The sequence below is a fragment of the Trachurus trachurus genome, assembly GCF_905171665.1.
Source record: "Trachurus trachurus genome assembly, chromosome: 23".
NCBI lineage: Eukaryota > Metazoa > Chordata > Actinopteri > Carangiformes > Carangidae > Trachurus > Trachurus trachurus.
Window position 1 is genome coordinate 14,403,425 of NC_139912.1, and position 62,297 is coordinate 14,465,721.

The 62,297-nt window shown below is 42.8% G+C and overlaps 1 protein-coding gene across 2 annotated transcripts; it reads right to left on the minus strand.

Annotated features, from left to right (window-relative positions):
- Positions 1 to 19,280: 19,280 nt before the first annotated feature.
- mdfic (MyoD family inhibitor domain containing) lies at positions 19,281 to 60,715 on the minus strand. 2 transcript variants are annotated; one of them, XM_083999736.1, is made up of 6 exons: positions 60,593 to 60,715; positions 58,252 to 58,471; positions 40,145 to 40,306; positions 38,036 to 38,146; positions 24,930 to 25,322; positions 19,281 to 20,508 (listed from the first exon to the last, which is right to left on the minus strand). In XM_083999736.1, the coding sequence occupies exons 3-6, from the start codon at positions 40,236 to 40,238 to the stop codon at positions 20,258 to 20,260; spliced, it is 849 nt and encodes a 282-aa protein (XP_083855862.1). In that variant the 5' UTR covers positions 40,239 to 40,306; positions 58,252 to 58,471; positions 60,593 to 60,715; the 3' UTR covers positions 19,281 to 20,257. The 2 variants fall into 2 exon arrangements, with proteins under 2 accessions (XP_083855862.1, XP_083855861.1); XM_083999735.1 differs by lacking the exons at positions 58,252 to 58,471; positions 60,593 to 60,715 and adding an exon at positions 40,620 to 40,918.
- Between the last annotated feature and the right edge of the window lie 1,582 nt (positions 60,716 to 62,297).

The window sequence follows — 62,297 nt, forward strand, 5'->3', positions numbered from 1 at the left end:
CTCTAGACCCAATAACAAGTCATTAATAACTGACCTCTCAAGGTTAGAAAGAACCACAATACTACATCCAAGGGTCTGCATGTGAAACTGTGTGACAAAAACCATAGAACCACAGTAAAACTCACAGAGAAACACATTAAATACCACAGTAGTGAATTCATATAGTTTTTTCCAGGAAGAATCACATGGAAAAACCCACATTGTTATATAATACCAGAGGCCGCGTATAAGGGGCATTGGCTGGTGAAGCGTCACTATACTGTAGGGTATGTCGTTTTCTTTCTACTTTCCAGGACACATGGACAGACGCCCGCAGACACGCACATGATAATAGCTGGGAACACAGTCCATTCACAATGTATTGTTCCATGACCACAGCATTCACAGTGACTGTGAAGTTACTGTTCCCACAGGGAGGACAAAAACCACCAGATGATACAGGGGCCCAGTCTGAATACTCTGGAGGATCTTTCTCTGACAAACGCTACAGATTCATAAGGGTGTTGAAACTGGGCCTCTGCATCATCCTCTCTTATGTGCCAATGATCTAAAATTCACACATTAAAATAAAGTTTCGTATGAACATTAATAAAACTAACAAAATGAACTGTTGCTGTTTTCCTCTTTGAATCCATTAAAATGGTTACCAACAATAGAGGTTGTCTCTGGAAACTAATGTTTTTTTTAATTTTTTACATATCAAAGAGAAACTTTACAATCTTTTGTGCAACGTTTGATCTTTGTGACATGATGAACACAGGCGCCCGACAATATACAAGGCTCTTATTCCACTTACATAACATAGCGGGATTATAACTTTTTTTTTCTCTATGCCTCAAAATGCTCCTCACACGTCTGACAGTGGGCTGAGCTGCATTTCAACTAGCGGTGTACTGTGGCGTATCTTTGAACAACCAAACAACTCAAGTGAAGTGCCTGCAGTCCTTTAAGCACTTTATCCTCAGAGCTTCATTGGGCAACAGACAGGCAAAAAAAGAAAAGGGGAAAAAAAAAAAAAAAACAAGACAAAAAATGCAAAGTCTTCAACACTTCTGCATGCCATTCAAAACCCACCACAAAAAAGGCAGAGTACATTTAAAATGTTTTAGAATGCCAGACTCATAACTGCACTTTACAACAATATGGAGAGAAAGAGATGGGGGGGGGGGTTGATAGAGGGGGAGAGAGAGAGAGAGAGAGACATGTTCTTTTCTGAGGCTTCTTAGCATCGCGTTGGGGATTCCATGTGTCTCATCGTCTTGTTTAGAGTGCATTAGCAGCCAATGACACAGCCTCCCTCCCTCCTCATCGCTCTAGTTTTCTTGTTGTCGGGGAAAGTGTCCTGAGGCAATAACAGCAACCATCAGCACTCCTCCTCCTCCTACACCTCCTCTTCATGCAGAGATACGCCAGGGCCTAATTTTCCATCAGCAAAGCATGAAATCAAGAGAGAATGCCACACAACAAGCACTCTTATGAGGGGACACTTTGCCAGTTCGCCCACCCGTACAAGCACACATACACACACACACACACACACACACACACACAAACCTGCACGCAAACACCGACGCACGTGCAGAGACACGTCCTAACTTCTGAATAAATTATGAAATCAAGTGGATGCTAAACTAAAGTGACAATCAGAAGCTTGTTGATGAGAGCACAAATGTGACTTTGGGAGATGGTTTTACAAATTTCATGAAATTAGTTGCTCCTTGTTATTTTCAGACTCAGTTTGTCTTAAACACAAGGATGATACTAAGTGTTTTGATCATATTATCTGGTTACTGTATCTGTACTGTTATGTACTGTATCCTGTAACCTATAACATGAGCTAGTATTTGTTAGAAAGGACTGTTTCTTTAGTCTGTGACAATTTGACAACCAAGTCGTTTACGTGCTGAAAACCCCAACCATACCGTGACCGTCCCACAACCCAGAGTGTTTATTGTTACCATGACGACAATGTACCAGATACGCCAGCCACTGGTACACCCCTATGACTTATATCCAAGAGTAGGGACAGACAATTTATATGATTTCTGTTTAGTTTGGCGGGATGACTGAATCTAATGAACAAGTCTGACTGCACTGGCATGTCTGCACCCAGATCAGTTATCAGATGTAGACTATTACCTCTATATTCATGAGAGTGAAGCAATATGATATCTACATAAAGATATCTTAGATTTCCTTTGATAATCTCCGTAGATCCGGTCTCCTGGGACAATGACTTTAGAATCATTACAGCGGATGTAAATTGCAGTTTCTATATGATATACTTTCTACAAATTGCACAACCTACTTATTTGTCTATGTTGCCAAGAAGACAGATATGTAAATTACGGCTATAAAAACAATCACGACTCGAGGCAATGATAGCACGTTCATAGTCCAAAATGTCAAATTACTGCTCATATAGAGTGTCTTATTGTGCAGAATGTTTATCATGTTGAGAGTAATGAAGGAGTGAAGGCCTAAGTGATGTCAAACACAGCTTGAGCTTCTCAGATTGGTGTGTCCTCCCTGTCTCTGTCTCTTTACAGGTCTTCTATGTGCCTGTCATTCAGGATGCGCATGAGAATATTCCTGTGTTCAGAGACTGAGCTCACTGATCAATCACCAAATGTCATAGGGTAGTTGACTGAAGCTTGTTCAGTTGTGTTTATTGTCACAAAGTACTTGGAATTTATTTCACAGTATTATTTAACCTTAACTAGTGAGAGCCCCCCACCCCCAGTCAACTGCTGTCACAAATAAATAGTAATTGTGTGGAAACGGTGGACAGTGCAACCAGTTGATACAAGCCTTAATGATTGGATGCTTTAGGTCACAGTTGTAACCATGGGCAGACAGACTAATTATCTGTCCAAACTGGACAAGAAAAATAAGACAATGACAGAAGAGCAGCAAAATGAGCTCCTTTGAGAAGGTTGCTGTGACTCAAGGGGGTCAACATTGTGTTTTGAGATCACGCAGCCAAGCACAGACACTGAGCAGATGTTATCTGGGACCAACTGGCTCTGATAAACCGCACAGCAGCACTGTATCTCAGATTTCTATCAACTTAAAAATAAGGCAGTTAGTTATTAGGACAGCAACACTGACAAACACTACAGAGAGTGGAAAACTCTTCCTCTACAACACACACAAACACAGAGAGAAGAAAAAGATCTCACTGCGCTGACTGACAAAGATGCCCTGCAATATAGATGATGAGAACAAAGCTCCACATAACAAACTCCACTCATATTGAGGCGATTTCCTTTTCAATAATGAATCGCCATCAGCATCAGGCGTCAATACTATGTCTCTGTGTTGTGTGTGCTTGCATGTGTGTGTGTGTGTGTGCGCGAGTGGAGGGGGAAAGGAAAAAAACATCTATCCTCAACGAGAACAAAACTTCTATATTTAATCTGTGCTGAGAACAAGCAGGCATGCAAAGTCAAAAACAAAACGGGGATGCGAGCTGAGGCTTTCTGTGGCATGCAAATCACATCCGGACCAACCAGCTGCTGTGAGCTTATCCCCCACATCTTTGTGATTGACAGGATTTTTAAAATGTGTAGATTATAAATATTTATAATTGACTTAATATTGACTGTATTCTCTCTGTTTGGTTGAACTTGTATGAGGAAAGAGAAAAATAAGGGGCAAAAAAAAGCTTTAATTTCACAAAAAGCACAATACCACAATCCAGTTCACCCACAGCTCTGTCTTCAGATAAATAACCCTCCCTGTGCACCCCATAATGTGCGTCTGTGTGTGAATGTTCAGAAGCCTGTTTTCCTCACTGAGGATAATGAGCATTTCTTTGAATTTTGTGTAGTTGTGAGGTCTTTCAGAGTTTGACTGTTCTTAGAGAGGTCAGCGCAGTCACAGTAAAGTCATGCCTGCCTTGAAAAAAAAAGTGACAGTTGGAAACATGGGCCGGATGTCCAGAAATTACACTAATAAAAGAACCAAGGGTGAACCTAATCATGACTGGGACTGACGCCCAGTCTGGAGAAAGGGCAAATATTTAGAGCGGTGCAGCAGGGGCAGAGAGCTTGCCTGTTGCCATACCTCAGCTTATGTAAGAGACACACAAGAATGCTTATGCAGTATACAAACACAAACAGCCACACAAATACACACACATGTACCCATTGACTTCAAACCACCCCACAGAGCATCAATGTGCAGTTGTTGCCAGTATAAGTGGCCTCCAGTCCCCTGTGTCGCCCTATGATTGTGTTTGACAGCCCCTTATTTTCCAGAAAGCACTGCACTTGCAATCTGAACCTGTAGTCAATCACAGCAGAGTCTTTATTTTAAGAAGAGAGGAGAGGAGAGGAGAGGAGAGGAGAGGAGAGGAGAGGAGAGGAGAGGACCGCAGACCTCTGACTAACTTAACTTATTATCAAAGTTCATGTTCCATTGAGGACGACAAAGACACAACTGCAAGTTGAGGGTGCCAAGGTGTCAGCCCAGGTCCAGAAGAAAAGCTATGGTTGGATGCAGGGCAAGTGGAGGAAACACTGCGCCAGTGTAGAACCAGGATGGGCCCAAACCTCTAAGAAATTGAAATAGCTTTTGGCCTTTGATTGAATTGCACTATGTGATCTCACTATACTATATAAGACCTCTCTGTGTCTCTGTCTGTCTAACTCTCTTTCAGCTCCACATCAAAAAGGCCATCTGCAGTAAAAAGGCCAGCCAACACACCATGTGCTCCCATCTCATCCACAAGTTTCCTCTGCCCAGCATCCAGACACGGCACTGCCCACCGTCTCATCAATTTTCCTCTTTGATTTCATCACAGACTGAAACTAAAGTGGCATTACAAAGTTTTATTTTGCAACAGAGTAAGTTTCACCAGTGAAAGTGTATGAAATTCAGAAACCCCCAAGTTCTGATCTCACATGAAATAAGTCTCTTATTAAAAATGCGGTGCCAAACAAATACACAAGGATTTATTTTACAGTCTCAAAAATGCCAACTGCTTTCAATCCCACAGAGCATTAGGATTTAAAGTGAGCATGAAACACAAACCCTTCAAGCAGATTAAATTTCAAATCAAGCAGGCCATGTAAATGATGTGGTGACAGGGGGCCCAGTGCAATTAGCATGCCAGGCTAGTGTTAAAGCAATTAGGCAAAACAGACGGCTAGAGCACCAGGGCTAAGCATGGGAAGGGAGGAAGGACGAATATTTCCATATTGCTCTTCAGGACATGAGTGTATGTGTGTGCACGGTGTGTGTGTGTGTGTGCTCGTACGTTTTGTTTGAGGTCGTTCGACACTCAACTTGTTTGTGAAATTCTCGGAGGGAATCGGAGGTTAATGGGAACTAGACTTTGTTTACTGACAGTGTACCCAACCATTTTGGAGAGCAAAGGCGGGAGGAAAAAAAACAACTAAATAACAAATGCTGCGTTCCTTGTAACAACTAGAAAAAAATAAATAAAAATGGTAGAGAAAACACAGACTCTTGTGTTGCTTTGGGGAATCACAAAAACATTTACTGGTAAACAAGCCCTGAGCGGAAACTCTGGGAACCACTTTGGGGGGAAAAAAGCAGACACATTTGGGGAAATCTCTCAGGTGGAGCCATCAAAAGCAGTGTCGGCTCGTACACAGCGACGTGGCAGGAAGGACCACCTGGAGACAGGGAGTGACATTCGTTTGAGCGTAAATTACTCAAACAAGCATGCCGGGGAATGGCATTTAATGTTGATGTTTCCCAATGGGAACGGTGGTGGATGCCTCGCATTCAAACAAGCAGTTATGATATACAAACACTACTAAAAACAAACAGACACAACGTTGCACAGGAAGTTGTGTATGATGAGACACGGGGTCTTCTGGGATGCAAAGTGGGACACAGCCTCATCTCTGTCTCAGTCAGTAACGTGGGAAGAGAAGCAGAAACAATGAGGAGGAGTGTAAAAAATTGGGATTTTATAGTAGCACCTTAAGTTAAATATTTTAATATCTTTTTATCTACTGTCTTTTTCTATTGTGTTATATGCACAGTTCAATATGATCACATACAGATTTCATTTACATTTCCTTGCACAAACAAAGTCATACCCGGCAGGTGCCTCAATAAAAAGGGAAGTAGGTTTCACACTACTGTTTGATTTTATTAGATACAACTGTACAATTTAATGCAATCTAATACAACAGCCCTGCACGAAATCTAATATTTGTGAACCTAATTTAAAGGTGTTTCAGAGTATTATCACTTTTGAGACTAAAGTTAGCAACTGTGTGCTGTTGCATTTAACTGCATGATATCGAGAGGTGTTTCTAATACACTGGGTCCTTCGAGTATGCAAATATTGGAACTGTTTTTTTTTTTTAGATTTTTTTTTTTAAAGACTGGAATTTAAGTGTTAAACAAGGGCCATTGAGTAACACAGTCAAGGTTTCCACTATACATAATGAAAAAGAGGAAGGGCAAGTGACAAGGTTAAAAAGGAAGTGATGCGTGCTGGTTTATGCTGACTCTGAATTTTGGTCTGTGTGTGGTGACAGTCGCAGTGTTTTTTGAAGAGGTTCAGACAAAATGCCAGACTCTGTGTGTGTCTCTGTGTGTGTGTGTGTGTGTGTGTGTGTGTGTGTGTGTGTGTGTGTGTGTGTGTGTGTGTGTGTGTGTGTGTGTGTGTGTGTGTGTGTGTGTGTGTGTGTGTGTGCGTCTGTGTGTTTTCCGGTCACATTTTCCTGCTATTAAAGCATGAGACCTAAGAGACCAGCCAAACGAGAATATAAAGCCGGGACATGTATATATGTGTTTTTATGTCAGGGGTTGCTTAGATACCACTTCTCTACCATGTGTTGAAGTGAAACCTAATTACAGGACTGAATGTGTATTAAGGCAAGGTAAATAACACACTTCGACTCAGGGGAACTTAGCGGCTGGTTGGGGTGGTTGGCGTCCAAGCACACCGCAGACATAATAACTCATCCAATAAAAAGACAAAAGGCAGAGTCCCTGTCAACTGTAATGGCTAAGATTTCCCTTTTCCTGCAACTTATACAATTTTTATCAATATTTTAGTTCTTCACATGATTAAAAAGTATCACCATGTATCCAGAAAATGAGAGTAATCACATCAGCAGGAAAATGTAGTATCCTGCTTTTGCCACCACATATTTTTACACTGCTACTAACGATTAATGTGCTGCACAGAAACCCGTCTCATTAAATAATACTAACAGAGACATTTCCTTTAAAATAGCCCTAAAGTACACAACTCCATTAACTGAAATTTAGATTGAATGGAAATTCCAGGGAATGTACTAATTAGTTCAAGTCACCGTCATGAATAAATGCTATGTAGTACAACCTAACAGACTATGTAGTGCCATATGGTCTACATGGCCTATGGGCTTTGTGAGAATTACTTACTATGGAGAGAGTCCAAACCAAGCAGGTGAGGCAGTGTTTTGGTTTCAGTGTAGCAGCAGGTTTAATAGACAGAGGCCCAAAAAGAAGAAGTCTTTCATGAGAAGAGAGAGGGAGCGAGTGAGAGAGAGAGAGATGGATATGACAAACGGATCCAACAAATAAGATCAAATCAAAACGGACAGAGAGAGAGGAAGACGCTATCACAAAAACAGACACCCAAAACTGAGCAACACAGTGAAATCTGGCTTGTAGCCAAGTGAAACAAGTGACACGATGCAGCTGACTGCTGTATCCTAGTAACACAAAGCCCAAAGAAAAAAAAAACAAAGAGAAAAAAAACAATGGATGAGTACAAATCATTCCCAGAGTTATGTTTCCCACCATAACAGGAAAGATGACAGCTGGGAAGGATATTTCTTATCGGATGCTAACTTACTTGTTAGCATCTACCACAACTTTTGGGAGCCCTCAAGTTGGACTAAGTGAAATTATCGAAATGAAACATCACTCTTCAAAGCTGCATATAAAATCTGCTACATCAACAAACGGATGTGTTGTGGTAAATGTGAAAGAGAAAGCAGAAGTGACTTACTCACTGAAGAGTCTTCCCTTTTTTTCAGCCGATGGATGTCAGCACATATCCATAGGTTTTTACAGAGTGAGTAACTTTCTTTATCAGCTTTAAAGGAGCTAGCTATGTGTCTTCTCCTTCCTCCTCTTCATATCAAGATATTTGACTTGTCCAAGCAATAACTACAGGTGGAACTGGACACTAACCCACGTTAAGCCCAGTGAGCCAGCACACACTCTAACAACATGGAGCTGCAACACCTGACTGAAATCAGCCCTAATTAAAGTAATTAATTGCACCTGTGTTTTCTCTGCTTTGATAGCGTGGGTGTGTATGTGTACTGTATGTGTATGTGTGTGGGTGTAACCAATAAACAGAAACTTCCAACTAAAAGGTTCACAACAGAATGTATAATTTTTTAAATGATTACTTTAAATGAGTGTCCAGGCTGTACTTTTACTGATAATGGGGATGCTGTACTACTAGAATCTGACCGCAATCTTCCAGTAGGCTAAGTAAGTTGGTGTTGCTTAGTTTCCTTTCTCATTTGTTGTTCTTGTCGCTCGAATTTGTGGATTTAACTGGTGAGGTAGTGACACTGATGTAAAAGCTACAGTGGAGTTGTTTATGACGCATGAAAAAAAAGCAGATTTAAATCCTACTCGGCTCTCTGTCCGTAACAACTAAATTACAGGGTACTGTACACACAAACGTTCGAGGATCTAACAGCTCACTGTGATTACACATCTTGAAATTTATGTCTATTTGCACATGTAACCCTCCCGCTGCGTCCAAAAACCAAGTCATTACTGCGGATAACATTGTGCAATTTGTCAGCTTGACTGGGTGTAAGATTAAAACTCTATTTGTGGGGAACAATATTGTGTTAGTAAGTACACCGAATGCCTCTACTGAGACATTCTGCTGGACTTTGGATCTTAGAGTTTCATATGGGTACATAAGCATTATACCTTGGGGATGGAAAAGTGCATAGTTGAGTGTAAACCAATGATCAACTAAAAGCTTGGCAGGATTACGTTGTGGCTTCCATGACTGTTTTATGACATGAGCTACCCATTTTAAAGAGGAGGTTCTGTAGTTTATGGCACGGTATGGTCCCACAGTGGAAGAAGAGCAGTGGGCTGCTTGATTTCATTTAAACCTTCAAAGTGCACTTCAAAACGAAAATTATATAATTGCAACGGGAAAAGTTTAATGTTACACACTACAAACAAGCAAAAATACAGAAGAATATATACACTCCAAGCAGAGACTGGTGAGGTCTGCTTCTCTGGAACAAAGTTTGGTGAAATTTTACAAGAATCAATCTCATCTCAGGTACAGTACATTCAGAGAAGGAAAGAGAGTGGATGTTTGCTTTCACCTGTCACATGCAGCCATTTCCTAATTTCCACACTATCATGAACAAGGCTGAGGCTTAGAAACAAAGGGCCCGCTAACAAAGCTTCCCATGGAGAATTGACTGCAGCCTTGGTTGCTATTTACATACAGATGCACTGGCAGGAATTTGCATAATGTTTTTTGTAGCTGGGTGCTCAGGGGAGCAGCATTGTAACATATTGGTGCCTAATGAACTCTGAAAAAAATTGATTTTCCACAGAGTAAATTAAGAAATGCATTATAGCTGTTAAAGCAATCTTGGGGGAAATCGGAGCCTTCCTCTGCTAAACTACGCTTGATAAGTAATAAATTACATGTTACACTTATTTGCTTTAATTCATGCTAATTTTGCCCAATTAATGTATCACTGTAGTTCTGAGGGCAGCCACTGGAGATTTAATTATTTATTGGGTATTTGTGTGTGACTGTGTATGTGTGTTGTATTGTTGGCATATGATGCGTGTGTGAATACGGTATCAGAGTGTTTGTAGATGCCGCTGAGCTACATGCAATTGTATTTGGATCTGTGGGCTTCAAGGATAATACTAAGTGTTTGTATGTGTGTGTGCAAGTGTGTGTGAATGTCTATCAGCAAGAGAGTTAAATCCCATGTCTGCCGGGACTTCCTGACAGAGGTCTGATTGTCTGTGGCTGCAGACTCTCAAGGCTCTCTCTCTCTCTGCCACTCACACACTTGGACATACACACACACACACACACACTTGGACTAGTTTTGGCTGCCTTCCTTCCTCCCCTTCCTTCCTTCCCCTCCCCTTCCTTGCTCGGGAGAAGGGTGAGTCATTGTTTACAGGCCTTTCACTCTGCTGTCCTATCACCCTGCTCTGACTCTACTTTTCCATTTAATCACAGCCCCTGCATGTGGTGACATGACACCAAGCCTGGCCTCGCGTTTCCTCCTTGAGCCGTCTCCTGGGTCGCCCATGCCTTTGTCCACATGATAATCTACCTGCAGCTTTTCGCTGCTTACCTCCACTTTTACAAATCATCCAGGTGATGTTTGTATCTTCTAATGCGCATGCACGGAAGCAGGTAGGGGGGTTTGGGGTTTGATGTGTTGCTCAGGAACATTATTATGTTGGAGGGGATTAAGCGCGTAAACCATCCAATAAAGGCTTTTACTATCCTGATGGAATGTAATTACAAAACACAAAAGAAATCACATGTACAAGTATGAGAATGAGCAGAAACATGACTATTTAGGGACGTAAAAGGGAAAAAATTGTGACACTTTGCCCTTATTCGAATATCGACTGCCAATGTTTTAAGTCAAAACACACATATGTACACACACACACACACACACCTTATTGGAAGAGTGAATGGAATCTCAAGCTGCTGCTGAATGTTCCTTTGCGAGCGTTTGGCGAAGCCGCTGGAAAAAGTTACTGTTGAATTAGCCTTTTGTTTCGGCAGGCTGTAGCAGAGAATAGGCCTCTGCCTCCCTGCTCATAACCTGCTGCTCACAAGACATTTCTCCCATAATAGTAATGCATGGACTTGCTAGCATAAAGTAAGTTCAACCAGAGAACTTACAGTCACATACTATATGCAAATCTAAGTTTTACTCAGGAGCTCTGCAGGCACACCTATAAAAACACACACACAAAAAAAACAAAATGCTTCAACAAGAATGACATGACGGCCTAGTTAGCCATCAGCCTGCTGTCAAACCTAATAGGAATTAGAAGGAGTTAACGCTACTTTGTTTCTCTCCCCTTCAAGTACTCCCTCTACCCCTGCACTCACTTCTGAGGCATCCACTAAGTATCCACCCTCATCACGCCAATATTAAAAAGCTTAGCTGGTGATGGTTTTTCAAGTAAATTAGAGAAAACAAAATCTCTCAGATTAGTCAATTAAGTGGCACATTAGCCCGAGACTTAATTAAAAGATAGCGGGGCATACAGTCTTTAAGGATATAGAGAGGCGACGGGAGTGTTTAAACAGCAGATTGAACAAATGGCACTTATTAAAAACTTGACTGTGAGTCACTTGACACCTCACATATCCCCTGCACCTTGAGCTACATAAACAGAGTGTCAGCTCCCTGGGTTCCTGCTATGCAAATCTCAGGGATGAGGCAAAGAGAGGAAGTGCACTCGTCATACAACATCCCTGCCTGGAACGTCAAGATGCCCTCCTACAATCAGCGGCTTAGCAACTACAGCAACCAGAGCGGAAACATAACATTTACTATCTCCTACTTTTCTCCATGCACACCGACTTTCTGAATAGTGGTTATCAATGTTTTTGAAAGGCGGACGGGGAATCAAACTTACCAAAAAAAAAAAAAAAACGAAGTCAAGGTTTTGATGCTTTAACACAAAAAAGTGTGTCAGTAGGTTTGGCTCAAAAGAAATGCATGTCTCACAGAACACAAACCCCTTCTGAGATAATGTGTGTGTGTTAGTGTGCATGCTTAGTGTCAACTGCTCTTTGAAAGGCATCCTTAATTAAACCCTTTGTTCTTCCAAAATGGCAAAAAAGAAAAGCAGAGCCAGGCGAGCAAAAGGCAGTTATTGTGTCAGAGTGCCGAGACTGAAGAGCAAGGTACACTAAAACATCACAGTTCACTGCTCATGTTGCCATCTCAGCGTCACTTTCTATCCGGAACAATGCGACAGCTGACAGCTCGCACCCAAGAATTATCACGCTAAACTGAATTATTTCTGCCACGTGTTAATTTATTAACAACCTGTGCATGCTCTAATGTAGCCTGCATTTGCATATACATTTTTAACCTGCGAGCTCAATCGTCTTGAATATTCTTTCGGGGGTGCTGAGAATATTTCAGACTGCCTTTTGTTGCACCACGTTTGAATTTTGAAGAATGGGGTGGAAAAAAAGGGAAGAAAGACACATAAATCTCACACATGTCCGCAGGGCACATATTCTTTAAGGGCAGATATCTGCACTTCATCACCTTGCAACATATGAGATGCGGCATCTCCGATCTGTAGCCTCCTCCTCCTCACTTGTTCTGTGCCTCGCTTGCTCTCTCTCTCTCTCTCTCTCTCTATCTCACAGAGGCACCTATGACTGCTTTCAGATGGCTTCAAATACTGGGAGCCTGCTTGTTTAGATGGTTCCCCAGGACTTTTCTCTTAAAGAAGAGCAAACATACAGTATTAATAAGCAGCAATGAAGTATTCATATTTGGCTTCACTACGCTAGATGGAATATTTATCTGTGAACACTCTAAGATAAGTGTTATGAACAATGCTATTTGTAAACCTAGGCTGGGAAATGTTTGTTAAAATGAATTAGAATAATTTGTGCATAGTACAAAAAATCAGCCACAGAGAAGGATGACAGATGAGACATTCACAACAACAGCTAATCCTAACCATGTCAATTATCACCTGGCACACAACCAAGATTAAGGAAGGTATCTTGCACAAAAAAAAAAAAATGACACCACGTTTGTTCGCACCAGATGAATCACCGAACGTGACAAGGAAATGACATTTCCCACCCAGCTAACCCACACTCCCACCCACCTATACATCATGTTTACGTTTTCACAAAGGCTGATTTAATTATTTTTTTGGTCCAATTTGTTTCATTCTATTTCCATTTTACATTTCTATTTGTAAAGCAAAGCAGAGTTGAGTACAGCCAAACAGTATCAGTTTTACAATGCAAACGAATGGAATTTCGTTCCTTTCTTTCGTTCCATTAAAAATATGCAACAGCAACATTTGTTTCCATGATGGATGAATGTTCAATTTTGCCTGGATAAAGCACAAACCACAATGTAAACAGGTTTTAACTGGAAATACTTTCTATAAAATTTCAGCGAGAGGGAGTTGTTCCAACTCATTTTTAATGTAACTTTTCAGTTCAGTGAACAAACAAAAGTTACATCACTACTGGATACAGAAGTCACAGAGTGGCCTCAGACATTGGAACCTCACTGCATGTATATTATAATTTTTTTCAAATTTAGATTGGATACCTTTAAAGCTATGTTGAAAAACAAAGAATAAATCTATGACATTACGTAGCATGTATGAAACAGTGCTGCAGTTACCCTGGCAATGAACCCTTTCCACACATGTTAATTAAACTTTATGAAGTTCTCCCCTGGATGAGGATGTGAGCAGGTGTTGCCGTTGCACACCTGTAAACTTTCCTAACATATCCAATTCCCTGCGGCATGTGTACAAAACACCCTGCCGATGCCTAGATACCTCGCTTTGAATCCGCGCTGCACACTCTACACACCATCACAAACAAACTGTCACCGAGGCAGTTTGTTGCTGAACGGTGTGCAAACAAAGATGCAACAGGAGATGTGTTTATTTGTAGCAGATGACACAATTAAGCACGTCTGACAGGCAAATAAACACAACAAGGCAAAGCATCTGTTAGTGCGGGGGGTTACATCAGCGAGTCACTGTTCAGAGATGTGGCAGGAAAAGAATAGAAGAAATCTGACAGAAAAAATTTATCCTGTTTATTTGTTTGTGTAAGAAAAGGAGGAGTAGCTTTGAGTTACAATGCGTTGAATATGGAAAAAAAACACTCATGTGAACATGTTTGTTTGATCTTGTGTTTGTGTCAGTTGCTACAAGCCAGCTTATTTGTGTGTGTGTGTGTTTGTGTAATCGTGTGTATGTGTGAAGCTTTGCCTGTCAGTCATGTTAACTCAATGTGAAGAGGCTGCTCCAAGCGGAAAGTTGAGTCCTATATATTTGCCACAATGGCTGGTGTTATTAAGACCTTGATCCGTGTTTTCTTTCTGCATGGAGGGAGGTAAGCTAGTAGATGCTCTTTCTCTCTCTTTGCTGCATGCCTGGGCGGGGTGGACTCGAGTCGAGTCGGGTGAAGAAGAGACATACACACACAAACACACATCTCGGCTTTGTAAACATCCCTTATTCAAACCACCGTCGAGGGGAAATTTTCTGTTGCCGCTCATGTTTATGCTCAATTTAAAGCTTTTTTTGGTCGGGAGCTGTGAAAAATAAATACGGATTGATGCACGAAAAGGTCGCAGTTGATCTCAGAGGAACATATAAACAGTCTAATTCATGAAAAGGAGAGTTGTGCGACAGAGGAACCAACCTTCTCTGTCATTTTGTGTTTGTATCATGAATTTTTTTCTCAGCAGAACTAGAAAGTCCAAGAAAATTGCAAAAGCAAACAACTGATTCCGCATCGCATCTTTATATCAAAGGCAAATATTTCAGTGTGTGTCTAACACATTCGAGTGTTTTGTAAATCTGCAAAAGGCTAATTGGGTAAACACTTTTCTCATGAGCACATCCTGCTCTGGATGCTCAGATACTTTAACAGAACAAGCGTGCCTGCCAAACAACCTGCCAATCGTCCACGAGATCCAGATGACTGGAGGCCAGAGGAGCCCTCATTCATTTAAGTGATGTTAAGAACAAACAATCAAAAGTGCTGCTTGGGAGACCGCAACACGTCTACATCACCAAATGACATGAAACAATGGTGACATCTCATTTATAGCTCAAGGAGCGTGTACAAGCAAATAAACAGGCATCCCTAGTCCGCACGTCCTTCTCAATTTGCCTCTCCCACGGTCCACTGCCTTTAAGACGAAGGGGCGGGAGGAAAATAGAAAAGTTGAAAGTGTTTAACTTTAAGCTGATGTCTTATTTACAGGTCCGAGGCCGCTGCCTCTGTTATTCTGTCTGAAGACCTGCGCAGGCATCCATGAAACACAGACTTCCCTAAAGACAAGTACACAAACACGTCACAGAAAACCAAGGCCTCTGCAAAAAAAGATTCCACTCGCACATACGGTTTGAGACGCCACGAGGTGATGGGGGGGGGGGGGGGGGGGGGTCGGGTGTTTTCTACAGTGTCAAGGAAGAAAGGAAATGATTTGAAAACATCTGTGTCTCTTCTCTCCTTTCATTCCCGTTTGATTCTTTCGTTCTCTCAGGCAGATGTTGTCGGCGCCGTCTTCGCGGGGCACGAAACTTTGAACCTCACCGTGCCCCCATCCGAGGGGTTTTCAAGCTCCAGTCTCGTGATCTCGCTAACTGCAACATGTTATCTTTGCATCGCCGTGGCGACGCCTCCAGGTAACAAGGAGATTAGAAGCAGTGAGAGGCCCATGTACCACAGCAAAGCTTTAGCAAAAGGGGGTCTTTAAATATTTAAGGTACGAGTACGATCACACATTGTTACCCTAAGAAGAGAGGGGAACAAAGGATACAAATCTTTCACTCGGAAATCATTTACATTTCATTGCTGAGACTCTGCTCTGAGACTGATCTCATTTCTGAATGTAGAATTTGAGTGTTTTGTTTAAAAAGTATACAAATTTTAACAGACGTGGCACACTTCCCATTTGCTGGAAATAAACAAACAAAAAAGGAAAGAAAATCATATCTTATCAGCGCTCTGTCACTGCTAATGCAATTTTTATGCACTTTTCATGTCGCCAAGCACATGAATAATTTGTGGGAGAGAAATAACAAACAAATAACACGTGGTGCGAGGAGGCAGGCTTCTTCGGCCCCTTGTCAAAGTCAATTAGAGTCCTCAGGTAATGACCCTATTTGCATTGTAAACCAGGCCCTTGTGTGAGAGGGCTAATGGGGCCACTACCTGAGGAGATTAATTGAAAGTGACATTACTTGAACTCTCCTAGTTTTTTTTTCTTCTTCCTCACTCTTTTTTTTTTTTTTTTTTGCACAGCCCACTGAAAGATCGTCTCATCTTATTTTAATGTGATGCCACTAATCTAAACAGCAAGGTCAAGTCTTCTCAAACTTTGACACAAACGCAAAGGAGGATAAAAACTCTTTTTTTAAAAGACACACTGTGGAGCATTCGAGTGGGCAAAGGCAAAATGCAAAACAATGTATCACAAAAGATTGAGAAATGTATACCTATGTTCTTTATGTGCTTCAGTATTCACCCATTTAGCAACAAACTTCTATAATATCATGTTTACAGTGACACATGCCATATTGCAACAATGCATGTAATTCTCTGGTCTGCTCAGCATGCAAAAATTACCCACAGATGCTGACAGCTATTGTGTCTGTATGATTATCTTTAATGATTCACAACACAATATCATAAATATATCAAAATGAATCACCTCAATGCTAACAGCCAGTTAATGATGGCTATTATGGATCTTATGGATTGACAGCGGACTCGAGGAGTGGTGGTGGTGGTGGTGGTGGTGAAGGGGGGTGGGAGGGTGGTGCACACACAGTCACATTTTCTGCCATTTGACAAACAGAAGTACTGATGTTCCATCTGGAAAAAACAGATGGTGAATAAAGAGAAGTGTCACACATTACTGCCACCCCCTCTTGTCCTGTCTAATTAGTCATATTATATGTAATTATAATATGGTTATAATCTTATCAGTATACAACTCTGAGGTCTACCTCCGATACGAAAAGGAAGGAAACAAAACACCATTAATGTGCCCATCTGCTTTTTTTTTCTCAGCAAAAGCAGTAATTTGTTCTCATGGCCGAGGGCAGGAGACTTTCATTTTCTGAGCGAAAAAGTGTTGTATCCCACCCAATTGAGCGGGAAGAAGGGATGGAAGGACGGATGGGTGGATATACAGTACACACAGCCAGTCGAAGCAGGTGGCCACCGTCGCGCTCTAATTTATTTAATATTGTAAAAGAAGTGACCTTGAGATCAGAGAAGTGCTGAATTTATCCCCAGACGGCAAACAGAAACAATGGAGCCGTCCTAATTGTGACATTACAATCCAGCACACAGTGAGCGATCAGAGGGGGATTGATTAGAGGAGTGGAAAGGTGGACGACTTTGTGAAAAGGTCATTGCACACTCTACCTGGAGTTTCTAATATTTTCCGCCTCCTCTGTGAATGTGGAATAACGTGAAAGAAAGACAGAAAAGTACAACTCCTGTGTGATTACAGACTTTCTGGACAGTGGTATTTTCCCCAACGCATTAGTGAAATAAGATGGTAATTTCCTGGGGCCAGGGTGTATCCAGGCAGAAAATGATAAAAGGAAATAAAGATAGAATGGAAGGGGGGGGGGGGGGTCTCTTCCTCTCTGCTCTTCCAGCAGGGGGGCTGACGTGGAGGTTAATTGAGAGGTTAACAGGGGGTGGTGTCGGCTGAAGGTCAGACCGCTGTTCCAGCCAGCAGGATGTCCCTGCTCCCTGATGACCTCACCAAGTGTTGTTGGCCGTGTTTCCATGTTGGCACTAATGCCGCACTCTGAGCACCCTTCTCTAACAGAGACGGGACCAGAGGAGAAGGACGACGCAACAAGGAGCTATGAAAGAGGTGAGAGGTAACGCACGCGGTCATCGTGAAACTTATACATAAGAAAAAACAAGAACAGCGCCCATACTGAACTTGCTTTTAAAATGTACATTTGACGTCACAGCTGCAACGGAAATGTGTTCAAATAGTTTTTATTGCAAATTCCAAATGCAAAGACACATAAAAAAAACAAGATATCCCTAAATGTGAGAAGCCAGAGGCAACAACTGCTTTGACCTCCCAAAAATGTTTGACAACGATGAAAACTGCTTCTGATAAATGTTCTGCCAATTGTGTGTTACTGTAACTAACTGATAGCTTCGACACACTGCTCGGTCAGTCAGTGGACAGAGAAGGCTTGCAAGAATTACATGTTAACAAAACATTTTCATATGACAGTGTCTTCTGAGTTTAAACGGCGCCTTCCAGAGTTACTGGGTAAAAAGTGTAAATTATGTGTAAATCAATGTCAAAAGGTAACATGTACTGTATATTAGACTCCACGTTCAAATCGAAGAGAGGTGTGTTTGTTTGTTGTGTTTGTTAACAGAATTAACCGCTAAGAGTTTGCTTCTATAACTACTGGAATATGATGAAATGATGAACACAAATAAAAAAAACATTAGTGCAAAACAGCAATCATTCATTTTTGATCAATATTTTTATTTTCTAAAAAGTGTTCTCTTTGAGATGGAAGATAATGTACAAAACTAATAAAATGAGTTGTGAACTCCCAAGTTAAGAAATTATGCACCAAGACGGAAATGAGACGAATCAAGTGTAAGGCACCAAAAAAAAAAAGAATAAGAAAGAGTTGACAGTATAGTAAAGAAGGACAACTATTGTAGCTACATGTATACATGTTTTCTTTTAGATAAATTCTTCACATTATCTATATAGTGTTTTCTTGACACTCTTGAGCCCAGAAGAAACTTGTGGCTTGAGTTAATCATAAACATGAAAATGAGGAATGAGGAATGAGGTTTCCTTTCTGCACATTCTCTGCTGCAGAGGTGCCCGTCCAACCTCCTTATACACAATAACAGTGCGCCATTAAGACGAGCCGTACATGACAGCACATTATCTTTTGTTGGCATTACGAAGGGACATTTTTTTGTTACCATTTATCAAGCAGTGCTAATGAGGGCCAGCGTTAAGTATCATCACTTAAACAACATCAAAGCACATCTCCGAGACAAGAAAATGACTCCACTGGTGATTCACCGCAACCTCATCTCGAAATACACAGAATTAAGCAACTGGAGAAAAAAAAGGAGAAGAAAACTGCCTTTACCCTGCATTAGTTTACCATTTCAGCATGACAGTTCATGATTCCCTTTTTGTATTATGAGTCACTGGGCTTCATACCCGAAAGCCGCTTATATGGCAACCAGGGTCACCATTTTTTAATTCCTTATCACACCCCTCATGAACAGAGTGCAGTTCAACAAGTCATACTTACACAGTATGTATGTAAAAGAGCATCACAGAGAAGACTTGTACCATATGCAGCTGACAAAGCCTAATCACTGATGGCTGACATTAGAGGAGGACTTTCAGAAAAACAAAGACATAAGCTGTAGACATTGTTTATCTAAAACTGTGTAGTGAACTGGTCAGAAGGTTTTGTTTAAAAAAAAAAAAAAAAAAAAGTGTGATGTGAGGATCTGCACTGTATTTCCAGTAAACCCGAGGCTTCAAAACGCTGCCAAATCAGGAGGTGTGAGATGAGATTCTTTGGTACAAAAATGTTTTCATAGCCATTTCAGTACTTTGTATGATTTAGCCATCAGCAATTTTGTGCAGTTCTGGAATGATATGCCATTTCATTTTTTTATTTTTCAATGTTTGAAATAAAAAAAAAACTATTTTGTCCCTACAGTAGCAGATGATATGATGTCCTGATTCACCTTTGATATTTCACCAGTTTCAGCTGTTCTGCAGTGCTACAGTAGATGTGTGAATTAAGGTCTGTGTTGCAAAAATACAGTATGCAACTAAGAATGTATGAAGTGTCACATAAAACCTCTTACAGTGTTGTACAGTACTAAGACTGCAACCTCAGCTTCTGAGCATTAAAAAAAGTAGTGAAATGAAAACAGAGTAAATTATATCATTTTGTTGAACATACACAACATATACGTCACCAAAATAAGGTAAGATAAGATACAATTAGTCAGCATTCCTGATGTAACAATAAAATCTTCAAAGGCAGTCTGTGATAATACTTTTTTCGCAAAGGATAGAAAACTTAACAGAGACGACTTACTATAAACTATAGATTTAACTGACATGTTCATATATCTGGAGTTACTGTAGCCCCTGCTGAGCTGGTTTTGATGGAGAAGCCCAGTGTCAAAATACATCTTTCAAAGCATGCTTTACTCAACCGCACCATCCTCTCTCTCACACACACACACACACACACATCACAAGAAAAGGACATCCACAAACACATATGCTGAACTTCACACACACACACACAAGCGCACCCACACACCCTTGTTCCCTCTGTCTGTTGCTGAATTCAATGTGACAGCAGCAGCAGTGTCCTTCTACATTTTCCGTGTGGGGTCCAGTTATCCCCCATCTGAGACCCTGCGCAGGCCTCCCTATGTGGGGAAGCAGATGCCGCAGCACTCCATACAGATCTCCAGGCAGTCTGAGGACTCGCAGCAGGCATCCATGATGCCACAGTCCATGTCACAGGGGCAGTTGCAGTCGTCTCCCAGGTCGTCGGTGCAGCAGCAGCAGCAGCACGCCTCCGATGTGCACGCGCCGCACGAGGCCTGCGCCACCACCATGTTGCAAAGCGTCAGGAACTCACAGAACAGGCAAGCCAAGATGCAGTGGACGCAGCAGTCTGGGTCCGTGTCAAACCAGCCAGGGTGACAAGTTGTAGAGTGAAATAAAGTGAAACAAAAGCGTGAATAAAATAAAAAAAATAACAGAAACACAAACACAAAATACACAAATCTGAATGTGTTTGTGAATTAATTTCATTACGTATGAATATAGGTTTAATATTCACAAGAATTGGTGCCTGTTAAAAACAGTGCAGAGTGAATGAGTGAAGCCACATGCTTGGCAGGCTGACAGGTACAACAGAGGAGGTATGTGGCAGAAAGGGTGAGGGCTAACTAGGCAGGGGGGATAAAGGAAATAAGAGAAATTCAAAGAAATGAATTCCTCTCCTGCAGTTTTGATTAACGGACTGTTAAATAATTGTGGCATTATCATGCAAACTGCTGGGTTGATCACACAAAGATGATTAGCAAAGTCCAAGAGTCTCTCCCTGGCAAATAGGTGGATTAATGCTGGCAATGCTCACACCTCTGATTAACATTTAACCTCTTCACTTTATGTGGCTGGTGGCAAGTTTCAGCCTGTTGTTTCACAGCAATACAGAGTTCCCCTTTAAATTGCCAATGTGCCCATTAACCATCACAAATCTGTTTCTGAATGACTGAATTAGTTACATATTTCATTAAAATGCTACTAAGCGGGTTTGAATGCGTAATGAATTGCTACAAATACAAAGTTTTACCTCAGAATCTGTCCACTGATGCAGTATGTTAGTAATAGTACAGAAGAGTTGTATTGCCAAATATTTTAACTCTCGCCAGAAAACGTCATCAAAACAGTATAATTTAATATAGGTAATGTACTTGGTAATTAAATCAAATTAAATACTAAATTTACCCAATCTCCTTTAAAAAAAAAAAAACATCTTAAATTGAACCTGTCAGTCAAAATTGCTGATGTTACTTTTTCCAAACAGTAAAAAAAAATAAAATAATAATAATAATAATAATAATAATTTGGAATAAAACTCTTCATTGTGAGTGGTTAGTGCAAAATGTGAGATTAAATTGTTTATTTATATGCACACAATTTATGATTTCATTAATCCAGCTGCTCCACACTAAGAACTTCTGTAGTTGAATCCAAGTCACTAAATCATACTAAGTATCATTCGCTGAGTGCGCCTGGCATATACTCCTTGCAGCTGTCTCCTTTTTGAACCAAGGCCAGCACAGCGCCACAGCTTTGGAGTGTTAAAAAGACATGATGTGGATGGATGCAGAAAAATAGCATTACAAACAGGCTGCATTTGCATAACTTTCATCAGGCCATCTTGAGCTGTCAGAAGGGGCTGTTACTGATTGGGTTAGAGGGAAAGCGAAAAGGAGGAGAGTGTGGAGGACGGCATGGGAAGGCAAGCTGAGGACCGCTGGATGCTCATGTTTGATTAATCAAAGTAGAGGGGGATTTTTTCTCCTATTTTTGCAGTGCTCAGGGCTGCAGAACTGACCAGAAGCATTAGCAGGCTGCGATACAAACAAGATAGAGAAGGGAACATGAAACGAGCAAGCGTGCGTACGTGCCTGACTTGTGTGTCTGTGAGGTTGCCTGAAGTTTGAATGCATCTTATTATACTTATCTGAGACCATAACACTGGCAGTGATGGGAGATGCATGTGAATAAATCTTTCACTATTGAACATCTGGTGTGGACACGCGGTAAATTGCTGTTGGCCAGATTGTGGATTTGTTTCATGCAAGCAAAAAAACCCAGAAGTCATACCTCACTCCACACTGGCACTGACTGCAGCGTACTGTCATCTGAGTGCAGCAAAATGCCAATGAGAGCAATAAGCGCTGGCCAGTCACAGCAGCATGCACAAAAACCTCAAAGTTCAGCCTAACAAACTTTGAAGGACCCAGAGGGTAAAGCCATGCCAGCATTCAGACTGTAACAGCAGACGGTGAATACGATATAAACACAGTACATAGGCATTAAGCAGCGGCCGGCCATCTCAGCTATTCACTTGGATGTATAATTCAACACCAGCGATTAGTCTGGATCTTAGAGAAGGCAGCAAGGAGGAGGGGAGCGGGAGAGAGAGGGGGGGTCGTATACTGTACACAAGAGAGCTGGACGCAAGGCACAGCTCCATGAAAACAGAGAGAGACAGACAGAAAGACAGACACACAGAGTGAAATCAAGCAACAGACAGACAGAGCAGCGCACACTGACACTGCTCCTGTTTAATGTCAGCGAGCTGCGATGAAGCCCAGAGTTTTGCAGGGCCAAAAACAGCGTCCGGCGCCTCTGAGGAAATAGTTTGAGACATCTGGAAAGCTAACATCAAAAAAAAGGGAGCGGCATGACACAAAACAAGCTGGATGGGCCTCGGAGCGGCAAGCTGTGCAAAACATTCAAACTCACAAAGAGGGAGAGAGAGGGCGAGATAGCTAGACAGAGGAAAGATAAAGAGAGAGAGATTGATCACACAAAGCCTTGGTGGCCAGGGGGAATGCACAGAAGGCACACATGGGTAAAGAGGGCAGAGGATGTGGGCTGGACAGCAGAGGTCCACCACATGCACTTTAAAGCAGGTCTGTTTATAATGTATGACTGAGGGAAAAGTGAAAGCTGGAGGACTAGGGCTTACACAACACACACACACACACACACACACAAACACGTCTAGGTTCAAAGCTTAGGAAAAAGACTGCGCTCGCAGCCTTGGCCCTAAGTCTCTAAATGAGGCTAAAGCAGCTTGGAGACCTTAACTGATTACACACAATTAACAGAGACACACAAACTGGATGACAGGAGTTGAAACAAACCCACCCCGCTAAAACAAAAGCAGTGTGGTAAATGACTCCTCAGAAGCTGCGGTGTTATCACAGATTGGCTTCGGTGCCAACGGCATGTGCCAAGAAACACAGGGAGCAGCAGAATCCCCAGAGCTAGTTCATGCTAGCTTACGCCTTTTATTTCCTGTGTTCAGGGGGCTGTTTAGGAGGCTAATTTCACAGGCAAACAGATTATGTTAATCCGTGTAAACATTCAAACACAACAGCTTGGCTGTTTTCCTGGGGGAAATAAATAGTTGAGAGCGAACATATTGATTCTGAGAGCTCTCGTGTCTGCAAATAAGCAACACAAAAGCCATAATGAGACAGACTTGTTGAGCGGCTGTTGTTTTATTTTTTTTCATGCTCTCCCTTCTGTTCTTTACCAATTAAGATGTTGAAAACATGATGTGTTTGGAATATCTCTGGTGGATGCCTCACACCTTCGCTCTTCAGTTCTATGGATGTACATAGTACATGTGTGCCTGTAACTTGATCTGATATATATTTCAAGTATAGAATCATCAGAGATCTGACGGTTCACTTTTCTCCTTCATTTATACATATAACTCAGCTTGACCACTTTAAGTCATGCAGCAAAGCCCTTGTGTTGAATGAATACATAGGAATAGCTGCTCTTCCATAGAGAAACTGGCCTACAACCTAATACTGCATGGGGTATGAACGGAAAGAGAGCACATGCACGACCACAAACGCATGCACAGCAAGTACAGAAGTTACAAGAGAGATGCGATGAGGCCTTGTTAATGAGGGCCAGGGTGGTGCTGACGGGATGTAGGGAGAGTCAGAAAGGGCCCAGAGAGGTGTGAGGGGCCGTGAGGGGCCTGAAGAAGGCTGGCCACGACTTTTAATAGGCACCCCGTGCTCTCAGGCCTCGTTAGACGGTCACACCTATCTCCCCATTGGAAAGGGACCAGTCGACCGCCTTCATTACCGGACTCACCTCGGCCTTGCACCTGACAAAGTGACGGCTTCCCCGCATGGCAAACGGACTCTCTGACTTGTTGTTAAAGAAAATAAAAACCGCGGGAGCAGGATAAAATGTCATTTGCTTGGCAGGAGTGATAAATATGAGGGGGTCAGGCACTCCCATCATTAAAAGGTGAGAAGAGGTAAGAATTTATTATCAATATCTTATAAGGTTTTATTTCAGGACACCGCCCAGGAATAGATTCTAAAACACAAAAATCACTTTGATTGTGATAATGTGAGGGCGTTCTCATTTCACTGCAGGTTAGAGATCAGTTGGTATTGCCGAACAGGTGAGGGAAGATATTTATATTTTCCTACAAAACGCTGCACATACAGCAATGTTGATTTTCATTGACATCAAATTAATTACTTAAACTATTTATAGTTCTATATACAGTATATATATATTTATGAACACTGGTGTGCAATCAAGTAGAAATGATTTCTTTAAAATGCCCTGACTGACCTCAGCTCCAGTGATATCGCTATGAAATGAATCCATGACCAAGACAAGGTGGGATGCAGAAGAGTGGAGACGAATGCAAGCGAACGATTGTTAGGAAAGTTAGTAGAAGCATCAGTTGTCAGTAGGCGTGTGTGGGCATATAGGCTCGCTGTCTATCATTACCTGTGTATGGATACTCACCCTCTGGTAAAGGAGCTTTCTGCGACCCAGTGGAACTGCCTTTGCTGCGCCTGCTGCTGTCGCTGTTGACCGACAAGCTGGACCTCAGCTTCCTCTGCATCCTCTGCGACACGGGCGTGGAGGGCTGCTTCCTGGGCTGCTCTGTAGTCGGCGCGGTCGCCGCCGCCGCTCTAGTACCGGGGCCTGACCCACCCATGATGCCCGTGTTGCTGATGTTGGCGCCGCAAGTGCATACGCGCGTGGCCCCAGCCCCGCCGATGCCAGGGTGGATTCCGCTGCCATTACTCAGAGCGGGCGTGCCAGTGCTGTTGTGGCGAAAGCCATTTTGGTCCTTGGCAGCTTCTCCTTCAGCAGGCTCCGAGGCCACTGGCTGAGACTCAGGCTGAGGTTGAGCTGGAGAGAAACATGAAGAAAGGATGTCTGTGTTAGTCCTGCTTAGTAAAAAGTTTAACTCAAAGCATTTAACACATTCAATTGGAGTTATTTTATATTGTGGATTCATTCAACTGAAACACCTGCATGTCTTCATTTTAAAACAAATACGACTGACTATTGAACAAATACAGAGTATCACTTGTTAACTACATTTTTTAATGTGAATGCAGACAGAACGCCACAAAACACTAAGATACCACAGCAGTAAAAGGAACTGGTGGTTTACCTTTAAAACTCACTTAGCATTTATGGTGTCTATTTTTCATGGAAGACAAAGAGATGTGGATTCCTTCTAGCCTTGTGGGCTAAACACTGTAACTTTATTTTAACTGAAAGATAACTTTATCTGCACTCTCTGCACCTTACACTACATATGACTTATTCACATACAAAGTCACAGCGGCTTGTGATATTCAGTTCTTACAATCCGAACACAGATGGAGACACCCTTCTCAGTGAAAATCACTCTCAGCAAATCTTGCCAACCGTTTCCCAACATGATAATATCGATCATATGGCAAACATTTCAACCCGGAGTGACAGAGAGAAGCAGAGAGATATAGGCACCTCGTATGTGACAGGTTCACAAAAAGCCACTGCTGTAGGCAGAAAGACATTTGCGGGAGCAGTACCCAGGTGAGTTAAGACAGTGTGAGAGAAAGAGAGATTAATATAGAAAAAAGAGAATGAGAGCCTGTGATATTGTGCATATACAAAATAGCTGCTGTCTGCAACAGTAATGATCTCCTTTCCTCTGAAAGCTCGGAGATGGCCTCGACTAGTCTTTCTAAGTGTATGTGTGACAGCCACAGAAAGTCAGGAGACAGCGACCTGTCTGATAAGAAAGAAGGAGAAGGATGTGAGTGAGCAAAGGAGGTGGCATTTTACTGAGAGGAACACCTGCACATTCAGCTCTACTGGGAGTTACTCCTACATTACCTTCCCTCCACATCAGAGCCAACCTGCATGTGCACACGCCGCCAGTGGATGGTTAAGTTGAGATTTTGTGAATTATTCATCTCTTTTTAAGTTTTGTCTGTGTGAACCATACCCATTCATTTTTTTCCTATACTATAGCCCCTTTACATACATTGAATATATGGTATCCTCACTGCCAAGCTCCCAATTCAGCTTTGTTCACCAGCTGTGTAGTCCAAGCTGGCTTATTTAAGTGTTTTCCAGCTGTCCAAAAATCAACAAATTTTCCAAAGTAGATGCAAACATAGAACTTAATATGATGCTGGTAATTTCTTTCCATCTCTATTTTCTTTTCTGTCAGCACACCAACAAGTGCAATTACGGTTAACAAGAGAGGGCGAGAGTGTGGGAATCGGGCCTTGTGCTTTTTAACAACACATCACTCTGGGAGAGGCCGGGCGTGAATGTGGATGTAAAACAAAGCAATTAAATACACACGCTGGGTTTTTTGCCTTCTCCTTATTCAGGGTTCTGCATGCTGCTCCGATAAACAAATATAGACTTTAGGGATCAGGATTCCATGCAATTTGAATTAGACAACTGGGTAGCACACGATAGAATTCATTATGCAGTGATTTAAGACCAGGTTGATGGATTTTCTTCTCCAAAAGACAAAAGCCTTGCAGCCTGCCCATGACAATGTGAAGGGAGACTAAAGCTTGCTAACAAGGAGACTCGGAGTAGGCTGCATCTGTTGTTCTTCAGTTTTACCCCTGACAGCTGCAACTGTCCACGTTTTTCACTTGTTTTTTTTTTTCCCCAAGTGTTTTCTTTTTTTTTTCCTTCAGCTGCGCCGACCAATATTATAAAGAAACCTCGGAAAACACCCACATAGGGTTTCCCACACATCAACACAGTGGTGTGTACTGGGGGTGACCAAGGACGATTTTGAGACTGAAAAAAAATTATCTGAAAATGAATTTATATTCTTAAAAAATACAATTTACACTGATCTGCAGTCAGTTAATTTGAATCAGTGACTTACTAGCTTCATGTTTTAATCGACAAAAACCACAAACCAGAAGGCTGCTCATCTTTTGGCTGTAATGTGCAACATTCAAGGGAACAAACCAGTAAACATGTTGGATTTATTCAGTCTTTTTCCATGTAATGAGGATGGTTGGATTTCTATTTTTAGATTTACAATCACTGACAATGATTTAAAATAAGAGATTAAATCTAAAATATTCCAACTACAGTTCTTTTTATTTACATTATTTGATTCATCAGATGTAGCCTCATCAATGTGTAAACACCAGAAGCGCTGGCTGACGTTAATGGGGATGACAAGCTAAATCGTTCTCTACAGCTCATGATTAACTTGTCCAAACTCATTTGCAAAGACCCTATACACACGCAAACACTGCACAATTTGCAGCTAACACCGCACAATAATAAGAATAATTCACCTGTTTCTCCAAGTGAGTACAGCCCAGAAAACTCCTCTCAGTTCCTTAACAAATCAATCACCCGCAGTATCTTGTGTAATAATACAGTAATTCCTCCCATTTAGGTTAAGGGAACTAGCCACATGGACTCACACACACAGATACACGTTCATGCACAAATAGGCCAAAGTAGACTGGGAGGCATAATTACCTTTCCTTTTGAGGAAGTCAAGCCTTCAATTTACCAAAGTACAAATAGTTATTAAGAAACCACCACGTAAAACCCAGAATACATAAGCAGCAACTCAGGTTTCGAACTCTCTGCTAAGCCCTAAAAAGTGGTTCAAGTCTGCAGCGCGGCGCACTTCACTGGCAGGTTCTTGGAATCGTCTTTACACATACACACAGTCTTTATTTTTATCCTGATGAGCACAGTGACTGAGATGAATGGACACTGTGGAATAATATTCATAATCATTGATCACGATAATGATGATACTGTCAAAGATGGCAATGACGGACTTGTACAGCCACCGAGAGACAAATGAAGACATAATGAGAAAAAGCAGAAATACAGTGAGTCCTGCTGGAATTACACTCCGTTAATAAGTTGGGGCATCAAAAAACTTTTACTGTAAATGCAATGTGAAAGATATGTGTTTAGTACTTGCTCCAAGTACCTGAGGAGCATCTTTTTTGTTCATTGTGTACAGGCTTGGAGAGTAACGGATTACATGTAACGGCATTACGTAATCAGGATACAAACTGTAATCTGTTACAGTACACACAAAAAAACATGTAATCAGATTACTGGTATATTTGATAAAAACTGGGATTACTTGGCAGGATTACATTTTTAAAATCAACCATAGGCTATAGAGCAGACATACGCACAGCGCGCACACATATTGACACTTTACAACACAACACATCAACAAACCAACACGTGAAACGAGTCGCCACCTGCGTAGCCTCCATCTGTGTGCAGCCCAGTTTCCACACATCGTTCTGTCTCCGCTGTGGTTTAGCTCTGACTGACGGATCAAATCATCATCCACTGCTGTGTATAAAGTGAAAATAAAATATAAACAACAGATCAATTTGCCTTTTTTGAGCTCGATTTGCTGTTCAATTTTGAAATTTGAAATTCACCGGATGCTCTGTGCATTTGAATTCCAGTTTGGAGCGATCTAATCTACATGGATTGATGCGTGACGTTCTTAATTTGCATGTTTGGTATTGAAGTAATCCAAAAGTAACTAGAGTAATCTGTCGATTCAATTTTGTGATACTTAGTTACTGATTACACGTTTTAACAGGTAACTTGTAATTGTACTGGATTACATTTTTAAAGTAACCCTCCCAAGTTGATTATGTACTGTAAAACTGCACACAATATAAATTAAGCCATTCAGCCTGTGAATTTCACTGTATTACAGACATTTCTTGAAGTGCACCAAACATCTGTGAGCTTTTACTGCGGGTTTACACAAGATTGGACTTCAGAATTTCAGGATAATGTGACAGAGTAATAAAGTTTTTGAACATAAAGTTTGTTTCCACATCAAGTGAGGATTCAAGTGATTTATGCAAATATGAGCTGGCCCTGTTAATAAATCCTGGCGGAGCAACAGAGGCGCGCTGCTACTGCATTGTTCCTATAACACAGCAGGAAACACAGCCAGCATCAAAATTTAGTATGAACAACTCCCAGCAAGTAAAAAAAAAAAAAAATCCTAAGAGTTGTGTAGTTGCCACAAGCTTGTAGGTGTCCTGAGATAACCGAATGCACACGGGCTGACAGGTTGCATTAAAACACCATGTTCTGGAGGAACAACTGGACAAGCTTACATATACACACACACACACATACACACATACACACTTCAAATTGGACTTGTAACCGCCCTATTTCTAGCACATCAACAACTGTTGAGAGTGTACATTTGTAGTTGAATAAAACATGGTATTCCCCTACACACGCTGTCACACACATCACAGGGGAAACTAGGGGGTGAGTAGTTCTTGACTGTCTAAGCAGCATCCCAATTTGGTCCCAGCTACTAGTAGCTGACAGCCTCAAATATCTGGGGAGCATTTTTAAAAGGCCAGTGTTTGATGGATTCATGAAGAACACACAAATATAATTGCCATTTGTCACCGAGTCTTCAGTGGCTGCGCCACACAGGGACCGAGCACCGGAGTGCCTGGAGAGCGCTGGAGCTGTGCCAGAGCTGTGTGGGGGATCGCTCTGTATGTAAAACTGAGTATATAAACACCTCCGTTTTTGTCACAGAAAATAGGTCCTACAGGAGGGAGCTGGAAATTGCACCCAAAAGACAGAAGAAAAGAAGAGGAGGAGTGTACATATATGTGTCACAAGCCTACTGGATCTCATACACACACATATACACACACGCGTGCTCAGAGCAGACCTACCAGGAAGGAATATGCATGCATGCATGTCAACTGAAACAGAGCTGTATAAACAAGAATTCTAAAATAGTCGAGAACATGAAAATATAACACAGAGGTCAAACAGGGCAGCGAGGAGATTCTCATTTGCACACTGCTACGCCCAGAGTCGCAGGTAAAGCAGGGAGCGGACTGAGCAACCACACAAGCTCTGTGTTTCTAAAGCTCAGTCCTTTTTAATATTAATGCCCCTGAGACGGAGAGGTAGAGGGAGAAGGAGACGAAAGGTGTTTGCCTAGGCTTATTAGAATGCCCATCATAGAGAGCATACAGTTATTCAAATGTCACATCATGTCAGCCAAATAAACACCACAAACCCAGATCTTGTATTCATCTCTTAATAGCCGTTATTACACAATGCTACAAGTTTGTGAGGGAACACTGAATAGAATATGAGAGCAGAAGAGACACCTTTATTTTTTAGTTATGAGTCCCAAACGGAAATGTGTAGAATACATAGCAGCAGTTAGCTCTGAAATGCTAATTCTTCTAACACAGCCAGTGTTTTGTTTATCTTTTTTGTGACTCGTATTAGAAAAACATGTATATTTTCTGCTCGGCTGGCCATGTACCTGCATGATTGAAATGCTAATTTGTAAATGTGCAATGACCTAGCCAGACTCGTCTTACCACCGCTGCCGCTGCCGCCACCCCCCCCTCCTCTCTCTGCCAAAACAGCCCGAGGTATCATCTCTCCTCCTAACAAACACCAGCACGTGGAACAGCTCCTGCCTTTCAATCCAAAGGGATATATTTTCTCATTAGAAATTATACATCTTCCCTGTCCATATTTATAGACGCAAAACCAGGGGAATTATAGTGCAGACCGAGCGAGAGGGACACACAGAAAGAGGAAAATAGTAAAATGAATGTTATTACAAAGGGCTCTGATTGAAAATTTCCTTGGGTGTATCAAAGCCTCGTTTACCGTTTGACCTTCCAAACTCCGGGACAAGGACTTTCTTTATTGTCTAGAGAAGGACGCCTTGGAAGGAACAGATACACAACTTAAAGATCATCATTTAAGTGTCCCATCACAACAACAACAACAACAACAGCAACAAAAACTGTGACTGGTATCAGTACAATGCAGATATCAGCGGTGTGACATTAAAGCAAATTGACGATGTCAACCGCCAACCGTAAAACCAGCTTTGTGATTAGAAAATTACTCCTGTAATGTAAAGATGTGGGAGCCAGGCCAAGTCAGTGGTCTTGTCTGGAGCGTTTACACAGAGTGGATAGCGACCTGACATAGGCTAACAGGAATGTCACTTGTTTCAATAGACGTGGGAAAAAATAAAATAAAATGTGACTCCGGACATCACACTGCAATCCTGGTCCTGTCAGTGAGCACACACACCCCATGATGTTTTGTATTTATCCAAGATAAAATGATGATGATAGCTGTGCAGATGATGATGACCACTGAGGATAGCTAAATTACTTGCTCTGATATTGGCTCTTCATCAGCAAAAAGTGACATGCTCTGTATGCGTGCGTGTGTGTGTGTGTGGGGGTGTGTTATGGTAGCCTGTAACAGAACTCTATTAGCTGTCTTCACCTGTCAGGGCTGATCATATTGTGTAGCATCTCAGTTAAGCAGGAAACATCACATTTTTGTCTGTTTTTCTATCCCATTCCAGGACAGTCAGCGGTGACATACTTATTTCCCAACCTGTTTTAATTCATTCTGACAGTCATTCAAATTTGGCTCCTCCACCCAGCTGAAGGGGGAAGTGACACTTGAAGACAGCGCTTAATATTATTTCCAATCCTCCCTCACCACCGCCGCTGCCGCCACTGCTGCCACCGCATCCATCCAACCAAGAGAGAAACAGGGTGTCAGGGGTTTCCTAATTTCAAATTTTGCTGCTGATTGAGTGGAAAAAATAACCCCCACCGGACCTTGTTCTGTTTAATTACATTTTACAGTAGCAAAGGCAACTTGAAAGACAAGAGCTTGATTTGACGACATGAACCTCTCAGCGTAGTCGGTGCATGAAGCTGGTTCAGGTGCGTTCATGTGCAAGTGTGTGTGAGAGAGATGGAAAAGGGAGGGCAGGTGGTGGCGGAGCGGGGTGGGGAGGGGGTGATCAATTATCCTTTGATTTCAAAACGGAACATTTTCCCAGATTAATATGTCTGACTGCTATCTAAATCACCGAAACTCCCAATGAGATGCCATTCTCTCTTACATGAATCATGTTGAGGGGAAGTCATCCACGCTCACACACCCCCCACCCCAGCCCACCCCCCCATGGGCCGAGCTCCGGCCACAGAGGTCTCTGGTCTCCCCACTGTTGTGTGGAATTTGGCACGGTGCTAATTTGAGTGCTGCTAATGTAGCAGAACGCGAGACATCAAGGAGCGTTCAAAGCCTTACAACCTGGCAGCCGTGAGAGACACTAAATGGTGCGTTATTCTCTTCCTCTCCTCATTTCTGAGATGAATTTGTACGAGCCCGTGTCTGCATTAAGCTTTGTCAAACGCCTTTCATTCTCCCTCATCTGTTTCTCACCATCCATGAGGGGAGAAAGAGTGTGGTATAAAGACAGCCTGAATGCTCGACTGCAGTTTCTTTAAAAAGCTGCACATCTTGCACGGATTTAGGCTTTACACGGCTAGCTACCACAATTTCTAGAAAGATCAATTATGACGTGACTCAGAGCAGGCCTGAGGGAGCTGCCAGGCTCCATACTCCAAAAACGTGCTCCACCCTCTCCTCGCTGACGACTCGAAAACAAAAACTGAGCAACAGAGCAGGAGTGCACGGGAGGGGGAGAGGGAGGGAGAGGGAGAGAGAGGGAGGGGGAACGGGGGTATTTTCAGTTTCAGTTACATCGATGACTCAAATATTCCACCGGCTTCAAAATCTCCTCGCTGAAGTAGAAGTTCCACAGGAAACTCGTTCGTTTGAAATTCAACGGCAGGCGCGCAGACTTGCGCATGCGCACAGTCCCCCCCCCCCCCCCCCCCCCCCCCGCTTGTGCACCATCCACTCAAAAGGCACACACATGCAAAACGGCAGACACTGGGACAACCACACACACCAAATAAACAGCGGCTGTGTGCGCAGACACTATTGGAGTCGGAGATGAGGATCTGGCAGCGGCGCTACCACTCCCTAAAAGCAGAAATACAGCTGAGGTCTGTCTCTGGGTCAGGGAGGGGATCGGCAGTCTATCAAAATACCCACATACCTAGTTCCTTTATTTGCTCAGTATCAATCTCGACATTAACCCTCTACTAATGGGACAGCTGTGGGTCAGCGCCTCACATCTATGGGATGCCAATCAAGGCCTTAAGCTGGGAGATCAGCCTTTGAGACAGAGTTGCTCGTCTGCCTCTGAGTGGCTTTTTAAACACAGAGACGCCTGCATCGATTTTAGCTCTAGCCTGAAAGAGCGGGAGAAGAGGGAGGAGGGGGGGGGGGGGGGGGCGAGGTGGGGCGTGGGGGGTGTACTGCACTCATCGGGGCCGGTGTCTGCTGTGGCTGTCTGCGTGTCTGGACGGGAGCCATCCCCTGGTCCCCGGTCACCCTCCGCTGATCAGGGGGGCCTGACAGAATGACCTCGCAGAGAGGCACTGAACCTGCAAACACGAAGGGGGCAAGGAGCTGGAAGCTCGAGGGGGTCGGGGCTGGTGGGGGCAACATCAGCAGAGATCTCAGTAATAGAAAAGGGTTTTAACCTTAATGTTGGAGCCAAAACCCTGTTAGAGGCCAAGTAATCCCCCCTGCGCTGCTCTCATTTGAACTAGCTGATTTTTTTTTCTCTCTCTCTCCTCTCTCTGTGAGTGGCCTGTGAAACGGCGCTGACACCGACTTGTGTGACACCGGTCTGGGAGACAATAACCATGAGCGGAGCTGTCCACCTGCCTCACCTGTGCTAAACAGACAGAGAATATAAACATAACAGTGTCTGTGTTGCAACGGTCTATGCGCTCGACAGTAAAATTACACAAATTACACAGATGTACATGTAATTTCCTGAATTTACTTGCTTGAGTCTAATAAAAAACAACTGATTGGTTGGTGTATTAGATTAAAACTTACTATACTGTACTGTATATAAGTGGTAGGGTAACATTACCTGATAATACTACATTTAAATCTGGATTCTTTTCAGTATTTTTACTTAGTAAATGTGTTTTTGCTCCTGTCATTAAAGAACCACCTCCATTTTTCCACCTCTGCAGATATGTGCTGCACAAGAACCATTCAGACACAAAGGTCAATTGGTGTTAAAATGATTGTGAATATCCAAATTCTCTACGTCGAAGAAAAAGGAAAAAAAAAAAAAAAAACCCGCTCTTCCTCCACAATCAAAATCCATATATGTTGCCTTGTATCTAACATAAGCACTTACAAGACTTCAGTCCACGAATTGAGGTATGCATATCTAATCATTTGGCTCAAGTATTTTGAATATCTTCAAAAAAAAAAAAAAAATTAACAGTGAATAGGCTCGGGCACTTCGGGTAAAATATGCTAATTAACACACTTGAAATTTCCCATATGAAATCTATCTGCACCAAGACAATGAGAAAATAATTACAACAGAGGTAGAATTACAATGGCCATTTTAATCAACCCCTACACTAGCATTTCACCCTATTTATACAGTTTTTGATTCCATGACCCACTGGTAAGTAATCACTTGAAAATTATGGTTCAGTTTATAATAGGTCTATGCTTTAGACACATTATTTCTGCAGAGACAGGGCTCTGAGGATTACAATAAAGATATGAATTTTGCATAACAACAATCACCATGCAGTTCCTATAGCTGAAAAAAAAAACATTCTGGGTTAAAAAGTCTTAAAGTACTTAGCAACTTTGGAATATACATGAGGCAAAGTGGGACAGTCTCAGCATGTTGATTCAACACTTGGGAAGCAAAAATATTTCAGCGCTGATGATGAAAATGATGATGAAGAGGCACTTGCCCTTTGTTTTATCTTAGTCTAACTCCGCCAACTGTCTGCTATCATAACACTTTATAGTTTTGTGTATGAATATTAATTGTTGCACTGTCAGGAATCTGCTCTTGCAAGACAGGTGTAAGTATGAGATGCTCTCCCATTAAACAATCCCTTTTACTGCATTTATTAGGGGTCACAAATTCACTTCTGAAAGGTCACTTCTGCACACAGGTAATAACCTTGAAGGTGTGCCACTAAAGAGCCCAATCAGGGATTCACACAAAGGTCAGACTAATGTCTTCCTTGAAAAAAAAAAGGGAGTCATGTTATTTGACCTTCCTTTTTTTACTACAGAATTTCCCTGAGATAAAAAACACAGACCTGTTCTTTGGGAAGCTAGTAAGGTCATCTTTATCAACCACAGAAGCGTTTTTGAAAAAAAAAAAAAAAAAGTATTTGACAATCCGGTGAATAATGTGACGATTAAACTCCTAAAACTGGTCCTGGGTGGTAGCAATTTATTTCTTGGCAGGGACTGGGAAGCTAAGGCCCTGTTTGCAGGAGATATCAGCTGCTTGAAAACCCAGAACGGTCCCTTGAGGAATGTCTGTCTCTCCCACAAGATTCTCCCTCCTCCCCCAGGATGACGGAGCCACAGAGGAACCGTTCATTGACAAAGGCCTTAGAGGACGGGGCAGACTTGTACTTCTTTTTCTATAACAAGCCACAGTGGTTGGCAAACCCCCTGAGCAACAACACTTTAGCTTTTTTTTTCTTTTTTTTAACCAACTATGTGGATTTTTAAAACAACAGTTCTATCTTTTTAGGTCACACGTCTAATGATTAATTTTTGCAACTGTCTGGCAAGATAAAGTTACTCTTGCACACTGTTTGCTGCACTCTCATGCAAATGGATGCTGCACTCGGCGAGGAACAGTTTTAAATTACTATGAAACCACTGCCATGTTTACTTTCCTGTTTTAAGCAGGACTCGCTGGTTAAAAAGACAACTTGTCAAAACAATGTTATCACGCATGAAATAGGATCTGTGTTGTTATTACAACATTACAATAGGCTTCCTCTTGTTGTGAAAAGTCACCATCCACACACTGTACACAAGCTTTAAGTGGGACAGCTGGGGGGGAAAAAACAGCGAGGGGCCAGGATGTAGGCGAGCAGATGATTTCTTATTGATTTCCTGTTTCTGCATTGGAGAGGGCTCTCAATTATCCCTGCCAGGGATCACTATGATTGGCCACCTCGATAAACAAAACCACAGAGAGATTGCTGGGGTCTATGTAACAAAAAGGGGTTAATTCGAGCCTGCTGTAAATGTAAGAATTTCCCATTTTGATTTAACCACAAACAGACGCAGATAACATAAAACTTTTACAAAGATTATCACAGCACAAATTAGGGTCTTCATCTGACATGACTATTTTAAGAGCGGTAGCATGACTTCCTCCATCTGAAGTTCCCACAGCAGACAGTCTGTGTGTGTGCATATGTGGAGGAGAGGCTGTGTGTGGCTGCGTTTGGGGGTGAAGGAAGAGGGGGGGGGGTTGCATTCAATTACAACGCAAAACTGTTGTCACAGGGGCTTATCTGCTGAGATGAAAGAAAAGCATGCCTCCCTCCAGAAGTGCAATACTCCACATACCTGCCAAACTAAAAAGACCTCTTGACAGAAAATCTTTTTTTTTTGGTAACTGAATCTCTTTTCCTCGCTGCTTTAGTAAACAAGCCACTGGCAAGTCATTAAGCTTAACACAAAAAAAAGGCAGGAAAAGGCGCCATGGAAAAGTTAACAACCTAGAAACAAAAGAACTGTTGTGTCAAATGCAAACACAATCCTTATTACAACGAGGCACTTACATGGATGGAAGCAATCAGCTGCTATTAGCCTTTGCTGACACATCTCACTCTTCTTAGAAACAATAAAACACACATACACACACTCGCACAAAACTTTTAACCGGTTTCCTTTTGTGACCTGCACTCCTTAGCTCGGTATCCAGTCATTAAACTGAACAAGAGTGCATCTAGACTTAATTAGACCTGCTAATAACTCAGCAGTTCAATGCCTAATAATTGTTTGTAAGACCTCCCTGTATCAGGACATTTGCATAAAACATTGTGAGAGTAATTCAGAGGTATAATATGGGCTTCCAACATTTCCAGAGTTATAAAATTAGATCTTAAAACGCAGAAAAAAAGCCAACCATGACTTTAAAAACACATGTTACTGGTATGGTTACTGGTTACTGGTAGGAATAATATACCTGAAGACACTGTTTAATAAAGAACTGCCTCCAAGCGGCTGGTGTAACTCTGGTCCAATAGGTAAATGTTTGGTATGGGGTTAAAACATTGTGGCTAAGATGCAATCAGTGCGTTAAGACAGTAAATGCCAGAACCACAGACAGGACTTCCCCACTTCCACAACACAGGCCTGAGGGTTGGAAGGAGAAGCAAAAGCGGAGAAACGAGCCAAGTTTGGGTCATTATGGCAGAACGAGAGAGCATGCATATTACCACTCACTTGCCAAGAGACCTCTGTGCTATCTTGATACTATTTTAATTGGAAACACTGAAGCTAATATTTTAGTTGGCCAACTGACCCTACCTTTTGCGTGCACACTGTGCAACTGTCATAACAACTATTCCTCACAGCTGGAGTATTTCTTTTTTATATAAAAAAGGATCAAATTATAACCATTAAATGATAAATAAAACATTGCTAAACACCTTCAACTGTTAAACTCAACCATCTGACTGTGCAAGCAGAATATGTTAATCATTTTCACTGTCTCCAATTAAACAGCTCATTGTTGTTTATCATTAAAAATAACACCAAGATATCCTGCTGTCCGCCCACAGCTTTCCCAGGTCGTTAAAACTTACTTCTTACAGGCTCGCAATAATTAGGCCTCTCATCTGTCACGTGACTTTGTCCTTCGGTGGCTGGTTTCCTGGGAGACGGTGTTCTTCCTGATGATTCACTGTCACAAGCATCTAGGGTCACAAAGCATTCAATATTAAACATGGTTGAAGAAGGAAAACCTGTTGCATACAACGTTAAGAAGCAAAATATTATGCTGCGTGGTTACTACTAGAGAGGGCCTCAGTTGTTTAATTTAATGTTATGCTATTATGAGCGCAACTGTTCTAAATTAACGTGTATTACAGCCATTCCTCCACAAACAGATGTAAACTTTTACAGCAGGGTCAGCCACAGTGGACAGAATATCAGGGACAGCTGGACGAGCCAGAGGTGCAGGGGTCACGCTGCCTATTTTTGCCAGAAAAAACACAGGCCGCTGGCAGATGGTTGCACAACATGGTGGGGCGCTTCAGGTAAAGGCCTTGCCAGAGCTCTGGATCTCATTTTCTCTCGTTCTGCTCCCGGGTGTGCTCTACCTGCCAAGCTTCTTTTTACTGCCATAAAGACTGCATTCATCTAAATCGGAAAAAGTATGTGGGCAAAAATCTAGGCCTGATAGCTATGCAAAAAAGAGACAGCTTCACTCATCTCTGTGCACCACTCTAAGCCATGTCTTCAGTCTTCTGGACTTCAAGACTTGCTGACGCTTTCCTCATTGCACACTGCTGCTTTGTTCAGTAAATAAACCTTCCACAATGACTTTATTCACTGGTTTGCTGCCAGATGCCTGCTCATAGCCCAATGTTTCTCTAAGCTTCTAAGTTTGTCAGTGAAATACTGTGTCTTGAGCCACTTTCGCTATGACCCCGAGGCAGAAAAAGGGGCGAAGAATGATTCAGCAAAAACTAACAATCATGTTTACCAAAGCTTGATGTGTTTGTTCCATTGCTACACCACTCTCTGTCTGTAAGCAATAATGGATGGAGGAGTGGAACGGATGGCTGCAGGCCAGCAGCTCGAGATAGATATGGCACATATCTCAGCTAGGAGCTGATGTATGGCAACGGCAGTTGCGTTAGCAGCAGTACTCTGTGATGCATCGCAGTATTTAGTGATCACAGTTAGAAATAAATTGGTCTATTCTCAGTACATCCACAGTCCCCTGAGAGGGGAAATTCAGTCTTTACTGCAAGCGCCTTTGAAGGTCCAGCGAAAATCCATTCGCAATCCAGCAGCCCCAGTGATTGCTTACTTTGTCCTACTTTGCTATTTTTTGACAGTGCCATAATGATGCTTGGTATAAATAGGATGGTTAACGGTTCATTGCTTGTTTGAAGGAAAATGAAAAGGGGGTGTGGGGGTAAGCTTATTTTACATGTGATAATCTTAGGGGCAACTAGAAAGTTAATTAAAAACTATAATTGGCTGTGGTTGCTGTTAATAGTCACCAGGGCGTTTCTTCAGACTTTATTGAGGAAAAAAAGCAAAAACATTATCAAGGCTTAACACTGGAGCACAGATACTGATGTATACTAAAAGTCACATGAATATAATTTAACAAGACAAGGCTGATACTGTCCCAAGCACACTGATAAATGCTGATATGTACCAGTAATCTGTTAATGCATTCATTGACTCACTCGCTGTGTTTCATTTTTAGACCGTTTCTCTCATGTTTGACCAGGCAGGCAACAAGACTTCTTGACAGAATATGTCACTGATATTTATAGCTCAGTTTCATTTGTACTGCACTGGCAGCAGAGAGAGGAGGAAAAAAAACTTCATAAACATTCATGGACACATGAGCTGTGAATTGTAGCAGCAGTGATTCCTAAATGTTTGCAGGTTAACAACAATCACAGTATGGTTTGTGCTGTGGGCCACAAGAATCTGGGTGTCAGACCCAATGAACACAGAGTTATGTTGTGAAGTGTGAGCCAGTCCAGATTTACATTTTGGGGGGTCATTTTCAGTGGCTACCAAGCTGCCAATCAAACCCTGGTTACATTACTACTCCCTGCAATGCCCTTGGGACCCTCTTCAGGCACCAGTAGAACCCCAGACCCCACTTTTTGTCACTTAAATTTAATTTTGTTGTCATGTCTAGGACTGTTCCTGTGTGCCCTTACCGTGTGAGTCTGACAGCAGGGGATCTGTCTCTCGCTGGGGGCCCCTGCCTGGCCCTGCCGGCTCATCCGGAGGAAGGACGGTCTCCTTGGACATGAGACAGTCGTCTTTTCGGGACACACACACGGCAGAAGAAGTTCCTCCCTTTCCCTCAGCCCTCAGCGCTGTGAAAACCAATGTCTCATCATCAGCACAGGCTCGAAAGACACGAAAGCAACACCAGCGGTCATTACTCAACTTGAGAAAGTCATCTGCTTATTCACACACCGAGAAAAGTGACGTCGAGCTCCAGTTCAAAAAAAAAAAAAAAACTTAGTGGAAATTTCCCTTCTCGCGTTTTACATAAACTTGTTGAGAGAGTCCATGTGCAGCCCATTTGTTCACACACTCCCTTTTTTCTCTATCTAAAAGCGACGGACGCCTGCTGAGTGCTGTTTATAGCTTAAGCGGACATATTGTTTATAAAGCATAACTTACCTTTCAAACATGACAACTCCCTTGCTTCAAATCTGACTTATTTCCATCCTTCCTTCCTCTCCAACTCTTACCCCGGGACGGTGGGAAGAAAAAACAAGAAACTGGGTGAAAGAGTAAACTAAAGCGTCCCAAAAACTCAACTTAACGTGACTTTAGTTGCAACTTTGTCCCGGTTCTGCTCGGTCCGACCGCTGTTGACGTACATAAAAATGTCAATAATAACGCTCGCGACGCCTCCGAAGTTGAGTGGCGGTAGTTTTCTGAGGATAGTTGCGTCTAAAACATTTTCATCATATCCGGATTCCTGCACCGCAGCCAGTGAAACCACTCTTCACTCACTTTGCTTCCCTTGGCGGCAGAGAAGTGAACAAAGCCCTCCCTAAACATGTGTTCCGCAAAAATAAAGTTAGGAAAACTCTCAACTTCAAAAAAAGAAAAGAAAAAAAAAAATACACCACCAGTTCTTTATAATTTACTCGTCTAAGTTTTAAAATGTGACGAAAATGAACACAGAGCGTTTAAATATACAGTAAAGTAGCCTATATTTAATGTGCCCTACATTGGCATTAAAATAATAAATTATAATTTATTGTGAAGTTTGTAAGGCGCCATGGCTGTCGTGGTGATAGTTTGATGTGATCACTGATTTGATGTGACTTCTTTTTTTTTTCTGTGATGTTAAAGTTAGTCATGGAATCTTAAAAACTGTAGCAACATTTTTTAAATTCACACTTTCAGATGTTTTTGAGCATTTTTGATAGCCCACATAATAATATAAGTCATCATAACCGACCTTTCAAAAATGTAATAATGTCTGGTAACCCATGGGAACCATAGGCCAACTTAAACATGGCAATACGTATACTCCTATAATGGTGTCTCAGCAGCCTAATGCTTCATCTTTTTTCAGAATGGGTTATGAGCATCATCTCTTCATTCACAAAGACACAACTTACTGAGTCTCAGACCCCAGCTGTGGACATGTTGGAGGACCTGTTGGAGTTTATATGCATGTATGAACCCCTAAATACAGTCTTTTAGAATTTCTCTTACTCTGCTTCTACAACTGTTTCTTAATGAGAGGTTTAGGTGACCCTCTGAGGTCAATTTGAATGAAGTTCAGCAAAAAGATAATAAAAAATAGAGCATGCTTTTGTTTATGGATATCCAATTTAACAAGGTTTAAACTCTAAAATGTGTCCCCCTGAAGACCTGGGCTTCATTGTAAACCCCCCTGAATCCGAAGTATATTTGGTTGGATACTTGTTAACCTCAGTCACAAACTCAGCCTCTAGTTAACCTTATCTCCATAAGGAATATGAATAAATCTGTTTCAGGAAGTCAGCTGGGAAGTTAGCCAACATGAGTTAAAGTTTGAAAAACTACATAGGATATATATGCAGCATATATACAAGAAAAATAAAGTATGAAACCCCTCTTTGGTCCCAACATCATCTTTTACTTTTCTCCATTTCAATTCATACATAATTCACTTTAAATAATAAAGCAGCGGACCAGCATGCTGTGTCCTCTGTGTAGTCAGTAGGATGTTGTTAGTGCAGTGTCTTGCTGATTGCCATCATAGGCATTGAACTCTATTGGTAACAGTATAAGTGAGATTTAAGCCTTGGTAACATGAGAGTGTGGAGGTGATTGATGTGAAATATGCCCTCCCTCATTGACTGGCTGAACTCCATTTTCTGCTCCTAATGCAGAAATCACTCCGGGTCCCCGGCATAATGATTTACGATGAATCTGTGTCAATGTTGAACTCGGCAAACCCCACGTAATCCATCTTGCAGATATACCTACCTACTGTGCAGTGAGAGTTCAGGTGTAATGTTCCTTTACAATGACGTAACTTCCTGTAAGGCATTCTGGGAAATAAACAATGTCCGAGTGAACTGCAAGCGTCCGAGTCCGTCCGTCCAAGTGTGTCTGAAAGTAACTATTAATCTATAGTGACATAACATGGTGTCAGAAGTGCTCCACAGCGAGTAACACTAACAAGCAAGACGAGCTACTCGACTGAAGAACTCACGGAGCGTCCATTTTTCCAGCCAACTGTCTGCTGGTAAGAGGCTAGGCTAACAAGCTAATCACCGTTGGCGGCAGTTAGAGCCTCGCTCGCTCAGCAAAATGGAGCAGTTCCAAGTCACCCCGCCGCCGAAATTTGATTTTACAAAGCCTGAAGAGTGGCCGAAGTGGATTCGCCGCTTTGAGAGGTACAGAATCGTCTCAGGGCTAGAATTGAAGGCGGATGAAAATCAAGTTAATACGCTGATTTATACGATGGGTGACGAGGCTGAGGATATTCTGACTGCGCTGAATCTGTCGGACGAGGAGACGGGTGATTACGAGTCGCTGAGAGACAGGCTGGATGCACATTTTGTTGTGAGAAGAAATGTGATTTTTGAACGAGCGAAGTTCAATCAAAGACAACAAGAGGTCGGAGAAACCGCAGACTGTTTCATCACAGCTTTGCATAGCTTAGCGGAGCATTGCGGCTATGGGGCGCTCCACAGTGAAATGATAAGAGACAGACTTGTTGTCGGAATAAGAGATAAAAGACTATCAGAACAACTACAACTGGACCCGGAGCTGACGTTAGAAAAAGCTGTCACGAGGATTCGCCAGAGTGAGCTTGTTAAGAAACAGCAAGACTTGCTCAAAAATAATTTCAAGTGTGATAACCATCCGGGCAACGTGGACAGCATCAAGGCTCAGGCAAGACCCTTCAGACCTGCCAAACAGCAAGGAGAAAAACGGACAAAGTGGAAAAAAGACAAAGACACTCGACAATGCAACCGATGTGGCAAAACTCCATCACACAGCAAACTCCAGTGCCCAGCCAGTGAGGTAACCTGCAATAAATGCAAAAAGAAAGGGCACTATGCCAGGGTGTGCAGGTCAGGAGTTGTGGGAGAGGTCCAGATTGCAGGTGAAGAGGAGGGTTATGTAGCATTTTTGGGGTCGGTCACAGTAGATCAGACAGATGAAGCCTGGGTTACTACAGTGCGGGTAAACAATCTGAACTGTGAATTTAAAATAGATTCGGGGGCCGATGTAACTGTGTTGCCAGACAGTGAATATCAAGCCATAGCTCAGAGACCAAAGTTATTGCCCACCCAGATTAAGCTATATGGTGCAGGTATGAGCCCTCTTACAGTTAAAGGGAAGTTTACAGCTAAACTTTGTACAGACAGCAAAGAAGTAGTAAACTCAGTGTATGTGGTTGCAGGTCTGCAAAAGGGGCTACTTAGCCGCCAGGCCAGTGTTGCGCTTGGGCTGATAGCGAGAATAGAGACAGTGTCTTTCAGCTCAGTAGAGGCAGTGAAACAGCAGTTCCCTAAACTCTTCAGTGGGCTAGGTAGAATGGAGGGAGAGTACAGAATAGAGCTAAAAGCAGACGCTACGCCATTCGCCCTGTCAACTCCCCGGCGGGTCCCACTGCCCCTTCTGCCAAAAGTCAAGAGAGAACTCACCCGCATGGAAGAACTTGGAGTAATATCCAGAGTGGAGCAACCCACAGATTGGTGTGCGGGGATGGTCCCGGTACCGAAGCCAGATGACACAGAGGTTCGCATCTGCGTGGACTTGACAAAGTTGAACAACTCTGTCAAAAGAGAGAGACATCTACTCCCTTCAGTGGAACACTCCTTGGGACAGCTAGAAGGCGCCAAAATCTTCTCAAAACTCGACGCAAATTCAGGGTTTTGGCAAATCCCCCTATCCAAAGATTCTGCTCTACTCACCACATTTATCACACCTTACGGGAGGTACTGCTTTAACAGACTTTGCTTCGGCATCTCCTCAGCCCCGGAACACTTCCAAAGACGGATGTCACAGCTGCTGGAAGGCCTGGACGGTGTGGTCTGTCAGATGGATGATATCCTGGTCCATGCGGAGACGCAGGCACAGCACGACACACGGCTGTTGGCGGTACTGAAGCGGCTAGAAGCGGCAGGTGTGACACTGAAAAGAGAGAAATGTGAGTTCGCCAAGACCTCTGTCAAGTTTCTGGGGCAAATAATTGATGGGACCGGAGTAAAAGCAGACCCAGACAAGGTGAGAGCAGTCACCAACATGGAGGAGCCCACAGATGTGAGCGGTGTAAGGAGGTTCCTCGGAATGGTCAACCATTTAGGTAAATACCTTCCTCACCTCGCGGAAAAGACACAGCCACTCAGAGAACTGCTGAAGAGAACAAACATGTGGGCCTGGGGAGACCCTCAGCAAACAGCATTTGAGAGCATCAAGCAGGAGTTAAGTCAACCACCAGGTTTGGCACTGTACAGCCCGAGAGTACAGACAACAGTCTCAGCTGACGCATCGTCTTATGGACTGGGGGCGGTCTTGCTCCAGAGACAGGAGGACGGGATAGTGAAACCAGTTGCATATGCCTCGAGGGCGCTTAATGATACAGAGCGAAGATATGCTCAGATTGAAAAAGAGGCTCTAGCCATCACCTGGGCATGTGAGCGCTTCGCAGACTTCCTGATCGGCATCGAGTTTCACATTGAAACCGACCACAAGCCCCTGGTACCACTTTTGGGCTCAAAGAACCTGGATGAGCTACCCCCACGAGTACAGAGACTGAAAATGCGACTGATGAGGTATGCATACACAATTTCACATGTCCCAGGCAAGAACATAGCAACTGCTGACGTGCTATCCCGGGCACCAGAAAGAACGCCAGGCGACAGAAATCTGGAGACAGAGATCAATCTGTATGCACATCAAGTGATGTCAAGTCTTCCTGCCACAGAGGTGAGACTGCAACAAATCAAAGACCACCAAGATAGAGACGACGTGCTGAAACAGGTGAAACAATACTGTATCAGCGGATGGCCAGACAAAAAGAGCATAGGAGGGCCATGTTATCCTTACCATCAGCATGCTGGGGATCTCACAATAGAAAATGACCTACTGCTGAAAGGTACGCGTCTGGTGATCCCAAAATCATTACAGAAAGACATCTTGGACAGGTTACACACCGGTCACCAGGGCATCGCAAAGTGCAGAGAGCGTGCAAAGCAGTCTGTGTGGTGGCCTGGGCTGAGCACACAACTTCTGCAGATGGTGGAGAAGTGCGAGACATGCGCAAAAGAAAGACTGAACAACAGAGAAACACTCATGCCAACAGAATTTCCAGCCAGACCTTGGGAATTGGTGGGTGCAGATTTATTCGACTGGAATAGCAGCCAGTATCTGGTTGTAATAGATTACTTCTCAAGGTACGTTGAAGTCGCCAAGCTGAAAATCACCACAGCAGCCGCAGTAATTGAACAGTTCAAATCAATATTTGCGCGGCACGGCATTCCTGCTGAAGTCAGGACGGATAATGGGCCTCAGTTTTCGGCAGCCGTGTTTCACCAGTTCGCCTCTGAGTGGGGTTTTGTTCATACTACCTCCAGCCCCAGATATCCTCAGAGCAACGGCGAGGCAGAACGAGCGGTGAGAACGGTGAAGAGCCTCTTACAAAAGAGTAAAGACCCTTACCTGGCTCTCATGGCATATCGTGCTACGCCACTGAGCAATGGACATAGCCCGTCAGAGCTACTGATGGGAAGAAAACTCCGTACCACCGTGCCTGTCCTCCCTTCTTGCCTCAACCCGGGATGGACAGATGTCACACAACTGAGAGAGAGAGAACAAGAAGAGAGAGAGAAACAGTGGAGGAGGTTTAACACCAGACACAGAGCTCGTGACCAGGTCATACTGAACCCAGGAGACCATGTCTGGGTAAGAGACATAAAGGAGAAAGGAACAGTGACAGCGAGAGCAGGGACACCACGGTCTTACTTAGTCGAGACCCCCAGAGGGACCCTCCGCCGCAACCGTGGTCATCTTGTTACTCTACCAGAAGCTGGGGCTGAACCCATAGACTCACCAAACCCTGTCCCACCAGAGGACAGTGCACCAGCTCCTGTTCCAGCTCCACAAGGTTCTACACCTCCAAGAAGCCGGTATCCCATTAGAGAGAGACACCTCCCGAGCTACCTTAAAGACTTTGAACTGAAATAGATAGAAGGTGCTTGGGTGTCTGAGTGAACAGCACGGGGCAGAATAAATCCCCTCACTCAGCGGAAGGAATGGGTAGTCCACCCCACCTTCCTAGTTAGAAAAAAAAAGAGAGAAAAGTTCAACTGAATATGTTAAATGTTAAGTTAAATGTTTTGACAGCGCACAGATAGACAGAGAGCTTATTTCTGTTTCATTTATTGTCTTTATTATTGTTATAGTTACAGACTAGAATAATTTCTAAGACTGAATGAACAAGATGTGATTTAACTAATGGTTACACAGATATGATTAATCCACAGAGTTCAACTGTGATGATGTTAATAATAACATTGGTAATACACTTAGAAAGGGGGATGTGCAGTGAGAGTTCAGGTGTAATGTTCCTTTACAATGACGTAACTTCCTGTAAGGCATTCTGGGAAATAAACAATGTCCGAGTGAACTGCAAGCGTCCGAGTCCGTCCGTCCAAGTGTGTCTGAAAGTAACTATTAATCTATAGTGACATAACACCTACCCCGCCCCACCTTGCCTGCTCCCACCCGTTCCCTGCATTGGCAATGGGAAGGTAAGGAATGCAGCTCTCTCTCTCCGTCTATAAGTGTTGAATCCATTACAGGGCTGATGTGTAATCACAGAGGACCTCTGTGCCCCCTCAGACTGTAATTACTTGGATACAGATACTCCCTCACTCCATCCCCTAGCACTGCTCAAAGCCAAGAACTCCGTTAACCAGCATGCAGTGCTTTCAGCTTGCCTATCTGGGTGGCAATGTGGAGATATATTTGAGAGATGGGGCCTGTAAGAAAAAATCATGGGTAAAATTGCATTTAAGTAATGGGATTTTGACCTTGCAGTGTGTAATGGCCACAGTTCACCTCGGAGATTGAATCCCGCAGAGAGCAAATCAAAGTCTGCACCTCAAAAAACTGACTGCGAGGTCCTCCCTACATATGGAAATCATTTTGAGGAGTACATGCAACATGACTGCACCGTGAAATCAACCCCCGTCGTCTGTCTTTGTCTCTCTTACATGGTGACACCGCTGTTGCTGCTGACAAACATTATCTTGTGTGTGATCATGTGCATAGTGTCGTCCCCGACTCCCTCCCTCCACCTTCAGAATAAGTCAAAGTGGAAGCGGCTGTGTAGACACAGTAGGCTGTCACACTGTGTCAAGCGTCGGTGTCAGCGTTGCATCTGTTGCAGTCACATCTCAGAAGACACAAGGAAACGTCTCTCTGTTGACTTCATCTGTTTGTTTGGCAGCTTGCCTGATTGCTGGAGTGTGTAGTGGTGAAGAGAAGCGCCGGCTCAGTCGGTGCACACGCTGCCAACAAGCCTAATCCTCCTTCGCTGGCAAAGGAGGGAATCTGGCCCCAAACAAACATGCATCTCTGTGTATGGCTTCCCCCAGCACACACACATAAACACACAATCCCTCTGAAAAAAACTCCCACTGTAAGCTCCCATGTCTTTCCTCTCCCACTTTACAGCCGGCAAGGCATTATGGGTCTTTGATGCTTGTCTTTAAAACTTTTTTTTTTATTAATTAAATTTATTTAAAGCAATAATTTAACATTTTGTGAAATATTTTTATAGCTTTCTTGACAAGAGTTACATGAGAAGATTGACTTTGATCTCAAGACTCAGTAAATTTACAAATGGGAAGAAACAACACAATAAAATCTGTCTTTACCTGTATTAATGAAGTGGGATCAAACTTCATATATAACTTGGCAAAAAAGTGACTATTTCTCCCAAATATTGCTCTGATGTGTTACTTCTTTGCGTAGTGGATTATTTGCAGCAGTGTGAGCCTTGTGTTTTGTGTGCCGCCGCTGGTACACCTGTATCGTTAGCTGTGAGGCTCCCTTATTATCAAGAGCTTCTTACCCGCCACATTTGTTTTTTGTTACCGAGTAAAACTTTCAGCCGAAACTGATCTGAGAAGCAGAAAATGGCTGTAGGACAGAACATCTGTAATCATCCCTAATGAGCATATTCCTCAGCAGATTGCCGTTCTAACAGAAATGCAAAAGTTGGCCCACGCTGGCCTTCACGTCGATTTTAATGGCCAGCCGAAAGAGTTGGGGTGCCGTTTTAAACAGCAGACACCGGCACCTGTACCTGATCAAACCTTCAAAGATTTTACACACGGGTCCACACAGAATGAGTAGAAGTTAATAAGTAAGGCTTTTTCAAGATGACCGTGACACCAGCTGAACCCTGACGCCCTCACATGATTAATAGTATTATGGTAAGTCCTTTTTTTTTTTCTCCAAGTAAAGGATTGTTTGAGGCTGTCTGATCAAAACTTTCAACCTTTTATTGGCCCAACTGTCAAAGGAGGCTGGCTTTGTGTTTGGCAGTTTGAGTCATTCTGTCTGGATGGGGAATGGACATGAATAGGGCAGGAATGGATGGACTCATTAAAGAAAAATCTCTCTATGATCAGACTGAGGCCTGTTACTGCAACTGATTAGGGTTTCAATGCAAACAAACACCCTATTCCTCAAGGAGCATGGACATTGGGAGTTGAATGACTGACTTTCAGCTTGTATAACTGCACATCTGGACTCCAAGTTTGGATGGAGAGGAGTTCACATAATCAGTTACGAATGTTCACACAAAAACACCAGACTTCATAAATATGTATCGCTCAGAAAAAGAAAAAAAAAGAATACCAGGTGATCAGCGATTCATTCTGTCGGCCCACTCGACAGGTTATCACAATAACTCAGGCCAGGCGATACAAGATACACATGTATGGAGGACACCTGCGCCACAGCTTTAGAGGGGATTCAAAATGGCACCCTTCAGCTCCTGGAAGAACATGAGATCAAAGTTGCCACCCATCTGTGATTAATTTAACTTTATTGACAATCATCCAGAGCCACCGTGACAGCAACTGTGTTTGACCCATCATTCAGGCTCATTGCTCTGCCATATGCTGATGTTTTGATGATATGTGGAAACCAGAAAAAGGTGGAATCTGGTTTAAAAACTTGAATCTGAACGCAGAGACCACTTGAGACAAAGAGCATAAATACTCACTCACTGATCCACTCACATGTCAGCGCCATATTTGCCCCCACCTCTTAGTTTCTTCATCTTCATGACCTATGGAACAAACACGGCCACATTACGGCATGCAACTTTACACTACATACATGCCACTCAGAGACAGAGACGCTGACTTATTAGATCATATTGTGACAATTGACGCAATGTTACAAGTTCGTGCCAGAGGCGACTTGTAGCTGCTTATGTGATCAGAACCTTAGTGAGAAATGCTCATGATCACCACAACTGTGAGCAGCTTAATGCTTGAATGAAATTGTCATTAATCTAATTTTTCTGATGCCATTGCGTGCATTTCTATCCCCAAACTCTAATGAGTGAATGAATGTAATATTTTGATGTTGGGTTTTTTTTCTCCTTAAAGTTTTGTGTCTGTCTTCTTTGTCCTTTGCTGCCTTTGTTGTCCAACATGGAATGATAATCAAAAATGTCAGGCTGTTTGGATTTCTATGATCCTTCACAGATTAGCGATTAGCATAAACCATAAGCCAAGCTAAAGCGACGCTAGCTAAAAATCACAGTGGGATCCTTATGTGTTAGGGCGTGACGCCTCATAGCCTGTGTGTCCTGCTTTGAGCTTTCTCACATGGTGCCAGCACATACCCTTGAGTCCTGTTAGTGAAACCCCCCGGGTTGAGGCAGATCAAATTTTACCCACAGGCACGTGCAGCCACCCACATGCACATGCACCCAAAAGCACAAATGATGGCACAAACAAAGCACAGATATGCTCCCATATTCATGCAATAACTCTCTCTCTCACACACACACACAGATATTCACACACATGCACACACATCCCTGCACACTCCTCCACAGTCCACAAACATACCTATTTCTTGATTAATTGGATGCCCTGCCTAAGCTTCCTAGATTAGGCTTTGACATAGGTTATAATTAAATAAGACAAATTCAGGAAGTGTATGAAATCTCTCATTTCCTCAACAGAAATGTGAGTTTTAATTTACCTCATGCCGAGACGAGCTGTGGTCACCTGCAGAGAGCCAATTCACTGTGCATCGCTCGGCGCATGATGTCTGGCTTGGACAGAATGCGTCGTTAAAATAAACCCCCAATGCCAATTTATGGAACAGCGGTCAAATATTTATCCAGTTGATGAGCTGGGCTGTGTGTTCCTCCCTGACAATAATTAAAGACAAACCCGAGCTAAAGGTGAGCAGCAGCCATGACATCACTTCACAATGGCACATCACATGGCCTGGTTTGAATAGATGGCCTGTGGACAATACAAAAGTGCTGCGGTTTGTTATTTTTCCTTCTCTTGACTCATGTGCGATTACTTCAGTAAAAAAAGGGAGTATGGACAGCTTAGGGTGTTTTTTCCTGTTAGCTTGTGATGAATGCTGGGTAATCATCCTAAATGTCAGAGTGACTGCTTATCCAAACTAACTTAACCTCCTCAACAGCTGCAGCGTGAATAAGCACCGTCAGTCTGGGAAACTGGAATAAATGAGTTTGCCTTGTTGATCTGAACCTTTCACCTCCACCAAAGCACAACACACACACATACACACACAGTTGACATGACACAGTGGAATCTCTGTCTAATTCTCTCGTCTGGAAAAAGGAGTAGATATTCCCCCTCTTCAACTGCAGACACACAATAGACTTCAAAGATGTGAGAATGAAGCCTTGATGCCCATATTCCCCACATGGCTGCCGGATACCTCCTCAGTGGAGGCTATTGAGACATAGGCATGAATGGGTATGAATGGGGCGCTGGGTTGTGTGTGCTGTGGGAAGGGCCTGTTGTGAGTGCTGGGGTTTCTCAGACAGGGATCACAGCCTGAGGTGCTGCGTGTGTCCAATGAAGAGTGCTGAGCACCCTGGGATAACAATGAGAGCAGAGCAGTTCTGAAAATCAATAAACCGCTGGAGCTCTCCGTGGTCTCCTTCATAGAGAAATAACAGCATACCAGAGTCTATCTGTGTCTCTTTCTTTTCCCTTCCATCTCTTTTTACCCTCACCTTCTCCTCTGCTTTTGTTTTTATATAAACACATAAAAAAGTCAGGCACATAAAGTGAAGTAAGGTCAAAGAAAAGTGTGTGCCAGTGATACAGTGCATGACGCACAGTAAACATGGACTCCACTGTATCTATTCTTTATGCAGCAAGGATATTTTCTATATACTATTTCTCTTAGTTAAATATGCCCTTACAAATGTCACATCTAATCCACGGACTCACAGCATTAACGTGAAGATTGGGAGACGTGCATGGAAACAAGTCAGGATGGGGAAAAAAGAGGGGGGGGGGGGGATTTTGTAAATCTCCCATCAAAGTTGTCTAATTATGTTAATCAAGAATTCTCCAAATGTCAGTGTTGCTGGAGAGGATGAGATTTGGAGAGAAACTACTGTAAATGATGAACCAACCAATCAGCTGGACCACAATGATGGTAATGACATTAATTAATTAAAGCTGGACATAGAAAAGAGGCAGGCTTAAATCACGGGCGCACTTCAAAAGAGTGAACACATGATTTAATATCAAGAATCAATTTGTTGCAAGATAAATATTTTTCTTACGCTGAATCAGCACAGATTTGCTCCGCGCTTGTGGAAATTAAAGAGTTTTGCTCCCGAATGAAAAATCCGCCATCTGACAGAACACCTGACTGACAGAACAAAATCAGTAGATGCATGTGTGTGAAACAATTTTTTCCCCCTCCTGCACCAGTTAAATAGTAATAACTAAAATCCTCCTAGTGGCACCTCTAAACCTCGCAGACATGTTACATCTTGTTTGTTTAGTACTTACAGTGACTGAAAGGTAAAAATCCAAGTGTAAACATGTTGTTTTTACATTCTGGTTTTTGTAAGGATAAAACACGGGATTTGAATGTTAAAAAGTTCAGCTGGAGAGTTGCTGTTAGGCAGATCATGGATTTTATTTAGCTCATGATATGCATGGTTACAGCTTTCTCTCTCCAAAGTGATGTTGATCTTTTCATAGCAATAAAGCAAATAAGCATATTTCCCAAAATGTCACAATATATTCAACATGTATCATATTTTGTTGTGTAAATGTTACCAATTTTGACATTTTTCTGTATATTATTGTGTTTATATGTGCTAAATGTCAAGTTAGGGTAAGAAAAACAAAGGCAGTGACGTAGCTATACAGAACAATAAATTCTGCCTTAAAAGAACTATAAATAAAAATGAATCATTAGTGTGTGTACAGTGAAACGCACACTCTCCCACTACGGTAAAGCTCCAGAGTGTGTGGGGGCAGGGTACAGTAGCAGACATTAAAAACAATCAAGCTGTTTATTGTGTTTGCAATAATTAGATCTTTAACAGCGGGAGGCTTTTTCCCTCTGATTCCCTAATTTGATACAGTATCGTCTCATCACCGTGCCGCAGGTTAGCCACATAGGGAGGAAGCATTAATCTAATCTAACACTTTCATTTAAAACTCCAGGGGATCTCTGCTAAGTGTTGCAATCTCAGACTATTAAATTAATGTTGTTGTTTGTTTCATGCTGGAACAAATAGGATATGCTTGATGAATTAGTTCTTTTGCTGAGCGCAAAATTGGACAATTTAAGTGATGAACTATAATGGCGGCAGCATTATTAACATACCTGTGCGCAATATTGGATAACTAACAGACTGGAATTTAAATATAGTGCTATCACTTCATTTCAGCATTTATATCAATTTGATGAAGTGAATCATATTGAGCCTCGGAGCTTTTCTGTGATATATGATCACTCCAAATGCACATGAATAATTTGTTTGATGTGTTGCCAGGACACACTTGTAATTCTTGATTACTGACTGCATGTTATGTAGATTATTAGGGCTCCTACATGAATTTTAATTCGATCAGAGCATCATCTAAAATGTATATGCAGAAGGTAAACTTTTTTGAAATACTAAATGGTCAAACTCAGACTTATCTGTCAGTCAGTGATGTGTCAGCCACTCTGAGCCACAAATGCAGTCTGTGTTTAATTCCCATAACACCTCAGAACTCTCTAGAATGGGCTTGAGACAGAACAAAACATTACACCCCATTTGCATGTCATTAGGAAAATGGAAAGCCACCTCCCCCTGTGGGTTTAACCCCTTATAAATATATTTAAATATATAAATATCATGAATACATTAATTGACATTGCCCTCACAACACAATCACTAAAAGCACGCCACAGTCCCACTGTGGAGTTGCTTTGTCTCTCTTGGGAGAGGTCATGCGTGCAGACGGCCCCATGCACACCTGGAAATGTGCACACATACACACACGCACACATACCAACAACAAAAATCATTCCAACTTGGCCACACATTTCACCCAACTTATTCCTGACCCTCTCATAAACACACAGAGAGCCTCACACCCCACCCTCCATAAAATAGTCACATACACACGTCCTTCTTCGCCACCCACACCTCCCTGTCACATAATCTCAGCCCTCCTTCTGACTTTACAGCACAGACCGTCTCTCCCTCCGTCTTTCTCTGCTTTTCCCCTTCTTCTCTCCCCTCGCCTTTCTCTCTGTTTTCATGGATCAGCAGAGAGAGCAATTACATCAGCGTCGGTCTGGCGGCCGGGAGATGAAGAGCTGAGTGGCTGTGGGCAAACACCTGGCCACGGTTAGAGGAGCAGAGCCAGGAGCAGGAAGAGTAGGAGGCAGCAGGAGGAGGAGGAGGAGGAGGAGATGCAGAGTGTAGACAGATGTGCTGCAGGTTCTTTGGGCTGTGGAGAGGCCTGTGTGTGTGTGTGTGTGTGCGCGCGCGCGTGTGCGCTGGGGTTGAGTTCTGACGGGGAGCAGCGATGCACAAACGTGAGAACCCACAAGATATATGCATGTGTATGTGTGTGTATTTGTAAATCATGAGCGAGTGTGGTTGAGTCAAGTCAGTGAAGCCCTAAAACAACCCCCCCATCACAAGCAGTTAACATTACAATCCTTCACAGCAGTCAAAACTCTGCACCACCAAAGTTTGGGGCTATCCATTCAGCATGCGTCTGCCTTTCTACTTATTGACAGAGTCACATCCATTTGCATTACAAAAGAAAACTGTTTGAAAATATGCACAAAACATGTCATCTCTGATATAGCTTCAAACATGCTCAAAAACACTGGAAAAACTGCACCGAAACTCAACTGAGAGGAGGACAATAGAATATAAAACACTTGCTGTGCTGCCATTTCCTCTAATCTGTTGCTGAGGGATATTTAATTTTTATGTGAGGAGAGGAGGAGGAATAAAAAAAAGAGAGAAGAAGTGTGCAAATGACATGAGAGAAACTGAGTGCTAGGAGGAGGGTGAGAGAGGGAGAGGAAGAGGGAGAGGGAGGCGGTCAGGTTGCGTGAGGATCACAGAGCTGCTCTTTGACCTCAGTCTAACCTCCAGGAGGCCTTTTGGACAGACATGTGGTTGCCATCTGGCCTGGCTCGCCATGCTGTTATACCAGCTGATTTATTCTTAAATGTTACTCGGATTGTGCCGCTATGGCTGATTTAGCTTTAGTCTTGTTCACAGCTTAAGTTGGAATTACTCCTGCTCAAAATGACAAAGTGTCACACGTGAAAAAAATAGCATTTTATATTTTGGAATTTTGAGTTTATACAAATTAAAGCAGTTGTTATCAAAGGAAATTTCAGGGGTGTCACAAAGGTTTGACAGTTTGATTTGATTTGGTTTCAAACTATTAAAACATAACTACTTTTGCTTAAGTTCTTTAACACTAAAGTATAATTGAGAGATGCAAGAAAATTGCAGTTAGTAGTCATTTCCTAAAGGGTTTAAATGCAAAATGCATCAATGACAAGCTTCTTTTGCAACAGACATTGATACAAACAGGGCCTCGGTTATCCTACTACTGGGCAGCCACCTTGTGTTTATATATCCACACTTTAAAAAAAAAAAGGACGCTGAATGGCCATGAAGCATAACAATATAGAGCAGGTTTAAGTGGCACTTCAGATGGAGCTCGGTTGTGAGCTTGCACAGGCCCAGTGTAGACAGCAGTGCTAATTAAAATGACAGCTTATGTATTTAAAGAGACAAACAAAAGCTGGCTGGAATGCCTGCGTCGTAGAGTACAGTCAATGTAAACTGCAGCCTTTCCCTTTCTGACATTCTTGGCTGACAGCGAACAAGGTGGTGGTGAATGGGACTCACCTCCAGACTCCCACTTAGGTTGTGGAAATGTTATCAAGTAATATAAAAACCTAGAGATTAATGGTATGTTTTATAACCTGCTGTCAAAGTGTACTTGTACAAACCAGACTCGACCACAAATCCAACAGAGCGAGACGGACGCGTAGGTTGTTTTGGCCGAGAAGAGGCTTCCCATGTAAGGATGAGGAGGATCCACAGCGATGTTGAAAGGTCCAAAAAAAATGACTGACAATCTGAAGTCATGCCAAGTCACTGAGAGTCTCCACAGGCCTATAGGAAAGCTTTCTTTGAAGATCAACCAACACATACAAATATATACCAAGAGAGCAGCTGACTATGAGAACCCGAGCGTTCCTTTAATTCGAAGCGTCCTTGATCATCCGCTGACATCATGTGTGGTTTATGTAACTGAATTCTGAAATCTGTTTTACTTACAAAAGTATGGAAATTAAATCCACACTGTCCATCGAGTTTATGAGAAACCGGAGGACTGACACGTGAATGAGGACTCAAATCCAGACTCACAAGGCAGAGGTAGTTGTAAGGTTTTAGTTTGGTGGTGAAGGCAAGGCAATTATGTTGAATGTGAAGGTTAGAGCTGGGGATGGCAATGGAGGGGAGAGGGGGTGTAGACGGGAAGGCAGAATAATGGCAGAGGTTGGCATACACACAGGAATCCACAGACCTGAGCAGGCAAAATCCAAGCAGGCAAGACAAGACTGGGGGCCGAGCGTGGCAGCGGTATGGACCTGAGGCACAGGAGTAACACGTGCTCCACACAAAGAGGAAAGAGTTTGTACCACACAGTGAAGTGGAACATTGAGCTGACCCTGTCTTTATACTGCAGCAGGTGGTGGAGTTGATGAGTGGGTAGTAATCAGGTGTGGAGGAAGTCCTGCAAGGAACATGGAGCTCAAGAGGCCATGCCCAGCTGCACAGACCAACACACACACGCACGCACACACGCATGCATGCACAGACAAAAACTGGTGACTAATAAACACATGAGGGAAGAGACCATGGCAGAGAAAACAGGGAAAATCCTCGCAGCAGAAGAGCAACAACTGGCTTCACAGTGTTCAAATAAACACAGTTATTATCAGAGAGGCAGTCAGACAGTCGGCCAAAGTCTCAGAAAATGACACATGATGTCATGCAGGAAGGAAGCCAACTCAGAGGAGCTGCTGGAAAACAGAGTCAACATGGACTCTGTGGCTGAGGTGCAAAAGCTCACGGGGGAGTGCGTTGTATGTCCTGTGACTGATGTTTGAAGGGGAGCAGATGTGTGGACAGTTGACTGGCCCAGTAGTGGACAAGTGAAGAATAACAGGGTATTTTTAAATGTAAAACTTCAAAAATATGATTTTTTTTAAAAACCACCACCATTACAAATGTCGCATAACCCTAAATGCAGTGTAAACATGTTACTTTTTCTAAAAACACGGTGATATAGACAATAAAAAGGATATATTACAGTATTATCTCAAGGCCTAATGAAGTTTCTGTTGATAAAAAAAGACTGACAGATGCATTAGTAGTGTTTGGTGTGTAATAGTTTTGCAGCAGCAGTAGATCTGTACAGATGCTGATCTTTGTTCCGCTGCTCTAACCCAACTCAGAGGCACTTGTTGCAGGAGTGTAAAGCCACAGCACGCCTCCTAGCCAATTAACAGTAAAATCAACCCAAACAGATTTCCAATTGATAAATCTTTAATGATACCAGGGATTTTACACAAATGCACACTTGACAGTGCTAATTTAAAGCAAATAAGAAGCTTGATTAAAAATTCCCAAGGCATGGTGGGGGAAGATAAATGTTTGAATAATTTATCAGATTTAATTGACACGACTGCGATGTTGTAAACAGAAATGTTTTGATGTTCGTAATGCATTTTGACACGATGAGATTTTGGGACGGTTCCAAGGAAGAGAGCCGTGGAATGTGAGAGAGCGAGGGGAGAGATTCACGCAGCAGGAGGGGGGGCTGACTCCAGGAAGTGAGAGAGGCAGGAGGGAGGAAGAGGGAGGGGAGAGCAGCAAATCCAGACCCGTAGTACTTTCTATTTACATATTATTCTAGATCAAGTTGTACAAGCTCTAGTGGGTGTTTTATTACAACAAATAAAATAATAAATAAGGCAGGAAAAGTGCTGGGGTATGATAGGCAGTGAAAGTGATCAGCAAACTCAATGATACACAAGCCTGGGAGCCAGCCTGAGGCTACGGCGCTTTTAGTTTGACCCCAAGAATGTGACACTAAACAAGGATGTAAATACTGCGAGAAATGTGATAGGAAAGCGGGGAGAGATAGAGGGGATGGAGGACGAGGGGGAGGAAGGGATTCTCAGGCCGAGCACATACGGTGTTTGTCGCAGCGCTGCTCAGGAAAAACACGTGCGAGCGAGACAGGCAGATGACAGGGAAACAGGAAAAACCTTCGGCAGGCTCATGTTCCACTGGGGACCCAGCAGGGGTTACATGGCCGGCAGGTGCAGGGCCACCACTTGTCCGATAAGAAACTGATCTGCATGTGCCCGTCTGCTTTCCCCATCGCCGGGCCTCTGGTAAACATGCCGGTTATCTGCAAACAAACAGAGTTTACTAGTGACTATGAATGAATACATCAAATTTTGATGGAATTGCCATGTTGGGCTCCCACACGCTCCGAATGCATCTCCACCATGATACAATGTACACCTGAATACATGAATAGCCAACAAGGAGGCCCTTGCTGTTTGTAGGGGTAATGTTGACTGAATTTTTAAAGATGTTATTTTGATTTGACACGACTGCTGGCTCAGTGGAGTTCAGAGGGGGGAGGAAGAGATGCAAGACAGCCAGACACAGAGACAAGAAAATCATCCAAGGTGGTCTGTGTCTGGGGAAGGGGGCAGGATAAACAGCGGTGGGAGAAGCAAGAGAGGACGGAGACAAAAGACAATCAGCTGGTAAGGGATGGAATCACCATACCGACTGTCATGGGGACAGACAGTATAGAAGGAGAGAGGAGGGGGTGGGATACAGAAGGCAGCAGATAAACAGATCCAGAGATGACAGGCTCACAGTGACAGTCCTACACATAGAGACATAAAAGCAGTAACACATAAAGACAGCCAGATGTAAAGATATATTGTAGAATTAGATGTCAGCATTACAGACAGCAAACTAAAGTCACCTCGACTGCCTGCAGGTAATGGAAGTAATTGGCACCATTTGTTTTTTCCTCACACCTTCAATTTATTCCCCAACAACGACAATAATACGAGTCAAAGTGAAAACCTCGACGCTCCTCCATACAGCACTGCGCAAACAATGCAAAAAGGGGGCTAGGAGCAAAGCTGACATTACAACACACGCGTTTATGTTGCCTGACAATGTATCACTTCCACATCAAAGGAAGCCTCACCTTTTGCAGAAAAGGAAGCGAGGGCGAATAAGCGGAGGCCTCTCGCTTTATTAACTCCCAATCAATAAACATGCAGTCGGTGGCAAGGTAATCAGGAAACACTGGCAAATGGCCTGACAATGTATCAAAGCCTCCGCTCCGAGGCAACGGCACAAACTCTAACAAGCATTTTATTACCGGTAGCTGTTACTGACATTAGTCAAAAACCAAGAGAGATAAAATAGAATAAGGAATGCAGCGTGGCTGACTGAGAGGGCCCCTCGGCTGAGAGTGTGCACCTCGCACGTTTGATAGCCACACGCCTCCTCTTTGATATGATAACAAATATAAATTGTTTAAAAACATCAAATGGCCAGCGAGCTGGAAGCAGACGGATGTCTGGTGTGTGTGTGTGTGTGTGTGTGTGTGTGTGGGGGGGGGGGTGACGTTGCTTCCCCACGAGCAAGAGGCGATGCTGCTGCAGGCTTCTATGAGTCACAGGAAGTTTTAGAGTGAGTTTGATTATGACTTACATTTACAGTCAAAACTACACAACAAAATAGTGTCTCTGTTGTGTCTTAACATGTCTTTTAAATCAATGTAAATGTCCTGCATTCAAAAAACTTAGTGTCATTGAAATGTATGGTTTAGGGTGTTTTACTGGACACCTTTACATTTAGGTATTGTAGTCCAGTAGTTCTCCACCTTAGGGTCACTAGATTAGCACGACACAGGTCATAAGATTAATAATGTGACGGAGAAAAGAAATATGCTTTCAAATTTCCTGTTCATTTTCCCATATCTCTCCTTTTTCTGTTGAAATAACTAATAGTTTTACATCTTTTACATCAGTTATTTAAATGAGAAGCTGGATGGATTGGGTGGGGTGGGGGGGACTTTTTGGTGAAACCACTAATAACTTAAACATCATGTCTGAAATATGACATCAAATAGAAATGTTTTTTTAAGGGGTCACAAACAGGTTTGACTCTACAATCTTTATGTAAAACACACCTTTCGTTATGAGGGTTAAATCAACAGAGTCTGTTCAGTGAACATTAAAATGTAGCCTAAGTGCAAGGTTACAGCTAGCAACTAGTTAGCTTAACTTAGTCCCAAATTTAGAAACGCTTCATAAGCCTGTCCATAAGAAGAAAGCAAATCAAACTAAACTTTGAATGAGTCTTTTAACAAGGAAACATCAAAGAGTTACAAGTAATATTTCCCTCTGAAACAAAGTAAAAAATATTAAGTAACAAAATCTTTGTATAAATTTTCAAATTAAAATTCAAGTGCCTGGAGTCTTTCGAGGTTTACCTCGCGCATTTCCCCCCTGTCGCGTGGAGCCTTCGTGGCTCTGCTGCTCACCCCACGGATCTCATACAGGTGTGCAACTAAGATTGAAGCCCCCTTCCCCTGCTCCCCTCGGCTAATTTGTTTGTTTCGTTCCGGGGCACAGCTGATATTAAAAGGAGATGTAGAGCAGCGCAGCAGAGAGAGAGAGTGAGAGAGAGAAGGAGGGAGGGAGGGAGGTGTGGAGGAAAAGAGTGCGAGGAGAGTCACGGGGGGAGGGAAGAGTTTACAAGCCCCAGGTATGGTGAATGGGTGAGTGAGAAGATGCAGAAAAGAAGGCAGTGTGTGTGTGTGTGTGTGTGTGTGAGAGAGAGAGAGAGAGAGAGAGAGAGAGAGAGAGAGAGAGAGAGAGAGAGAGAGAGAGAGAGAGAGAAATCTCATCCAAATAATTTTCACCCCGTGGGTGCTAAAAATGCAAATCACAGATCAAAGAGGTTTGGCATGGAAAGCAGCGAGATTGGGAGAGAATATCATCAAACTGGGGTTATATATGTATGTTGAGGATGTGAGAGAGACATGCTGGACCCAGGTAATGGAGCTGACCTGCACTTGAGCACCGCCCCCCCACCGCCACTATCGTTTCTCCAGCTGGATTGTAGCGTGTACAGTAGCCTACACTGGGTTGTGATGCGGTGTCTCATCACAATACCTTCCCTCTCTTTCTGTTCCCTTCAGCCTCTGTTAAAAGAAAAAAAAAAAAGTCTTTTCATCAGCCAGCTAGCGTGCAGTTTACACAACCCACCTCTCAAAGCAGTGGTGAATTCCCCTCTCACATGTTGACACTGACATGTTTGGCAGTGGTGTGTTTGCATGTTGCCCTGTACTACAGCAAGACACTTTGTTTTTTTTCCAGCTCAGCACACAGCAAACGCCAGAAAACAGCTACATGTCAGGGAAAGACAACACAACAACCAGAGTTGGAATGTGTGTGTGTCTGTGTCTGTGTGTGTGTGCCTGTGTGAAATACCTGAGTGCTGTTTGATTTAGCCCCACAAGACATAGCAAGCAAATGGAATCGCCCCAAAATGCACCTTGCCAGAACAAAATTAAAAGTGTTAGCGCAGTGTAACTCTCTCTCTCACACACACACACACACACACAGATGAGAGTATGCAGTGGGTGGAGACGTGGTGGCGTGGAGAGTTTTTTTTAAAGGGCCTAGCTATATATAGAATCAGAGAGGAAGGATGTGACTGGGAAAGTGAGGGTAGACTCAGTATGAGGAGTCACCACATTAATACCTAATTAATGTCTGTCTCCCCATTAATGTCTAATTAATAATCCATGTCTGTCTCACCCACCTGAAGCTGTCATAACTTTTCTTGTATCCTGACATTAAAAGTGACAGTGTTGGCTTGTGACAGATTCTTTTGTTGTCTTGAACTGGTCAATGGAAGTGTCTTGTAGGTTGTTGTTCTTTACTTTCACTAGGTTGTTGTTACACCACCAGAATGAAGTTTTCACTTTAGGACTTTACCTGGCTGAATAAATATGATAAGGTTGTTGTTATAGATCAAATCAGTAGATTTCAATCTTTTTGGCTTGTGTCTTTTCATGTTTCAGATGTCTGTAAGGTCGAAACAAATGAATGAAACTAGTTAAATGTTAATGAAATTGTTCAAATTGAGTTAAATGTGATATGACGTGATTTTTTTTTTCTCTGCACTGA

What these genes read in the sequence shown, in the direction of transcription:
- mdfic (XM_083999736.1), bottom strand. Translation starts at nt 40,238, where the DNA reads ATGTCCAAGGAGACCGTCCTTCCTCCGGATGAGCCGGCAGGGCCAGGC. An exon ending in CCTGCTGTCAGACTCACACG is followed by an intron (nt 38,147 to 40,144) that starts GTAAGGGCACAC and finishes TTGTGACCCTAG; the next exon opens with ATGCTTGTGACAGTGAATCA. An exon ending in TTATTGCGAGCCTGTAAGAA is followed by an intron (nt 25,323 to 38,035) that starts GTAAGTTTTAAC and finishes GTTTCTCTCCAG; the next exon opens with CTCAACCTCAGCCTGAGTCT.